The following is a 72089-nucleotide window of genomic DNA, read 5'->3' as shown; positions in this document are numbered from 1 at the left end:
TTATATGATCTATATGCTAAACTACTCATCTAACTACAATCTAACACAAGCCCTTAAGTAACAAAATGCCGCAAATTCTCCAATTTTGTAGAGTATATTTGAGTCTCTTGATGCTATTTATTATTATTATTTTAACTCTAAATTCCATTTTCTCTGCAGGCATAACTTCACAGGAGACATATTCTCTTTCCTTCTGTCATTGATCACTTTTGGTTGAAGCTTGGTTCTGCTTCCCAAACCTCCTCCTATGTCCACTCTGTTCTTGGGTTCTGCTTTGGGCAACGTGCCATGGGGCTTCTGTTTGATCTGGGGTTTCCTAGGTGGCATTACTCACTCTTTTTGCTCGGGACCAAGTGAGGACAACTCTTCTCACCGCGTCCTGCAAGCTGCCTTTTTCTGAAAGCTAAAGTCCACAAAGAACCCCTTTGGGGCTCAGAAGAAAATGCTGTCAACATTCAATACCTTGTTTCAGTCTCTTACATCTTTCTCCCTGCCAACCTTTCCCTATCCCTCTCTGGAGAGCTGTCTCCTTCCCCGCCAGGACTCTCAGCCTTCATTTCCCCAGGAAATGATTTTCTTAGTCTCTCCACAAAAGCTCAGGAGGAAAGAAACTGGCCTTTCATTCATAATTGGCCACTGTATGGTATGGGATGCAGTGGGAGTAGGAGTAAATGTTCTCCAGAGTTGAAATAAATGCATCTTCTAACCAAAACCAGCTGCTGGCTGTCACTGGAGTGGGTAGAAAGCTTACTGTGTTTGGAATGATCAATGATGAGATTACCAGAAAGTCAATGTGTCAAGGAGTGACTTAGAGGATCTTACTGGATGAGGAAATGAAGATCGATTTATTTTATTCGTGGTGTGTATGAATGGGTACTCGTGTGTGTGTGTTTGTGTGTGTGAGCACGCGTGTATGTGGGATTTCCTTCCTTTGTAAAAGAGCTAGCTTCTGAAATTGAGAAGGCCAGCCTCCAAGGGGATAATTAGGATTTTAAGAGCTTACAGTGAGTGGAAAATTTCATTTCTCCAAGTACTGAGAAGAACATGCTAATAGTTATTCCAGCCCCTGGTTAGTTTGCCAGGGATTCCCATCAGACTTAGACATTCAGATAGATGATCCCACAAGCACTACAATCAGCAGAGACCTGTAAAGACTTTTCTAGAGAAAGTCAATCTGTACCCAACGCATTATCCAGGTATGTTTGTTTTTCAGATTCATGAGTCATTTTGTTGTCAGAACAGCTTTTAGTCCTCTTAACTTTCTATTGAATTCTTCGAGGCAGCTGTTCTAAATTCTTCTCATTCTCCTTAAAAAAATTTCTGACCTCCCTCTACTGCCACAGATGGACTCTACCCCTAATTTACTGAGAAGGTCAAGGCCTCAGCTCTTCTCTCTACTCTCTCAGTTTTGTCTGCATCACCATCCATCCTTTGTCTCTCCCCCTTCATTCTTTCTATTTCCAGAGAAGTCATGTCCTATTTTTCACCCCAAAGCTGGCCTTTCCTGGGGGTCTTTTACCAGTGATTCTCCACTTAATCCCCAATGTTCATTATCATCCTCTTGCTGGCATCTTCAAGTTCTTATTCTCCTCAAGTTCTATTCTCCTCAAAGCAGGCCCTGTTGTCTTGACTGCAAAACCTACACCACAGTTATGCTTTCCTGTCAGATTGCTAGCTAACCTGTCTTTCTGGAAAGTGTAGGCTATAGCTGATTTATCTGGAATGATCGCAATTTTTATTAAAACTGGCCTCTCAAAGGTCATCAATACACTGCTTAACCACCACACCCTATGACCTCATGCTGCTGATTTCTGTAACCCTTGATACTCCTGACTGTGGGTCATGCGTAGGAAAGGGAGGCAGTGGGGGTTGGAGAGGGAGAAGAAGGTAAATGAGATTGCAGAGGGGAGGTGCAGTTTTTGCAAGCTGCCATTACTGAGGTAAAGCTGAGTCAGACATACCAGGACCTTGGGCTTGGTTCCTTTTCATGGAGGCTGGAGGGAGCGGAGTTGCCTCCCAGACCCTGCTGTCAGAGCTCTAATGGCAGGCCCTGTACATCCTGGTGGACTTGGGCACGGGGTTGTTTGGACAGAGGACTGGCCGTATGACTTTTGTTTTAGGGAAAGGAGTTGGACAGACACCCCAGGGCCCACATCAAATATCTATATCTATATAATATATAATAAATATATAATATACAATATATAATAATATATAATACATAATAAATTATCAAATGTTAAATCTTTCAATCTTTCTTACTTTATGAAGTCAGGCATATTGACGATGTTCAACCCGAGTGTTTCTAATCAAAAGTACCCACGTCACTCCAAATCCAACACTATACTCAGGAGTGGAAGATAACCTTGGATACTTTCTCTTTCTTCGGATTCTTACCACGGTTTCCATAACACCGTGCTATTCCTCCCTCTCTGGTCTTCCTTTCTCACTGGTTCATCTGTTGCATGAGCTGTAATAGTCAAAACACCCCGAGTTCCCCTTCATACTGATTCTCTCGGTACATCCACCCTTGATTTCTCTTTCATTCCCATGCTCTCCGAAAGCCTGGTGAAGCACCCTCCTCCTCTGATGTGACCAAGAGGATACTAGGTCCTAGGAGGCACAGTTTATCGTGGATAATCTGATAGATGTGCAAACATGCACCAGGCTACCCCACCCTAATTCACCAGTTTGGAAGGCTGTGGGTGGTAATGGTGGCCACAGTCATTCATGCTGGAGATTATAAGTTCCTATAGAAACAACAGTGCGTGTTCCACAGTTCCCTGGATATTGCCACATTCTTTCATTGTTCACGATCTTTAATTTAATGGCACATTTTGTAGTCTTATACCAGAGGGCCCAGTTCTTTGAGAGGCTCAAGACGCACTGATGTATAATGATAACTCATGAGGAATGTAGAAGGAAAGCCAGCATTAGAAAATTACTATTTGCCCACCATCACAGTAGTAACTGCTTCAGGCAAGATTTATCAAGGACAGCTAAAAAAAATTTAAGTTTATTTATTTAGTTTAGTAATCTCTGCCCCCAACGTGGGGCTCAAACTCACAACCCTGAGATCAAGAGTCAAATGCTTTTTCCCACCGAGCCAGCCAGGCACCCCAAGAAAAGCTAAGAATTAATGGTCAAAAGTAGGATGAGAAACAAGATATGAATACAATATCAAAGTATCCCCCCATAAAATACTTAAAATACTAAAATACTAAAATTAGTCATTTTACAATGGAGAAACCTGGCAGATACCACTTTAACCAAGGGATCAAAGGAAACACCATCATGAATGGGACAAAAAGGCATCATGTGCCTCTTGACATGAGGCTCTGAGAAGACTATTCCATGGCATCTGGAATATTCCTGACACAAATGCATAACCTCAGATCTAATCATGAAGAAACATTAGACAAACCCAATCTGAGGCATATTCTGCAAAAGAACTAGCCTGTATTCTTAAAACATGTCAAGGTCATGAAAGAACAGTCTCAGATTAGAAGTGATTAAAGAAACATGACAACTAAACACGACATATGGTTTGGAGTCTAATCCTGGAACAGAGAAAGGACTTTAGTGGGTCAACTGGCAAAATCTGAATAAGGCTCGTAGATTACATATTATTGTTTCAATGCCAGTTTCTTGATTTTGGCAATTACACTATGGTTATGTATGAAAATTCCTTGTTTTTTTAGAAAATACACAATGAGAGAGCACCCAATCTTTGGGTATCCTGTTTGTGATTTCCTCTCACATATTTCAGAAAGAAATGCATGTGTGTCGAGAGAGGCTGAAAATAATAAAGTGTGATAATATATTAACATTTGGGGAATTTGAGAAAAGTATATGGAAATTCTTTGTACTACTTTTGTAACTTATCAGTCTCAAATACTTCACAACATAAAATTTAAAAATATCTCAAAAAATCTCATAATAATAATAATACCAACTTTTATTGAAGACTTGATGAATACTTACTAAATACTCTTCAAAGCACTTAGTATGTGTAATACCTTTTAATCTTCACATTAACTGTATGTGGCAGGTTCTCTGACCATCTGCAAGTTAAAGATGAGGAAACAGGTGTGGCGAGGTTAAAAGACACACTGTTGGAAATATTCGAGCCATAATTTAGAGAGGCTCTCTGATTCCGGAGCTCATGTACTTCACCTCTGTGTCATGTATAATTTACCAAAGATTGCTTAGATTAATCAGCCATCTGGCTGGCTAGCTCAGCTCTCCAGAAAATTCTCAGTGACATCACATCATGTAGATATAACCAGGAGGTTTTGACTGGGACTATATTCATTTTTAAACACAGTGTGTTTTTATTTTCTTCTTCTTCTTCTTTAAGATTTATCTATTTCTTTTAGAGAGAAAGAGAGCATGTGTGTGTGTGAGTGGGGGGAAGGGCAGAGGAAGAGAATCTCAAGCAGACTCTCTGACCAACAGGGAGCCTGATGTAGGGTGGGACCCCATGACCCCGAGGCCACAACCTGAGCTGAAACCAAGAGTCAGACGCTTAACCAACTGAGCCACCCAGGCGCCCCTTCAGAGAGTTTTAAACAGTGGTAGGGAAGAGATTAATACTTCTTACCTCTATCCAGTTCTTTCTCCTTCCCTGGACACTGGGCTACGCTTCTCAGCTTCCCTGAACTTAGGCAAGGCCATGTGACTAGTTCTAGCCAGTAAAGTGTGAGCAGGAGTGATGTGTCTCATTTCCAGTGGGAAGTATTTAAGGGCAAGTGTGTCCCCTCCATGCTCTCTCTTTCCTATCCGTGGTGACTGGGAAACTGATATGTTGAAATGGTAGAGCCACAAGATGGAAATGATCTGGATCCTGGAGTCAGTGCATGGAGGACAGAAGCCTAGAAGAATAACCCCACCCTCCTGGATTTTGTCTGAACGAACAAACAAACAAACAAATCTGTGTAATTAAGCCACTGAGCAGTCAGGGTTTATTTATGATCACGGCCTAGCCTGACCTAATATGCAGACTACAGGGGTTTAAATCCTTGCAAGGGGCCTGACTAGCATACAATTAAAATGAATAAAGTAGCTGTCCGTGACCTGGGAGTGGGAGGGGAACTGTGTTGAACTGGAGGTGCTTGTGCCATTATAGAAGAGCAGGGCTCAGATCTAGCTCGTTCTCTTATGAAATATTTTGGGGCCAGCATTGCTAGGTCTTAACTGAATTTTTCTTTTTTTTGAGAGAAGTTGGAAATCTGGATGTTAATGTGAACTCCCTCAAAATTTAAATGTTGGCAGCTCATATGGATTCAAAACAAAATGAAGTCAAAACCAAAAACAGACACCCTCGATATTTCCTAAACGTCATAGATATGCCTCTGCCTCAAGTTCTCTGCAATGGCTGGTCCTTCTGGAATGATCTTCCTCTTAGACATCTGCAAGACCTGGTTCCTCTTCTCTTCAGGTCTTTGTCCAAATGTCATCATCTTATCAAAGCCTTTCCTGACTACCCTCCTTAAAATTGCAACACCCTCTACTTCCCACTTGTGCTCTCTCCCCTTTTCCAGTTTTTTTTTTCTCCTCCTCCATACTATTTATCACCTTCTAAATAAATAATAATTTAAAAAACTTACTGATTGTTCTGCCCATTTCCTACCACCATACTCAAGGTATATGAGGGCAAGAATTGTTTGTCTTAATTTCCTGGCTTTTGTGCACCAAGTGCCTAGAACAATACCTGGCAAATAGTGGTCAAAGTTATGTGTTAAGTAAATATTTTTTAAAAAACACCCTAACTATGTGAATCAGACCAAGCACACCTGGAGATTTGATTCGTTTCAAGGGCCACTAATTCACAACTTCCCTTCTAGACTCTTACAGAGCAGTCCTTGGAGAAAAGTGCCATTTAGGGTTGCAAGCAATCCTCTGCCTCCCACAGAGTAGATGTTTGATTTATTTTGTTCTGGGAAGTAGACCACAATGCGTTTTAAGAAAAGTCTTGTATATTTCATTGAGCCTCATGGCTGCCTTTGTCTTCCCTGAATACTGGGACAGCAGTCTGCTTTTCATCTTGTCTCTATGATAAATCCTGGATTTCGTTCCTAAATCTCTGTCTAGATCCTGGCATGTGGACCAGTCCTGGCCTTTCCAGTTATAGGAGTCAGTGTCTTCTTCCCTTTTGGTTTGAGCTGGGTTTGAGCTGGGTTTCTGTCACTGTGAATGAAAGAGTCCTGACAAGTTGAATGTAACTTTGGGTAAGTTGTTTCATGATTCTGAGTCTCAGTTCCTTTGCTTATAAAAAGGAGTGGGTCAGGGGGCACCTGGATGGCTCAGTGGGTTAAAGTCTCTGCCTTTGGCTCGGGTCATGATCCCAGGGTCCTGGGATCGAGCCCCACATTGGGCACTCTGCTCAGTGGGGAGCCTGCTTCCCTCTCTCTCTCTCTCTCTGCCTGCCTCTCTGCCTACTTGTGATCTCTGTCAAATAAATAAATAAAATCATAAAAAAAAAAAGGAGTGAGTCAAGTTAGAAAAGCACTAAAGCCTTTTCCAGGATTTCAACACTTTATAGAATTCTAACATAATTAAGGCCCTCAGTCTATGGAGCCCAAACATTTTTGACTGTAGGTGAACTTGTTTCCCCAGAGTCACATGCCGCTCTGCCCTGTCACTGATGTAGGAAATGTTGGGATTTGGAGCCCCAGAAAGAATTCTTGAGATGTCTTCAGTGCAAAAAGGTGGTTTTGTTAATGCACAGGGACAGGACCCTTGGGCAGAAAGGGCTGCCCGTGGATTGTGAGGAGCAACCGATTATACACTGTGGAGTTTGGGGAAGTAAGGACAAGGGCCATTTCCAAAAGAGCTTACATATCGTAAAGACTCACAGGATCCTGGAGACCTGGCTATTGCCAACCTAAGTTTTCCCCCTAGCAAACCATTGACATAGGAGTTTCCTGGAGGAATAGCCTACTTTGCCTGCTTCCAGTATTTGTCCATGGGCTGCAGGTTATAAGGAAATTTAATTGTATCTTTTGCCTTTGTTCCTTACCTCGACACCACCGATCCCTCTGACTAAGGCTATCCCCCCGCCCCTGTTGGCAGAGCCCCTCCTACCTACGCAACTTCCAGTATCTCCAGACAGTAGATACAGCAGGATCCTTGCTGGCACATTTTGTTCTTTTGGACCTGGCCGTTGCTTGCCCCAGTTCAGGGCATGCTGGTAACTGCGGATATGCTCCTTTTCCACGCCCACATGGTACCCTGGTGTCTGGGAGCTGCTGGGTGACACTTGGGCATCAAAATAATAATAACAACTCGTGTTTATGGAATGTTACTCAAGTGCCAGGGACTCAGTAGTGTTTCACATGAATAATTTCATATGCAGCTACTCTTCGGTCTAGAACATACTTTTCCCAGATGACTCACGGTTCTCCCTCATCTCTTCCAAGTCTTTGCTCAACTGTTGCCTTCCCTGTGAGGCCTAGTCTGACTGCCTGCATCTGGGCTTCACCCCCCACAGCCACCCGTCTTGTTCCTTTGTGGTACTTTTGTTCCCAGAGCACTTTCTTCTAATATACTATGATTTATGATGTATATATTAATAGTGTTTCCTGTCTTCCTCCCCTACTGGAAGGTAAGCCCCACAAGGATGGGTTCAACATTTGCAAATCAATCAGTGTGATAGAACAAATCAATAAGAGAAGAGAAAAGAACCACATGGTCCTCTCAATTGATGCAGAAAAAGCGTTTGACAAGATACAGCATCCGTTCCTGATTAAAAAGCTTCAAAGTCTAGGGATAGAAGGAACATTCCTGAACTTCATAAAATCTATCTATGAAAAACACACAGCAAATATCATCCTCAATGGGGAAAAGCTGACAGCCTTCCCTTTGAGATCAGGAACACGAAAAGGATGCCCACTCTCATCACTCTTTTTCAACATAGTACTAGAAGTCCTAGCAACAGCAATCAGGCAACAAAAAGAAATAAAAGGTATTCAAATTGGCAATGAAGAAGTCAAACTCTCTCTCTTCTTAGATGACATGATACTTTACATGGAAAACCCAAACAACTCCACCCCCAAACTACTAGAACTCATACAGCAATTCAGAAATGTGGCAGGATACAAAATCGATGTACAGAAATCAGTTGCTTTCTTATACACTAACAATGAAAATATAGAAAGGGAAATTAGAGAATTGATTCCATTTACTATAGCACCAAAAACCATAAGATACATGGGAATAAACCTAACCAAAGAGGCAAAGGATCTGTACTCGAGGAACTACAGAACACTCATGAAAGAAATTGAAGAAGACACAAAAAGATGGAAAAGCAGTCCATGCTCATGGATTGGAAGAATAAACATTGTTAAAATGTCTATACTGCCCAGAGCAATCTATACTTTCAATGCAATCCTGATCAAAACTTTACCAGCATTTTTCAAAATGCTGGAACAAACAATCCTAAAATTTGTATGGAACCAGAAGAGACCCCAAATTGCTAAGGAAATGTTGAAAAAGAAAAACAAAACTGGGAGCTCAATTGCCTGATTTCAAGCCTTACTACAAAGCTGTGATCACCAAGACAGCATGGTACTGGCACAAAACAGACACATAGACCAGCGGAACAGAATGGAGACTCCAGAAATCGACCCACAACTCTATGGTCAACTAATCTTCGACAAAGCAGGAAAAAAATGTACAGTGGAAAAAAGACAATCTCTTCAATAAATGCTGCTGGGAAAATTGGACAGCTATATATAGAAGAATGAAACTTGACCATTCTCTTACACCATACACAAGATCTTTATTTTGTTTACTCCTGTCTTTCAAGCCCCTAGGACAGTAGCTGGCATATAGCTCAATAAATGCTTTTTACAGGTGAGAAAACTGAGACACACAAAGGGAAGTAGCTATCCCACATCTCATGTCCTGCAAGTGGCAGAGCCTGGGTTCAAATCCAGGCCATCTTATTTCTGTTAACCATGATACTCTCTTTGTGTGGACGGTGTAGTCCCCAGACCTAGCTCTAGCCTCCCTGGATGGCTCATTCCTCCTAGAGGCCCTGCCGTATCCCTAGGGCACGAACAGGGCACAGAGGTCCCAACAGGTCCCAATCCACGAATGAACCCATGAATCTTCCTCCTCCTTCAGCTCAACCCATGTCCCTTCCCCAGACACTGCCCACTTCCAGAATAATATCCTCAATGAGATTAAACTTTCATTTAAGCCTGGGAAAGAGTTCATCTTATAGAAACATCAGCTTTCCACCTAGCAAGTGCTCCTGAGGTTAAGAAATAAGATTGGCCACTGTCTTGGAATGAAGTGGGATATACAGAAAACAAAACAGAATCAGCTGTAGGTGTGTAAGAGAGTGTGTGTGTGTGATTCACAAGACTTTTATTCCCTGAGCTCCCCTTACCATATAGCTACAAATTCCTCTTAATTCTAGTCCCAAAGTCCAGCTAGGCTACGAATACCTCCTGAAACCCCTCTGAATGGAACAGGGTTTTCTGTAAAGCCCACCTACCAAGAGGGCTGGAGGGAGAGGAACTCCATCTGCAAGTGTGAGAAAGGGTTGTCCTATTAACTGGATGAATTCCCCAGCGCTTCCTCAATCCTGCAATGTCCGATTAGAGAACCCTGTGAGAATGACTTCTCCACACTTGGTGAGAAACAATAACTTTTCCTTGGTACACAGTTCTTTCCGCTCCCTGCCCGGCCCGCTGGGCAAGCGATGGAAGTGTGTATGTGGTGTTGCTTTGAAACAAAGGAACACGGGACCTGTTGCAGAGGCCATAGCAGGTGGAGAGGAACAGGAAGACTGTCTAGGGCTGAGCACAGCCCCACGCACACAGTGCTCAGACAAGGGGGCTGGTCATCTTTCTGTTCCTGGAGAGAAAGTTGCGTCTTAAAAGCACAACCTCCCCTTAGTGACCTTATGCTTCTGACGATACCTACAAAGATACTAACATTAACAAAGATGCATTCTTCTCTCCTTTTCTCCCCCCGCCCAACTTCCCTTCTAGAAAAATCAACACCTGTGACTATTGTGAGGCGAGGAGGGCAGAGCATTCTGCTCATGCCAGTCTGCCCAAAGGACCCTGGCATTTATCTGAAAAGACATCTGTGCCATATGAACAGGCTAAGGGGGATGCGTTTCCATCCTCAAACATTTCCTGTCTTTCTAGTGACTTCCCATCTCTCTCTGATTGGCACGGAGTTTTAGCTGCTGGGGATTGATAAAAACAAAACCAAATCCTGTTGTGATCTTCTCACAGCTGGGCCCTTTGTGTTCCTCTCTGAGTGAGTGGCAGGCAGGACCAATGCGATCAAAGAGGAAAAAGCTGACTGCAATGTTACCCCAGAGGAGACAAGAGGGGGACAAGGTGGGGTGCCACATAGCCTGTGCCTGGGCCCAGGGCTCCTAGGTACCCGGCTAGGCCTGGAAGAGGAAGACCACCATGAGCAGCTGGGTCTGAGGGACCCCGCATAGTCATTTTTGCTGGCCTCCCTTTTCCTCTCTGGTAATTTAGGAGGCCTGGGGGAAGATTCCCTGACGAGTGGCCTCTGGCAAACCACACATCCGCCTGCCTCGCTGTTCTCATTTGTGAGGGAAAGGGTACGCAGCAGGGACCTCTGAAGTGTGGTTCTGAGGCTGAGAGGAGGCAGGAGGGGGCCGCATCTCATGAAGCCAAGCTAGCAGGCAGAGCTGCCAGACGTGGCCATGTCAAACTTGAGGGTCTCAAACCTGGGGGTTCAATGGAATCTCCTGGATGGGACTGCGGGTCCCATTCTGCCAGTTGCCTTTCAGTAGGACTGGGGTGGGGCCTTAGAATTTACATTTCTAACAAGTTCCCAGGTGATGCTGCTGCCCCTAGTGTGGGAATCACAGGTTGAGGACCACTGCTCTAGCCCTCCCCTTCACCCAGGCAGGGAAGTCCTCAAAGAAGAATTTCCCCCCGGGTGAAGCAGAGCACACCCCCACCCCCCATGACTTCGATATTAACTACTCCTATTTCCTGGAAATCCTAGACAGATGTTATCTATCTGGGCCCTTGGGTGGGGAGCCCCTTCCATCTGAGTGTTCCCAACGTGGCGTGGCTGGGGCTTTAGTATGGAAAGAGGGCAGTTCTGTTATTGGGGGCCTCCTAAAGGCAGGGAGGGAGTGGGTCGCATTCACCTTAGTGTTCCCGCTGCTAGCAAAGGGCTGGCTCAGACTCAGGACCCAATATATGTTCCACAAAGGAACCATAAGACCCTGAATTGAATATTTGTGCAAGAGCCAGTGAAAGAGAAGGGCAGAAAGGGATGGAAAGAGTTTTTTAAATTTTTATTTTTATGTATTTGAAAGAGAGTGAGGGAGCACGAGAGAGTGCACAAGTGGGAGGAGGGGGAGAGGGACAAGCAGGGATCCCCATTACAGGGCCCCATCCCAGGACCCCCGGAGACCACAACTCCAGCCAAAGGCAGACATCCAACCAACTAAGCCACCCATGTGCCCCGGGATGGAAAGATTTTTAAACACAGTCAGTCTACTAGGGACACCAAGCCTTGTTTGTGAAGACTAGGGTGTCCTCTGAAGCTGGGTGATTCCTTCTTCCCTTTGAGGAGACGCAGGACTTCTCCAAGGCTAACGCAGGCACGGGGCTGCAGGAGCAAAACCAGCCAGCAGGGGGAGCCTCTACATTTGCTCTGTAGGTTCTCTAGGCCAAGCGAAACATGCCCCCCCCCCCCACCCCGGCCTTCTGAACTTATTTGGGGGAAAAAAAAAAGTTATACTGCAAAATGCCTCAAAGGTTTATTTAAAAACAAGATGAGAATAAATAAGCAATACACAAAAAATTCCCAACCTGAACAACAGTATTTTTGTACTACAGATAGCCAGCCTACCAAATCCAGAGGTAGTACTACTCTAAGAGATAGCAATCCTTCTGCTCAGGAAGCGGGCCAGCCTATAGATTTGTCCATTGTGGAAGAGAAGGCATTCTGGGGACATGCAAGGAGCAGCAGAGGCTCTGAGATGGGAAGAAGACATTTTGGGCAAAAGGGAGATAACTAGGCTAATTTGAAAGGACTTCTCTCTCCTGTCCATCCTTCAGTCTAGGTCGTCAGATTTGGGTAGAGACTCAAGAAGGCATTATGAGAAAAATCACAACAGTCACATTCTACCCTCCTGTACTCACTTTTCCACGGTGTGCTGATTTCTGTCCAGTCTCCAGATATTTCTATGTGAAAGTGGTACCCCATGTGGCTTACTCTCAGTAAGAAAGGCCTTCTGTTTGGGTCTTTGAAGGTGGATCTAGGCTTGAAGTACTATTCTATTCCTTCACTCTCTCAAAGTTTCTCTAGTGCCCATAGTGACCATGCTGGTGGAACATGTAAGACAAGCTGTGGATGGAGGACAGAGCAATACTAAATGATCAACGGACTGCCAGAGTCATGACTGACCCTCAGGAATGACATTATCTGTCCCCTACACTGGTAATGGACACATCATTTGGTGGTACTTGGAACTAGGGCAGTTCCTTGAGCTCTCTATCTCCCCGTCTCCAAAGCTGGTCCTCCTCCTGTATTGTCAATCTGCTTTTTTACTGTCGGCATTCACAGAGTCATCTAAACAAGAAACTTTCTATTTTCTACTCTCTCTGCCATCTATATTGGGCCAACAAAGGATCCTGATGATTCTATCTCTTAAATAATCTCTGTCCTCTCCCCTCCACAGCTACTAGTGAGGACTCACGTGGATGGCTCCTAGCCTCTGTCTCCTCAAATTCCATTCTCAACACTGATTCCAGATGATCTAAAAGTCATATGTGATTATGGAGTTCACCTGTTAAAAACCACTGATAGCTCCTCAGTGCTTATAGAGGGTGAGGCTGCCTTACTTTCAGGAACCAAGCAGGGTATGAATAGATGAATGAGGGAATGAACAGAAACAAACAGATGGGGAAGGGGAATTGGGAATAAGAGAATTTTACTGCACCCCTGTCCTGTGATAGGAGACCTGTGCCACTCCCCACCCCCGCAATCCTGTAAGCCCTCAAATTGAATTCCAGTCAACACAGGGGAATATAAATTGTATTTAAAATGCTTTATCCCCTTATTTATGCCACCCCAGCCAGGGAGGTTTCTCATTTCCTCCCCTACTTTCCTTACAAAAGCACTTTGGACTGCTTCCCTGGGATTTGCGCTAAGGAGAAATCAGGTGCCACACAGTCAGGCCCATGTAGCGTAGCAGACTGTTCTCCAGGGGGCCTTTCTGTGCTTCAACAAAATGTCCCTTCTAGTCCTCTCAGCCTCTAGGTGGACAAAAGAATAGGGTGTCAAAAGTAGAGCAATCCTTCTCCCTTCAACATGGACCTTTGTCCTCTACTCTACTCTCAGAAAAATCTCTTTTTCTGGGCTACCTGGGAGGCTCAGTTGTTAAGTGTCTGCCTTCAGCTCTGGTCATGATCCCAGGGTCTTGGCATCAAGCCCCGCATTGGGCTCCCCGTTTGGCGGGAAGCCTGCTTCTCCCTCTCCCAATCCCCCACTTGTGTTCCCTCTCTCACTGTGTCTCTGTCAAATAAATAAAGAAAATCTTAAAAAAAAAAAAAGAAAAATCTCTTTCTGAACACTTCCAAACACACACACAATAAAAATTGCTGTTACTCTGGTTTTGTCCTTAATATCTGCATCTTGGGGATAGCTGGCCCTTGCTGCTGCACTTGACAGGAGCTGACAAGTAACCACCTGTGGGTGTCACCTATGCAGTGGCTGGAGTGTCTCTGGGATGAGGTGCTGAGACACTGGTTTTTTGCTTATGCACCCAGGCAACCGTCGTGATTACTCACTGTCTCTTTGGTCAGCTTCCAAACCAGCAGCACCGCACCCGTTAACACTGGGCTCCACACCAGGGACTGATGGGCTGGCCTCTTAGTTGTAAGGAATTGTTACTTTTAACTTGAGCAATTGGTGGTTTCATTTGAGAAGAGCTTTTAAAAACACACATCAGAGTTTCGCTTGACAAAAACCCTTCATGCCCAATGAGGCGGTGAAACCAAAAGGTGTGGTCATGTACTAATCAGCCTGTCTGTTCCTCTTCTTGAGAGACTCAATCCTGGATTGAGTGGATGTCTATCAACCCACTTGGATTTGTTGAGTTCCCACTGTGTGTTTGGCATTGATCTAGCCTTCAGGAACCCAAAGATAACTAAGGTATGGTCTGCCAGGAGTGATCAGTGTGTGAGCAGGGAAATATAATGTGGGGTTTAGGGCTAGAAAGACAGGGAGTGGTGAAGTGCTGTTGGAGTACTGAGGAGGTGGAGGGCAGTTGGGGAAGGTTTGTGGAAGAGTTGACATTTGAGCTGGATGTAAAAGGCAAGGCAGAAGTTTTTTAAGAACAGCCATGCCAAATACTGTGCTTGGTGCTTTACTGGCATTGATGGATATGGAATGCTCACAACATCCCTGTGAGAAGGAAATTGTTTAAATTTCTTTCTTGTTTAAATTATGCCCATTTTACAGATGAGGAAGCAGAGGCTTATGGAAAGTTAAGTCACTGGCCTAAGGTTACAAACCTAGTAAGTCAAGGACCTGGGATGTGAGACATTACCTCGTAAGCACTCTGTATATTAGTTAATAAAGCCCATGCCCCTTACACCATGTTATCACGGCTCCAGAAGCATGTGAAAGAGGCATATGTCTGGGTCTCACCCTGGATCACTAGAGGCATGAGTCCTTTTCGGTGGCATTCTTAAAGCTCTGAGTTAAAAATTGGAGCCTTGTCCACATTATGAAGAAGGCAGACTTGGTCTGTGGCTCCCATTGGTCACAGGAGCACCCCTCGTCCTTTCTCATGTGCTCCTCTTCCTCCAGGCTGCTCCTCCTGCTCCTTCTCCACTTTTAAACAATCTATTTCTTAGTAAAGGATCAGGTCATTTAAGTTTGAATCTTAGAACTCAAAATACAGGGGAAAAAACGTGGAGATCATTTAGTCCCGCTTCTTGATTTACAGATGCAAAAACTGAGGTTGAGTTAACCAAGATTCTTTTTGCTTCAAGAAACAACACAATTTAAGCTATCTCAAGTAAAAAAGAGAAATATATTAGCTTTCAGGGGTGGGGCTAGCTTCAGGGAATTTTTTTTTTTTTTTAATGTCACTGGTTGATTTGAGCTCTCTTTTTAACCTCAAATCTTTTGTCTCTACTTCAAAATGTCCTGGCTTCAGTTGTTCTTATTATAGTTAGAAATCCTTTATATGGATAGTAGAAGATATGGCCATGGGAAACCCCAGGCTATATCATTTCATGCTAGTGATTTTAGATAAAAGAGAACTTCTGTTTCGTTGTTTCAGTGTACATCAATCCCAGAGAAAGACTGATTGGCCAAACTTGGGTCACGTGGATACTTCTTGGCCCAAGCACTGTGGCCATCTGGATGTGTTAGGATGAGTGACCAGACCTAGGTCTCACGCTATCTCCATGTGGGGGTGGGGAGGGGATGGCAGGTATTACAGAGAGCAGCCCCACCAGAATCATCTGTGGTTTTATAGAGGAAGGAAGGTTGCTCTTATCAGAAGAGCAGCGAGGTAATAAGCCATCTAAGACAGTCCTAGATGATCCCTACCACCTCCTGTACCCAGGCCTATAATCCCCTTCCCTTCCCTGGACTGTGAGCTTGACCTAGAATGAACAGAATATGGCAAAGGGGATGGGCTATCCCTTCTGATATTGCATAACCAAAGTCTGGGACCCCTGCCCCTTCCTTTTTTCTTACTCACTCTGGTGAAGCCAGCTCCCATGAGGAAAGACTCCCATGGCAAGGAACTGAGGGTTCCCTCTGGCAAAGAGCCTACAAGGGACTGAGTCCTGCTGGCAATCACCAGGTGGACTTGGGAGTGAATGCCTTCCCACCTGAGACTCGAGTAGAGGGCAGCCCAGGCCAACTGCTTGATTGTAGTTGTGAGAGATTCTGAGCTGGATGGTCTAGCGAAGCCACACTCACATTCCCCATAGACACAGAGATAATGAATATGCATTGCTTTAGGCTGCTGGGTTTGGGGGTAATTTGTTACACAGCAATAGAAAACTAACACAAGAAGGAATGACCCTGAGCAGATAGGAAAAACAGATAGCTATCCACCATAGAACGTACTAGGACACAAAATACCATCATTGCTTTCGTTTCTGAACGTCCTAAACTTTCCTTTTGAGACTTTTCCTTCCAGTTCCGTGTTCCTTCCTGCCTGGATTATCCTTTTTCCCTTCATGCTTTTTCTTTATTTATTTTCCCATTCTCCGTGTTTTTCTAAGAGCCAGCAGGAAAGGGAAAGGAGAAATATTTTAGGAAACTCTCAAGAATGGGGGGCCTCCTCTGTGTCAAACACTTTGCAGAGCACTTTCCATGACTGATCTAATTTAGTCGTTCCCCTACACACTATTTTTGTGTTTATTAGTTCTCTTCTACAGGTAAGAAAACTGAAGCCTGGAGAGTTGATGTGACTTGCTCAAGATCACTTATCAGAGAAGGGACAAGGCTGGGCCACAAGAAAAGCCTGGCCATTCCCCAGCAGCCTGCTGCATCCTGGCATGCAGGTAATTGTTTTTATTCAATAATAGGCCTACTTGTTCCTGCTCATGGGGCATGGACTCCAACATCAGGCCTTCATTCAGAGAGGGCTGCCCAGTTTGACTGTATGGCTTCCACAGAATTCCTCTCTCCTTTTCTTTCTGTGCCAGCAAGTAAATTTCTAACCAGACCTGCTGCCAGGTGAACAAATCCCCTGGGAAGGAATCCCTTCTTCACTTTCCAAGTCAAATTGTTTCTGTGTTAAATCAAAGACTGAGCGTGCCAGGGAGGACACAGGGCCACCTGCTCCCACAGCTCTTGTTTATTGAGGATAGCTGCCCATTCCAGCAGGATAGGGAACCAGAAATTTCAGGGCCCAGAGAGGATGTCCCAGGCCTCCACAGCACCAAGTGGGAAACCTCTGCCTTAGCTTCTCCTGCCACACCACATGGAGACAGGCGGCAGAGTGCAGAGGTTCTGTGCACAGACGTAACTCCGATTCCATCATCAAGATGGCCGCATGAAGTCCCATCAGCCCAGCAAGAGAAACCTACAACAGCGACTAGACCATAAGCCTGGTTCCAGAGACAGAGAGAAAATAATTTCCCTGAAATGCTATTCTATGCCGGATGAGTCATGGCCGAACTGCCCAGGGAAGCATTTTTAAAACATCACCGAGGGGACAGTCAGAGGTCTAAACCTTCAAAGGACGCAGGGGAAAAGCAGGCTCCTCGCTCAGCCAGGAACCCCATGAAGGGCTTGATCCCAGGACCCTGGGATCATGACCTGAGCCTAAGGTAGCTGCTTAACTGACTGAGACACCTGGGCGTGCCTGAAGGGGCTACATTTTTTTAAAGGTCAATTGCTTTCTCCCTGGGAGGATGCTTCTAATAGGGACTACAGAGATGGATAATTAATCACTGTGAGGCTGGGAGAGTAGCCTGGAACAGGAAAAAAATCACTGGGAAGCCGCTCTGCATCTGATTCATGCCTCCCCCTCCCTGCATTGCTCTCATTGAGGGATGAGCGAAACTCATTTTTCCAGAGCAAAGCCCTGATGGGTCTTACTGACTTGGAGTTGCGTTGTGGTATTAACTCATTTATAGAGCCGACAATCACATTTCAGCAGAGACTGTTCCCACAGAAACATGTCACATCTTCTTTTCCCCCCCATTTATATTTTCAAGGGCCTAGGTTTATTGCCACAATCATTTCTTCATGACAGACCTGTGCTATGTTTGTACGCACGCCAATATTCAGCACATACCTGGTGTGGGCCCGTAGCCCAATTTAAAAAATGGGGAAGGAATTGGATGTCTGAGGTTTGAAGGCTGAACTGACTTCCTCCCATTTCTGGGACAAGTCATTCATTTCCAATTTCCATACTCTCGTCAGGATTTCCCTGTACCTCGTCTTCAATCCCCACTGCCCACCCCCCCACCCCCCATGCCAATTCCAAGCTTTTCTTCCTGGCTCCTTGGGCTGTTCTGCTCCCCTCCTCTCAGATTCTCTGAGGCTCCCTCTCTCCCGGACTCTTACCTGCTGCGGCCACGTCTCCCCCAGGCTGTGGCTGGCCCTGGAATGGACTGGCTACTTTTTACCTACTTCCTGCAGCCGGGGGCTGTTCTTGGAAGGCTCTCCCTTCTCTGAGGATTGTTAATAATGAACACCCTTGCTGAGCGCTTAGTATAAGCAAGACCCATGCTGAGCTCTTCACGTGTGTTGTTCCCGTTAATCCTCACAAGAAGCTTGTTCTCCTCATCATCCTGCTTTACAAATGAGGACACCGACGAACAGAAGGGCTAAGTGACATGCACGGCGTCACCTGGCTTGTGTTGGTCTCGAAGCTTGAACTTGGTCAGCCTGGCTCAGAGCTGGTGTTCTTCACCATGCTGCTCTTACTGGCTGGAGCCAGATCTTAGCCGGTTTCTTGCAGGGTCCTTGAGGCCCTTGTTGTTGGCGGACCAGGTGCAGCTCTATCATGAGACAAGACAGGTGTTCAGGAAATTCTATTAGAGAATCATGTGTTGAATATCTGTTGGGTGCAAAGCCCTAACTTGTAAACACAGGGTGTAGATTTTGATGTGGAGATGAACCATGCTAATCTTTCACTGAATGATTGGAAAGAGAATCCTTCTGCTTGGAAGAAGAGGGGATCCATCTTGAGGCAAAACCAGCAGGTTTCTGTGTCCCATCGGGGGCACTTTTTGAAGCCCGTTCTGGTTTTTTTTTTTAAAGATTTTATTTATTTATTTGACAGAGAGAGATCACAAGCAGGCAGAGATGCAGGCAGAGAGAGAGGGGGAATCAGGCTCCCTGCTGAGCAGAGAGCCCCATGCAGGGCTCAATCCCAGGACCCTGAGATCATGACCTGAGCTGAAGGCAGAGGCTATAACCCACTGAACCACCCAGGTACCCAGCCTGTTCTGTTCTTTCTTCAACTTCAGAAGCTTCTCCATATCCAGCAGGATCTCCTTTCTGTGCTTTTGCACCCAGCATTGCACTCAGAAATAGGGTCATAGGCACATCCATGCATTTTTTTTTTTTAAGCTTTTATTTATTTAATAGAAAGAGAGAGCACAAGCAGGAGTGGCAGGCAGAGGGAGAAGCAGGCTCCCTGCTAAGCAAAGAGCCCAATGCGGTACTGGATCCCAGGACCTTGGGATCATAACCTGAGCCGAAGGCAGAGTCTTAACCGACTGAGCCACCCAGGCGCCGCGCATCCGGGCATCTGTAATGGAAGTTTTGCCTTCTGTTTATCCAGGAGGGCCCTCCAACATTTATTCACTTGCCTGGCTCTGGAGAGGCCACAGTGGGTCATGGTATCCCCAACCTCACTGAGGTTATACTTTGGTAGATGAAGCCAACACGAGCCCCTCTAAAGTGTAAAATGAAAAAAGAACCCTAAAGGGAAGGATGTAAAGTGAGGTAGGGCCCCAAGTTGATTACTAAATGACATTATTTCTTTTATGGGGTGATGGAAATACTATAAATCTTGGTTGGAGTTTTGGTTGCACAAGGAATATATTTTTCAAACCTCTTGTGCATGGAAGACCTGATATTTCTCTGTGTGTAAACTTTACCTAAATAAAAGTTCTTTGATCTAAGAAATAAAAAAGGCCTAGTTCTACAGGAACACTAGTAAGTAGACACAGAGTCATTCCCAAGTATCATATAGGTAAATCATGTGAGAACCATTCATTCAACAAATATTCACTGAGCACCTAACATGTACTGGGCTGTTCCAGGATCCATTAGGGAAGAGACAAAGAGTGCTGTGTTCACAGAGCTTACATGCCAGTAGGACCCTCCAGGGGGTGAAGGAACAGATTTCAGCAGGAGGGGGGCAGATGTCAGGCCACTGAGATGGCCTCAGTGACCCAAAAAAAGGGAGGATTAGTGAAAAAGGCCCAGGAGGCAGAAAGCCAAAGTTCCTTAGATGACTTGTAGGCAACAACAGCCCTTTGGGGGTGGGGCCCAGAAAGAGCCTTCAAATCTTCCAGTCCGGACCCCACCCAGAATCTCCCTGCAGCTTGGGAGGGCGGCACCCACACCCCCTCCCCACCAGCGACTCCGTGGAATGAGAGGACAGTGCCTCCGCCAGAGGGCCCAGGTTCCCTTCTGCAAACAGGGGAACAGGGCGTGGGCTCTGGTCAAAGCCAGCAAACCAGGAGGCTGGAAGCTTATTTTCTGAGCCCTGGGAGAGGCAGGGAGGTGTCGGTGCTTTTTGAAATCAAACCTATGTCCATAGAAACACCGCAGAAGGGCTTGGCAGAGCCACTGGGAGTGGGAGGGCACTGCTGTGAATCACAGGAACCCTGGGCAAGAAGAGGCCATCTGAGCAAGAGGCAGCTTCTTTTGAAGTACCAGAATCTTTATTAAATAAAGGATCCGGGAAGCCTTGATCATACAGCACAGTTTAATGACTTAGTCTATGATAAAGGACAAAAAGGCAATATATGGTCCTGCTTAATTAAATGATGGAAGTGCCATATAATCTCTGAATTTACAAAGAGAGCACAACTTACACCATACAGCATATTCTGCACTTGGTCTTTCTCAGAAAAAGCAAGAAGAAGATACTAGAAGAGTAGAGTTGGCGTAGCGGTCTGTGATACTTGTAACATCTCTCATCTCTTCCCAATTTTTATTTCTTCTAGAACCCATTTTTTTTTTGTCCTCTAGTTGATCATACTCAGATGGTTTACTTTCTGTTCCATTAATTGAAAATACATACAAAACTTTCAGGTAGTATGGGAATTTTCTTTTAGAGGGTGCATAAGAGAAAGAAATTAAGTTCAGGAAGAACTTCCTTAAGCCTCAACAACATAAAAAAATTTCATTTATGTTACAAAATGACCAAAATGCCTCCAATGAAGCCTGAGAGCAAACAAGCACCACCTTCTTCTCCAACACATTGGAACTCATCTCTAGAGGTTGTCTCTTCATGTGGTTTGCCCAGTGCACCATGCTGACCCACAAGGGAGAAAGAAGCAGAAGAAAAGACACAGTCAAGAGAGGTCAACACCCTCTTGGAGTTTGGAAAGCTGCTGTATTTTTGCACGAGTTGTCAAAATTTTTTCTGTGAAAGTCCAGGTAGCAAATAGTTTAGGTTTTGGGGGTTACGTGGTCTGTGTCAAAACTATTTAATTCTTTCGTGATAGCATGAAAATAGCCATAGATGGTAAATAAACAAATCGGTATGGCTGTGTTCCAATAAAACTTTATTTACAAAAAGAGCCATGGGTTGGATATGGGCCACAGGCCATTCATTTTTGGCCAGTTCTTGTGTTATTGGTTAAATAACAATAGACTGGAGACAAGTACAAATAGAAGGGGGAGAAAATGGGGCTAGAAAATGGAGTCAAGGATGGCTATGTGTTCACCAAACCCCATTTTTGTATAGACATATGAGTTTGTGTTTTTCCAGCCCCCCTCAGAGTTAGGTGGGACCATGTGGCTGAGTCTGAAGAGCAAAATATGGGCAGAAGTAAGGCATGCCTCTTTCAGGCCTGGCCTTTGTGTTCTTGGTTGGTCTTTCTTTATCTGCTATGGCAGGAGCCCGGGGAGAACTCTGGGCCCCAGAAATTGCAGTCACGTGGTTGAAGGAACTTACATTCCCAGATAGTAGGGTTTGGCAGAGCTTCCCAGCTGACACTGTCAGACTTAGACAGGAAGTAGCCATTGACTTTTTTTTTTTGCTATTGACTTTTCATTTTGCTCCTTGGCTGGGAATTGGGGGTTGATTTGTTATAGCAACCAAGGTTACTTCTTTGAACCAAGGCAGAACCCAAGAATCATGTTACTTTGTGCCACAGACCCCCGGAAAGTCCAGGAATTGGAGGCAATATATACTTTTTTTTTTTAAGATTTTATTTATTTATTTCAGAGAGAGAGTATGCAAGAGAGGGCAAGAGGGGTAGAGGGGCAGCAGGAGAGGGAGAGAATCTCAAGCAGACTCCGTGATAAATGTGGAAACAAAGTACCAATGGGGGGTTCAATGTCATGACCCCAAGATCATGACCTGAGCCCAAACCAAGAATCGGACACTTGACTGACTGAGCCACCCAGGTGCCTAGCAACAGATACTTTTGAACGTGGGGTAAAGGTGGGATTAGAATCAGAATTGTTTGCATTTTCAAATTAAAAAAACACCCAGACCCTGAGATCCCACCTTAACTCTGCAAAGTCAGTAGACAGCCTTTTCAGAGGAGTTTTCAAATCCTTCACCTAAAATGAGTCTATTTGATTCTAACAGAGGCTTTGTTAGAACCCATTAGTTACGAGAAACAGAGACCATTTAAGCTAGCTAAAGCAAAATTGGGGAATTTATGAAAAACCTATTGGGGCATTTCCACAGATTTAAAGATTGGCATAAAGGCCAACCTGAGGTCAGGTCAGGATTCCAGAACTGGAAATCCATCAGGACTGTCAGCCAGCTGCCGGTTCTTCTGTAACCCAGCTTCCTCTATCAAGGGTGGCCAAGCTCAGAAACGGAGGTTTTTATTTCTCCCTCTCAAAAAACACCAGCCCAGACGGAACCTGAGTCTCAGTTCTGGTACCCACTCTGAGATAGCAGGACAGCAAGTCTGGTTGGCACTGCATGAGGCCAGTCACTGGTGGCCACGGGCTATAGACTTGCTGCTGAGGCCCAGCCTGGGGTGAGGTTGGCTCTGCAGAGGGTCAATGGGAACTGAACCAACGCCCCCACGCAGGTAGGTAGGGCTGGTGTTTTTTCCCTCATTCCGTACAGGTGGCAACACAGGCAGAATAGACGTCACTGTTCTCATTTTTCCCACAAGGGAAAGTGTGGCCCACAGAGGTTCATGAGTTTCTGCAGGCCACCTAGATGCTTCAGCAGGGCTGCTCCCACAGCCAGGCTGGCTCTTCCTCCAGCCACTGTTCTCTTACCACAGGTGTCCCTCTGTGTCCCACATAATTGGTAACTGCACAAGTAGCATCAGACCAAGAAGTTCTGGTGGATTGGAATCTTATCACTCAGTACCAACCTAGTACTGTCCTTGATACCTGGTAGGCGCTCAATACATATTTGTTGAAAGACTGATCGCCCTTGTTGCCTGCAGAGAAGATGGGACATACTGAGCAGCCTAAGGAAGAAATAAGATTCACACAGAATTCCACCACTACCTCTTGAAATGTGACCTTCATACATTTTTATAAAAATAGGATTTTAGGGGCACCTGGGTAGCTCAGTGGGTTAAGCCACTGCCTTCAGCTCAGGTCATGATCCCAGGGTGCTGGGATCGAGCCCCTCATTGGGCTCCCTGCTCAGCAGGAAGCCTGCTTCTCCCTCTCTCACTCCCCGTGCTTGTGTTCCCTCTCTTGCTGTTTCTCTCTCTGTCAAATAAATAAATAAAATCTTTAAAAAAAATAGGATTTTACTCTACATACTATTTTATCTTCTTCTTCCCTCCCTCTCTTCCTCTAATCCTTTCTTTTTCCTTCTTTTCACTTTACAGTATTTTGTGACCTCATTTGTAGTGACTGTCCAGGGTTTCATCCCATGATCCCATTTATTTGTTGAAGATGTTCTCCCTTTTAGGTTGTTTCCAGATTTTCCCTACACACAGCAGGCTGTAATGGATCCCCTGGCATCTCAATCTCCAGGTCTATCTTAGACTGTTTCCATGAGGTATGTTCCTAGAAGTGGAATTCCTGGCTCGAATGGCGGACACACTTGGGATGCTTTTTGCTGACTGGTCGGCCAACAGGTTGCTCCAATGTATGCTTCTACCTGTGTTTTGAGAGTGTCTATTTTCAAAGGTCTGATTTTTAAAAAGCCTCCTTTGGCTTTAGCAAATGTTTTTAGAAGGGCTGTTGGTTCTTCCTGTCCAGGTGAGACTCCTGAGAGACAGGAAACTTTGGGCCTGGGCCTTCTAGTACTCCAGGAGGTGGCATGCTGGCTGCAGGGGGGTGGGAGTAGATCTGGAGCAGCCTCTTGGCCCATAAGCTGCCCTTAGCAGTTCAAATGAGGAGCAGAAAAAAGAAAGTCTCACACACACTGCTCACATACTCTGCAGTCCGTTAAGTGTTGTATGACAAGCAAAGAGACTTCTTTCTACGATGCATTCCCCAGAAACAGAGCCCTTTTAAGACCAGGGGCCACAGGATAAGAAGGCTGTGGGGACATGACGTCTACTAGGAGGTGTGTGAGTCTGAGGACCAGACAAGGCTGCTGCCTGGCTGTTTCCCATGCGGGAATGGAGATGGGCCAGAGCCCTACATGGCTAGGCTCATTATCAATGCCCTGAGAACCAAGATGTATCACACATGATGATAAAACCTACATTGTAAAGCACATTCACATGAAAATAATTTCCTTATCACAATGACCAACATCGAGGCCACAGAAACTGTTCATAACATATATGAATTGCTCTAGATCCCACAGCTAGTAACTGGCAGTTTGAAATTTGAGAATCAGTTTCCCAAGTCTTTATGGTTGGGCCTTTCCACTCTCCTGTGATGAATATTCTCACCCTTCCATTCTGGGTTACACTGTCTTCCACAAAACTGCACACCAGGGAGCCCAATGCATGCCCTGTTCCTCACTCACACGGACTACTCAGGACTCTGTTTCTGGATATGAGTGGGGGCCTCAATACACTTAGGGAACTTAAGGTCTAGCCGTCCTTCTTATTGTCCCCATGTCATGTCCTCTCGGCACTCATACTCCTATTTCCAGTTTGGAGGGCTTCTCAGGAATCCTTACCCTCCCCATTTTATAGGGATGAACAGGTCTCCACAAGGTGGAGAATCCTAGGAGCCATGAGTGAGCCATCCTGGTGAACTAATGCCTGTTTGGAGTGTGGGCAACGGGCATGCCTGGCAAAGGTGGCCCTTGGCACCTGTCTTTAGATAACAATGTTATTCTTGGGTACCACAGATGATAAATTTATCTCTGTTCTTTTTCAACAGACTTTCTGCTGGAAGCATCTCTGTAGATCTGAACCATCTACAATGCTTCCAGCGGACTATGGTATTTGCAGACAGCTTTCCAAGGTCACCTGACAGTGCCTCATCTCAGCCCTTCTCTTCTGTAGGGCATTTGAGTAAGCGGATGAGGCCCTTCTCTCTTTCTGTGTCTGTTTTCCTTAACCTTGTAGCAAAGTTCAATTTCTTGGAGGGCCACCCTCATTACTCTCTAAGCTGGGATAATTCTGGAAAAACGTGTGATGTATTTGGGGTATCCAACTCCTTGCCTTCCAGGGCCTCTCCAGTGGTCTAGAACTCCATTTCACCTCTACTTTTCACACCGTCTCTTCCTGCCCCTGGCTTTGCCCCTGCAAAGACTCTGGGTCTAGGAAGAAGAAGATCTGCATTCCATCTCCACATCTACCTCTGACACACTGCGATTTTAAGCTATTGACGTCATCTCCCTGGACCTCAGTAAAATGGCAATATTAGATCACCTCAAAAATGAGTTCTATGCTTTCTGTCAATTCCCGCTCTCAACTGAGACCCAGCCTTCCAAGTCCCAGTGCTCCAAGTCCCAAGTCCCATATCTGTCTTTCCAGATCTTTTCTTTGAATTCTTCCCCGGGTGACTTCTAGAGGCAGGCCTCATCTCCAGGGCTTGACTCTGCTGGTGGGAATGCCACAGCCTGCATCAGGTGTGTGAGTGGAATACTGGAGCCTGATTTTGTGGTATCTACCACTCATTGCAAACAGTCAGCACCCAGAACTTGCCTGTCTAAGGGGTTCTTTTCTCTGTGCCCAGACAATTCACTTGTAGTAAACTTCACGTGTAAGTAGGAGTTTTCTCTCTCTCCTAGGCCATGGGTGGGCTAGGGGGTTCCTTTTAATTTATTGTAGTGTAAGAACACGGATTGACTTCCCATTTAACTTTCATGGTGATGCTTCATATACAGAGTTTTTCATAAAAGCCTGTGCAGGGCATGACCTCCTGTCCTCCTGACCTAAAAAGGTTGGGTGCTTTTTTCATCGCTTAACAAGGGAGTTACTTTTTGCAGAAAAGAGAAAAGCTGATCCTTTTCTGCTCTAGAGTCCCGGATAGGTTGCAGTGGTTTTCTAGAATGGATTAAAAGAAGAAGTGCGTGGTCTTTGGAGTGAAGAGGGAAGCCATTCAGGTGACTTGAAGAGAGCCTGAGACCCAGACAAATACAAACACAGTCTCATAAGCTCACATTTGCAAATGACTTAAAATTTGCCGGGAAAGCGTGGATGACTAATCAAAGCAGAAATCTTCCCAGTGAGGGAACTTTAAACAAAAACAAAACCCCATAAAAAATAAAAAGCAAAACAAGACCCCAAAACCCCAAACAACACCAACAACAAGAAGGGATAATTAGTAAGGCTCTTAGGACTCCCCAGCATTACAGTTGAGCAAGCTCGTTAAGGCCTAACTGGTTGTTTTCCATCTGGTTCTAGCTGCCGGATGCACTCGGGTGGCTTATTGGAATAAGGATGCCCTGTCTCTGCTGTTTTACCAGCCACTAAATAATCCCCTCAAACTGTCGCTGGGAGCTGGGTCAGGGACATAAGCCTCCCCTGAAGAATCAACCAAGATAGTAACCAGTGTCCCACTCACCCCAGAATGACCCCAAGGAGCCCAGGCAGGACACTGCTGTCTTGAGCTACTCATCACCCTTCCTCAGCTGGTTCTCACCATGTCTCCGCAGAAAGCCCTGCCCAGGACCCCTCCTCCCAAGTGACCATAGACAAGTCACTTGAGTTCTTTGGACTTGGTTTTTCTCACCTGCCATTTGAGAACCTAGCAAGCTCTGCTATTTAGGTAGTTTCAGAAATGCTAAGCTGAGGTCCAGAATATTAAGTATCAGGTGAGGGAGTCATCCTTCTGGTGTATTCTAACAGCCACCATTTGCTGAGCTCTCAGGTAGCACCATGCTACCTGCCCTAGGGACCTTCTTTTCCTTAATCCTTACAAGAATTGTGTGAAGATTTTTGCAGCTCCATATTACAGAAGAGAAAAATGAGGCTCAGATTGGTCAAAACTTACACAGGGAGATCACGGAGCTGCAAGCAGCAAGATGTGAACCTCAATCTGTCTGTCCTAAGCTCTTCCTTTGTACAGTATTTCTTTTTTTTTTTTTTTTATTAACTTGAAAAAAAATTCCAGTGTAGTTAACACACAGTGTTATATTGGTATCAGATGTCGAATATGGCGATTCAACAATTCTATACATTACTCAGTGCTCATCAAGACAATGGTACACTTCACCTTCTTCACCTATTTCACCCCGCCCCCCACCCTCACCTACCCCCTGGTAATGATCAGTTTGTTGCCTAGAGTGAAGAGTGTGTTGCTTGGTTTGTCTCTTTTTCTCTGTTTTATCCTTTGCCTATTTGTTTTGTTTCTTAAATTCTACATATGAATGAAATCATATGGCATTTGTCTTTCTCTTATTGGCTTACTTCACATAGCATTGTACCCTCTAGATCCATCCATGTTGTTGCAAATGGCAGGATTTCATTCTTTTTTTTTTATGGCTGATTAATATCCCATTGTGTGTGTGTGTGAGTGCATTGTGTGTGTGTGTGTGTGTGTGTGTGTGTGTATTGACGGACACTTAGGCCGTTTCCATAATTTGGCTTATTGTAAATAATGCAGCAATAGACATGAGGTGCATGTATCCCTTTGAATTAGTGCTTTTGTATTTTGGGGTAAATACCCAGAGGTGTGATTACTGGATTGTAGGGTAGTTCCATTTTTAACTTTTGAAGAAACTCTGTGCTGTTTTCCACAGCAGCTGCACCAGTTTGCATTCCCACTAACAGTGCACGAGGGTTCCTATTACTCCACATCCTCACCAACACTTACTTCTTGTGTGGTTGATCTTAGCCATTCTGACAGGTGTGAGGTGACATCTCATTGTAGTTTTGATTTGCATTTCCCTGATGATGAGGGATGCTGGGCATCTTTTCATGTGTCCATCTGTATTTCTTCTTTGGAGAAATGTCTGCTCATGTCTTCTGCCCATTCTATAATTGGATTCTTTGTTTTTTCAGTGTTGAGTTATACAAGTTCTTTATATATTTTGGATACTAATCCTTTACTGAAGATGTAATTTGCATGTATCTTCCCCTATTCAGTAGGTTGTGTTTTAGTTTTGTTGATGGTTTCCTTCCCTGTGCAGAAGCTTTTTACTTTTATGTAGTCCCAATAGTTTATTTTTGCTTCTGTTTCCCTTGCCTCGGGAGACATATTTAGAAAAAAGTTGCGATGGTCAATGTCAGAGATATTACTGCTTGTGATCTCTTCTAGGACTTTTATAATTTCGGGTCTTACATTTAGGTCTTTAATCCATTTTGAGTTTATTTTTGTGGATGGTGTAAGAAAGTGGTCCAGTTTCATTGTTTTTCATGTAGCTGTCCAGTTTTCCCAACACCATTTGTTGAAGAGACTGTTTTTTTCCTATTGCATGTTCTTTCCTCCTTTGTCAAAGATTAATAGGCCATGTAAATGCGCATTTATTTCTAGGCTTTCTATACTATTCCATTGATCTATGTGCTTTACACAGTATTTCTAAGTGGAGAGAAAGTGATTCCTCTCCAAGATTTTGTCAAATACAAAGAAGGCACCCCAATTATAGAGTCCTAGGCAGGCCTTTGGATGACTGTAGCCCTAGTTGACCCCTTAATGATAATATTATGAGAGACTCTGAGTCAGAACTACCCAGTTAAGCTGTTCCAAATTCCTGAACAATAAAAACTGTGTGAGATAATAAATGTTTACTCTCGTTTTAAGCCTCTAAATATTGGGATAATTTGTTGCAAAGCAATAGATAACATACATCATCTTGGCTACCATGGATTCACCCAATAAATGTTTATTTACTATTAATTGTGACCGGCACCCTGCTAAATGATTGAAATGCAGTAGTGAACAAGACTAATATGGTATCTGTCTTGATGGAAATGAAATCTCTTGGGAGGGAGGGATATTAAACAAGCAAGCAAATAAGAGAACACCAAGAAGGAAATACCTTCTTTAAAATTAACTTACTGGGAAAGTTGAAGGGGAAATATTAAACCTGAGTCTTGAGGATAGAAAGAACCAGGAGGTTCTGGCATTTTCCTCCCCACCTATCTTGATGTCCTCACTCTTTGTTGCCTTGAGTTGTTTTGGAAATGAGGCAAGGTATTAAAGATACTAGCAAATGAAATAATAGAGAATTCTTAATTTTCTTTGGGCCTGAATCTTCCCCATAGAGAAAATGGCCTTTTAAAAGCCCCCTTGGAGAGCTGGTACAGGCCAAATAGCTCTGCATGATAAAGGGAACTGGGGAGAGGCAGAAGCTGCCTAGGAGAGGGTTGGGGAGGGCTAGAAGTTCAAGAGGGACTTGGGAAGAAAGAAATATCTAGTAGGGATTTTTATTCCTCTGTTCACTGAGTGATATGTGATAAAATGCTCTTCTTCCCACAAAATGGCCAATAAAATCTCTTGCTGCCTAACACTTTCTGGAGTAGTCTGGCTTTTTGAGGCTATGAAAAAGCACTGCATCCTCCTCCAAGACTGGCTTCAAGTGAACCCAAGACTGTTCACAGGAGACCAACCATGTCATAAACACAATCGTGTTAGTCCGGCAAATAAATGAAGGCTTCTGATCATCACTGCCATCTGAAATGGACAGCTGTGCTCCTGACTTCAGTCGGTGGCATCAGTGGTACCGCGGGCAGCTGTGCAGAGGTTGCTGAGTTTTGGGGTAGCATGGAGGTGCCAAGGGCGTTCAGGTGCTTGGAAGCCCAGCTGAAGTCTTCTGAACCCAGACACTGTCCTGGGTCTCCCCAGCAAGCTCTGCCCTCTGGAACATGCAATGTTCTGCCCACTCAGTCTGGCCCTACTTACTGACATTCATCTTTATGTATATTTTATAAGTACATGACCTGTCTTTCCAGTTAGATCATCAATTCTTCAAGGGTAGGTGACATTTTTCTTTTATCTCTTTCTGTAACCCACAGTGCCTAACAGGGTGCCTTTGTATAAAAGTGCTCCATTAATATCCGGCTTCACTTCATTAGCATCAGTTATGAGTGATTATCTGACAGGAGAGAGGAGCTGTGGACCCGAATAGCTATGTAGACAAGCTTTAAGAGCACTCACTGTATAAACGTATTTGCCCTTTCAACTTGGCAAGCTGAAATTTTAAAAATCATTGACGTAATTTCAAAGTTATTGAGGACTACAAGGGGAATCCCAAGTCAGGAATTTACACTGCTTACAAAAGCAGAGATAATGTTAGTTGCCGTTGCCTTAAAAAAAACAACAACAACAACCCAAACTGTGAGGTAACCCCAATATTCAACTTTAATCAGAGTCTTTTTTAAGCAGGTCTTTTTCCAACCTCCTCAAATAAAGAGATTGGTCTTATGTTCTAGAATATGAGGTTTTTGTTTGTTTGTTTTGTTTTTAATTTGAGGATTTAAAAAATGTAGGATAAATGAATGGTGAATTAGAATCTTAGAGTCACAGACCGCATTACTCCATGAAGATTCTCATTAAAAGAGAATGTTTTCAGTAGTTCCTTATCATTTTGTGCATATATCTTTCTTGTTCACTTTTTAATGTAACGTGAAAAATCATTTAATGTTGAACTGAAGATTACTTTTACTGCATTGGAAGAAACCCATGCTTCTAATTTTGGAACAGCTGTAATAATTTAGGGTAGAAAAAAATCCCTAATTATATTTTACAAACATCATTCTAAATATTGCCTAATACACTGCTAATTTTGGCTAGATTTTAAATAAAATAGACTTCAGTGAAACAATATTAAAAGCATATTCCAAGGGATTAGATATAGTCTCAAAGACTAGCACTTTTAATACTGTTTTACAACATTGTGGAGGATTGTTATAGAAATTGTTATCATGATTCTTCTTCTTATTATTTTTTTAGCGGGGGGGCAGGCCAGAGGGAGATGAAGAAAGAATCTCAAGCAGTCTCCACACCCGCGTGGGGCCCGACTCAGGGCTCAGTCTCACGACCCTGAGATCAGGACCTGAGCCGAAATCAAGTCTATCACTTAACTGACTGAGCCACCCAGGCGCCCCGGCATTATAATTATTTTAACTCTGGCTTTTTTCAGTTGTGATGAATGTTTAACTCCCACAAAAACGATGGTTAACTCTAGCTGCACAAACATGGTGACACAGGTGTCCTTATTTCCATTTCTCATGGGAGGCAAAGTAAAGCTGGAAGTTTTAAGTGCCCACCTAAACTTGTGATTGATGGTTATGGGGTATTTGGAAAGTTCTTTTTTTAAATTAATTAATTAACTTGAGAGAGAGAGGAAGAGAGAGAGAGAGCGTGCACACGGGGAGGAAGGGTAGAGGGAGAGAGAGTCTCAAGCAGACTCCGTGCTGAGGGAGGGCTCAATCTCACAACTCTAAGATCTGACCTAAGCCAAACCAGGAGTTGGGCATGAGGCACCCCTGGAAAGTTCTTAATTTGATGATGACCATGTGTAGCCACTTAGTACTGCAATGTTGATTATTCAATTTACCAATGTATTTCAACAACCAAAACATTTTTATCCTTTAACAAGAATGCCCACCTGGGCTTACAGAAGGAATCCCTGAGGCCAGGGTGCCCTAGTCCCACGTCTCACCATGACCTTACCGCTTCTCTTCCTCCTGTTCCCAGACCAGTTGTTTAAGCAAGTTTGATTATTTGCATCTATCATTTTAGAATTAATGACAGAATACTGCCAGAAAGGGAGGTGCTGGGGTCATTAGAAAATGTTTGTTATCATTCTTACTCATGAAAGCTTGGAAGGCCCCCAAAACCTGACATCATCCCCAAGGCCTGTGGCCGGCTTGTTGCTTCCCAGGGCCTATTATTTAGGGACTGTCTATGTTGCCTTATGAAACAATGATGTCTCCTAACCTTCTGTGTTTGCTCACCTAGTCAATCTTCCCTGGGAGATGGAAGGGTGTATCAAAGCAAGAGAAAGAGTCAGTGCCTCTTTTTTCCCCTTCTCTCTCGGTTGAGTGTTGTATTGGCATCTTGTATACAACCCATATTAATTAATTATTAAGTATATGTCTTGCAAGGCAGTTCTTTGCCTTGTGCAGGAGACTTTTTTTTTTTTTTTTTAAAGGGGAAAATCATTGTGAAATGAACGTGCTGATTAGTAAGCAAGGCAAGCATGCAGGGTCATGTACCAACTCACCAGCATTTTCTTGTGAAAGGAAGACTCTAAATTCATTTTCAAAATGCCATGAACAGCTCATTGGGGCCATTACCACTTGCCCTCTGCCCTCTTTTCAAGTTATAAGCCACTTTGTGTATTTGCCTCAGAGAACAATTAGGCCCCACCCTGGCATTTCTCCAATGAATAACTAATTGAAATGCTTACCAATAAGGAAGGCAGCCTTCCTCCAGAGCCTGGATCTTTCTCAGAGCATGCACTGTTTAAAATAGGTGTCAGGGTGTTCCTGAGTTCCTAAGACAACCCAAATGAGGGAGATTTTCATAAAACTTGGTTGAAAGTCATTTTCTTTTACTACAGGGTCTTATATTTGAGGTGGGGGCAGAATGAAGAGAGGAGAAGGTTAAATCGGGGATAATGACACACAGCTGTTGGGTTATAACAACGACAGTTGCATGATTTTGGGCGGCAGGACCCCCTGTGTTGAAATGCAGTTTTCACAGGAAGAGGTCCACAGATCGGAATATCACAACCCCATACAATCCAACAGTTTGATTTGGTGAATGGAATTCACCAAGGCAGAGGTGCTTAGTTTAGGATCCAGGACCACTGATGACATCCAGGAGGTTTTTTCTTATTTTTTTAAAATTTAAATTCAATTAGCCAACATACAGTAACTCATTAGTTTCAGATGTGGAGCTCAGTTATTCATCAGCTGCATATAACACCCAGTGCTTGCTACATCACGTGCCCCCCTTAATGCCCAGCATCCAGCTACCCTGTCCCCCCCACCTCTCCTCCAGCAGCCCCCAGTTTATTTCCTAGAGCTAAGAGTCTCTCATGGCTTGTCTCCCTCTCTGATTTCTTCCCTTTCAGTTTTCCCTCCCTTTCCCTATGATCCTCCACACTATTTCTTATGTTCCCCATATGAGTGAAACCAGATGATAATTGTCTTTCTCTGATTGACTTGTTTTGCTCAGGATAATACCCTTCAGTTCCATCCACGTCGATGTAAATAATAAGATTTCATTCTTTTGGATGGCTGAGTAATATCGGGATGTTTCTTAAAAATACAAAGTCCTGGGACCGACTCCAGACCCAGCAAAATAATCTCCCAGACCTAGAAAACCTGCACGAGCCAGGTGGGGGTTTGGAAGAAGAGGGAGATGGAGAGTCAATCCTAAGCAGGTTCCATGCCCAGTGCAGAGCCCGACACCGCTTGATCTCACAACCCTGAGATCATGACCTGAGCCAAAATCAAGAGTTGGACACTTAACCTTAAGCCATTTCTGGGTGATTCTTAAGCACACTAAAGTTTAAAGCCGCCAGAGACCTCTGCCATTTTTATTCATTGATGTATCCTGGTGCCTAGAACAGCAATTAACACAGCTCCATAAACACCTGTTAAATGAATGAGGGCCTCAAGCGTTTGAGGCACTTGGAGGCTCCAATTATGCTTATCTTCCACACCACCTAATTCACAATGCTGTCGCACAGCAAGTGTAATGTCATATTCCACAAGGGAACCTCCTAGAGAAGCTGTGGGGCAGGGGAGGCTCTCCCTTCTCTGTCCAACAGCTCAGCAAATTGTCCCTATTTTAACGGGTGCCCATGTAGGTGCCATTCTGCCTGTACTTAACCGCAAAAACCGTGACAGAGACCAGCCTTACAGCTTTGCATCCTTAAAAAATAAAAATGGGAAAAAAAAGGGGGAATAAAAACAAGACATAAGTAGGACACCAGACCCAGCCTGTGAGTAAATACCTCTCTACTCATCTCCCATAAGTGAAGCTGGGGCAACTTCTGTAAGCCATGGTTTTATTTGCAGGCAGAAGAGCCAAGGAATCAAGTTTCCTTCCTAATCATTCAAACCACAGGAAAGAGAAGATGGAGGAAATGCAATCTTGCTTTTGTATATACAATGTGCTAAGACTATATTTAATGATTTATTAAGAAACCACTGCATCCTTAGCAGGTAGATGGATAAAGAAATGTGTACATCTATACAATAGAACACTACTCAGCAATAAAAAAACTATTGATACGTACACCACATGAATCTCAAATGCATTACGCAAATGGAAAAACGCTAACCTCAAAAGACTAGATACTGTATGGTATTCTTTTTTTTTTTTTTAAGCAGGCTCCCTGCTGAGCAGAGAGTCCGATGCGGGGCTCGATCCCAGGACCCCGAGATCATGACCTGAGCTGAAGGCAGAGGCTTTAACCCACTGAGCCACCCAGGCGCTCCCTGTATGGTATTCTTTATAGGATACTCAGGAAAAGGCAAAACTATAGGGAGGTGGCAGGTAACAGTGGTTGCCTGATTAGGGTGAGTTTAACTACACCCTAATTTACAGGGGATAAGTTTAACTACAAAAGGAGACCACATGGGGCACCTGGGTAGCTCAGTGGGTTAAGCCTCTGCCTTCGGCTCAGGTCATGATCCCAGCATCCTGGGATCGAGCCCTGCATCGGGCTCTCTGTTTGGCGGGGAGCCTGCTTCCCCCTCTCTCTCTGCCTGCCTCTCTGCCTACTTGTGATCTCTCTGTTGAATAAATAAATAAAATCTTAAAAAAAAAAAGGGGAGCACAAGGGCATTTTTTGGGGGTGATGGAACAATTCTGTATCCTGCTTGAGGCGGTAATTACAGGAATCAATGCATGTGTTAAAACCCATGGAACTGTACACCAAATAAAGTTAATTTACTGTATATAAACTATATTAAAAAAACCCATTGCACACACAACATAAACTCATTAGGTCTCTGAGACACTCTCCTTGATCAGTTTATCAAGGAGGGAAACATGAACAACTGGTCTTGGGAGTATGTATGAAAGGGAGAGAACACTGCTATACCACATGGTTTAGGCTCAGTATATCATACCTGGTACCAAATTTAGCATTTTATAAACTGGAACCATTTTGTAGAAAATTCCTTTATTATAGTGCAAATAACTTTCAGCAGTGACATAATAATGTAAGAACACATTTAGCAACATTTTACACCACGCAGTAAATAAGAAAGTGTTTCTTTGAAAATATGTCATCATAAGAACATTATTCCTACATTAATGCCGGAAAATGCCAAGGCTGTTTCTCTCAAGGCAACAGGGCTCCCTCCCTTTTTTTGGATATTTTCTTCTTAATAGAAATGAAAGGATTTGCCACTTTAACAAGTCGCCATCATTTCCCAGAGTGATTTCTTAGGGGGTTTTGAACCGAGGTTGGCAAGATTTGAAATGGGGTTTCAGATTTTAAAAAAATAATAATTTTAAGACAATTCTGGGACAGCCCAGAAAATAAAGTCACTTCTATTAATTTTTAAGTAGATATATACATTCACTCCAATTATGATGCAGAAGTGGACAGATTGTCTAAAGCCTGCCTTTTATTCTCCCAGAGCCTGATTGTTATTTATATTCCTTGGTTTTGGTCATGTTGCAAAATTAGGGCTCTGGTCAGAAATAACTCCTTACATACCCAAATGCTTTCCTGTGAAGCTTTAAATTGCACTTTCCACCCTGAATTCTCACCTTAGACCTCACATGCCAATGAGAGCAAGAACACTGTTTCCAGTTGACAGTTAATGAGTAACACAGCACCCGCCCCCCTGCTAATTGAGCTCCACCTGAATCAATCCATCACATCATTTAGATTAATTCTAACAGGCTCATCCAAGAGGTTCCCACTGGGCCTCCCAGAGAAAGGAAGGGTTAACAGTGTATCTTTAAACTGAGCTGCCTAAGGGCTTGGCAGCTAAGCGGTTAGCTGATCAGCAGAGAGAACAGTGTCCCTTCCAATCAGCCACAAGCCCAGCTCCTCTGGTTTCTGCTGAATTATGCAGTGCGTGGGGACGGACGGCCACTCAGAGGAAACCTCCCGTGGGGGTCTTCCTCCAAAACCCCTACAAATATAGTTCAGGGTGTCCTCAAAGTGTCTGCACGAACACACCTCAAAATCTAGCGGCTTCACAAGCCACGAGAAGTGAATCACAGGCTTGAAAGTACCTGCAGCCAAAGAAGAGCCCTCTTGGCTGAATATGGCTGATTAAGTCAGCTGGTACATAAAGCTTTTCAACACTCAGCCAGTCTTGTTGGATAAAGTTATCTTCTTATATAACGCGATGGAACTGTGCTAAACAGTTTCAAAGTTGAGAAGAACCCAAATATATCACCTATAAAAAAGTCACAATTTTAGTTTGCTTTTTCTTAGACTTTGGTACTGAAACACTGTCTACATTCTCGACACGTGGAAGTGACGTGGGCACTTCCGTGCCTCTGCATGTCGTGTAAAAAAACGCAAAAGCGGAGCAGGACAAGGACGTGTCCTAACATAATGCAGTACGCTGTACAAACAAAACCTAAATTATATATAAATACATCCCCACCCCAGAACCCCTTTGTCCTCCCCCCACCCCTACTACCTGACCAAAGCAATGCCAAGGATCCTTCTCTCCAGCGCCAATGCACCTAGACTCCAGCCATCCCTTGCCAGGCGGTGATATTCACACCATGGCCGGCCACCTCCTCCTGGAGATGCTCTGCTGTCAGATCAGCTCCACAAACGCAGGGAAACTCTTACAGCTTAATTTGAAACATTCACACTATTGGCTGGACTCCAGGGATCTGGAGTCCTGGGAGTTAACCTTCCAGATAAACTAATTGGATCATTTCCTAATCTGGATCCCCTCCCCCAGCCCCCCCCATCCTAATGTCTCAGCGCAGCTAACACAGTAGGAAGCAGCCTCTCTGAAGTTCCAAAGACATTGCTTAGGGATATTGGTGAGGGTCACATAAGAAAAGTTAACACAATGACCTAACAGCTTAAGTTGATATAAATTATTTCCAAGTAAGTTATCTGGGGCCATTTGCTTCTGCTTTACACTGCATTCCAGAATCGTTTTCATAGCATACTTTGAAAAGTTTATATAATAGTTATTTTAAAAATGGTCTCATATATTTTCACCTAGTTTAATAACAACTTAACGAGCTGTTATAGAGACCTAGGGAAATGTAGTTAATTAGTCTTAAGGAAGCCAATACTGTGCTAATTCACAGTAAGGAGAAAACATGATATAAATAGTATTTATGTAATTGTTGATTACTTGAAAAGCAATTTTATCGAAATGTTGCAAACTTTTCCCAAAAGCACTTACAGCAATTTATATCAAGAGATCCTAATTAGGGGTATGGAAGATAACAATTCTTTCATGATTGTAATATGTAATTTTCCCCTTTGGACCTAAGATATATGTACATTCAAAAGTTCATAACTTGCTGTTTTTGAGACATTAATCATTCTCTAATACGTACATTGAGTATAAATAAATAACTACGAGAAAGCTTTAAAAATCTGAATTAACATTACGCTGTGCAAAAACCAAAAAACAAGAAAAAAAAAAAACAAAACCAACCAAACCTTGAACAACCTACATTCTATGTAAATACCCTGACTAAAATGTCGGTTGTGCTACACACTTCACTTCAGTGCAGAAATGAGTTGATCTCGGTGTACCGTCTTTGTTGGTGGTGGTGGTGTTTTAAGTCTTTAGCACTTTTGTTTCTAAGTATCACCTTGCTTTGAAAAGATGAATAACTTGCTACCAGATCACAAATTATCACAAATCCATGTCAATATAGTCTGAATAAAATCCAGCATAAATGTATTACTTTGTTCTGGAAATAATGGCTCGGCGTCTTTGTTCTGACAGCTTCCTAAGGGCAAACCACAGTTTGGAGTTGTCATTTTGGGTTTAAACTGCACAGAAAGAAGAGACAGTAAAGCCTGCTTTTTGTTTTTGTTTTCTTTTTAAGTCTCCAGGTCTTGCTAGCACACTTCTTCCAGACCCACAGTCAGGCAGTTGTGGCACCTGATCCTATGTGAAACAAACAGCATCAGCCAAGCTTAGTGATCTGGAGGTCCCCATTTATCTTTATGGTGTCAATTGCAGATAACGTTTGAATGCGGTGGTAAAAATCAAAAAGTTGGTGTCCATCCACAAACACTCTGAAACGTGGGTGCTCACAGAGAATTTCCACCTAGAAGAAACAAAATCAGAATTTCAACGAACCTGCTGGGGAAAACACACACACACAATACTTTATTTTAGAGAAAGGCAACATCTTCAGCAGTTCTCAAACTCTGGAATCGCAGAGAAGTGTAACAGAAACCACTGGACTCCACCCCCCCCCCCCAAATTTTCAATTCAGCAAGTCTAGGGTAAGATCTGAGAATCTGCATTTCCATCCAGTTCTAGCATGATGCTACTACCACTGGAATGAGGAACACACTTTGAGAACCACTCTTCTTCACTCTTCAATATCCTTTAAAGATTTTAATTGTTCATGCTTGAACACTTCTCAGTTCTCCAAAGTGACATAAAGCAGAACAGATTTATTTATATGGCACTTAATGCCTCCACGGTCACACCCTGAACCTATCCCACCCCCAGAAGAGACCCTCACAGAGATCCACTGGCTCCCACTTAATAGCATGTAATAACAGTCCAGGCATGCAAGCATGGTAAACATTAAAGCAGAGAGAAGGTTACACAGTAATTACCACTGGACCAAGGATGTGTAATTAACAAGGCTTTGTTAAGCCAAACAGAAATCCTGATTCCATATGGTAAAAGCTTTTTCTTCCTCTCTTCCTTAAGTAATTCGCTATAGATTTTAATCATTGGTTCTGTGCTGTGTATTTATTAAAAGCATCAGTGGCTACCATGTAAGAAGAGACTTCATATGTGATATTAGTCACATTTAATTCATATTATTACTAAAATTATATCACCAAGAAGGGCTGATTTCAGTTCAATTTGGTTGCTGGGGAGCATTATATTCCTCTTGGCAGACAGAGGCTCTGGTTACTCATACTCATGAGCTACGTATGCATTAAGATTCATCATTAAGAAATTGTCACAGTCGGGGCGCCTGGGTGGCTCAGTGGGTTAAAGCCTCTGCCTTCAGCTCAGGTCATGATCCCAGGGTCCTGGGATCGAGCCCTGCATCGGGTTCCCTGCTCAGCAGGGAGCCTGCTTCCCCTTCTCTCTCTGCCTGCCTCTCTGTGATCTCTGCCTCTCTACTTGTGATCTCTGTCAAATAAATAAATAAAAATAAATTTAAAAAAAATTATTTAAAAAAAAAAAGAAATTGTCACAGTCAAAAAAAAAAAATGAGAGAAAGAAACCGTCACAGTCAAGAGGAAGCTAAGGGGCCATTACCATTCTAGAGAAGGGGAGGGCACAGGATACGTACGGGTACCTTCCCGGACTATGATTAGAAGGCAACAATCTCAATTCCATCACTGACATAAAAGTCATGGATTCTTATTCCCCCCACCAGATGGTAAGGTGAGAAGAAAAATTATTACTTCTTCATAAAGCCCTTGTGAATGTCTAGATGAAGAGCAACAGGTTAAGGGCAGTTGTGCTTTATTAGGCGTTTACGCAACATGGAGCTTTTAACTGAGCTGTTATTATTGTGATGTGTGTTAACAAGGTGTAATATGGACAACTTCATCACCAGGCCCGGTAGTTCAGTAAATCCTGTGCTAACGCATTACCCACATTACTTGCATCTCTTAATCGGCACTGTCCTTCACAGAGGAAGGTGCTACTAACATTGCTTGGTTGGATGGGAAGTTTGGGTTGTGCTTTCTGCCCACTAGATGGTGGAGAGTCAAGTTATACCCATCCAGGTCCAAGGGAAGGAACTTGTCAGCCACAGAGCCTGTGACAATAAAACAGACTGAGGCTTGTCAACCCAGAAGGAGAAACAAGGACCAGACTTCATTAGCAAAAGTAACAAGAGAAAATGAAAAGATTATCGCTATTGTTCTTTTAAAAAAAGTCACAACTAACAAGGTTTAGTGCTCCTTATAGGTTGAAAAAAAATGAGGAAATTTCTAGCACTTATTATTTATTAATCAATCAGGATATTTTGGGACAGGTATAGATTACATGCCTAGTACCAGGTTGAGTACTACACAGAAAAGTATTTATTCTTAACAATTTGGACATGGGTTTATTTACTAAATGTACTGGGTAAACAGAGCCAAGAGCTACTATGGTGAGTATTAGTTTGTATTAGCAAACAGAGCTCTTTTCATCATTTTTCTTTCTTTCACCATCAGGTGACAAATTTCCTAGACATGCAAAAATTTGGCGGCTTAAAGCATCCTTGGCATCTGCTGGAGGAGCAGAGCACCATCACTCTGCCAGCGGCTGGAATGGAAGCACTCGAGGTACTCACCCTGAATGGCTGGTCTGGGATGAATGGAAAGTAAGGGATTGCAGACTGTTCTTCACCTCTTTCCCCAGATATACAAGAATTTCTAAGTAGTTGCCGGTCTGTGAATACAGCTTTGAGTTCAATGGCCACATCGGCGGGAGGGTCTTCGGAGTCACCACAGGTCAAGCTGATGGCAAAGCTGAAAAGAACATCCTCTCATTTATTCTGGGTTTGGCTATCAATGACCCAGGCTCCCCTAGTTCCTCCTTCTCCTTGGGGTTTGTCTGTTTTGAATGGGCCACTACTGTTTGTACAGGAGATTACACTGTGTATGCAGGAGGAGGATTAAAATGAAGCCCGATATCTTACTACTGAAAGGAGGCTCTGGTAAAAACTTTGGTGGAGGGGCACCTGGGTGGCTCAGTCATTAAGCGTCTGCCTTTGGCTCAGGTCATGATCCCAGGGTCATGAGATGGAGCCCCGCATCAGGCTCCCTGCTCAGTGAGGAGCCTGCTTCCTCCTCTCCCACTCCCCCTGCTTATGTTCACTCTCTCCCTGTCTCTCTGTCAAATAAATACATCTAAAAACAACAACAAACTTTGGTGAAGTTGAACATGACTAACATTAGGACTTTCAGATACCCCAAAACAACCACACATCTGTGTCTCTATCCACCTCAGAGTCTCAAAAACAGCCCCAGAAATTGACCAGGGGAAATAGTATCCTATAATGTCGCTTGTCATTTATATTGATAGATCTTGCTCCAAGCACCATGTTTTAAAAAACCTTTAAAGGGAAAAAAAAAAAAAAAAAAAAAACTTTGACCTCCTTAAGGGTCAAAGAGAAAATGATGTGGGCCTATATTTATAATCTTTGATATAAATAGCTGTCTGGAGAAATGATGGCTGGGATTCATACACATTCTTTTCATGGGAACATGGTACTTTCTTGGCACTTCCAACTAGCAACACTGGCCATGGGGAGAGGAGGAGGAACAAACAACCACAACAAGAGTGGGCAGGGCCCTGTAATTGCCTGATAAGCCTTGGGGTGACAAGGACTCTCTGTCTTACCTCTCTGGGTTGAGGTCTACAATGCCCATCACCAACACCTTCTTGCCTGGTCTCATGCCACCTTTAATGTGCCCACAGAATGGAACTATCTGCAAAGGATGACAGGAGAAACAGGAAGTTTACTGCCTGTCTGAGAAGAGCCAAGCCCTCAGATCCTGAGTACCTGACCCATTAGAAAATGCAATTAGAAAGGAAAAGGGGTACAGGCAGAGACACAGAGCACAGAACTAAACCACTTACCAGTCGTGGGAAGTACACGTCGGCTTGAACTGGAGAGCCCAAGGAGTTGTTTAAATGCCCATCATCTAGTTTCTAAAAATAGCAGCATACAGATTGGCTTTCCAGAGGCTCTGGTTTTGGGGGGTGGGGGCTGGGAGGAGAAGGGGAGGGAGTGGGGAAGCACCTATCCGAGTCTGGCTGAATCCAGCAGCCTTCACAGGACACAGGCAGCGTCTGCAGATGCTGCCACCTCACAGCCCATTGAACAACCGCATAAAGCCCGGGAACAAAACCCGTCCTTTCCACCCCGTAGCTAAGCTGCCGAAGATCCCCAGACCTTCAGATCTAGATCAAAATCCAGGTCGAGGCACGCCGGGGAGCCAGAGCCCCGCGTCGGAGGAGGGGAGGCCCGTCTTCAACCGCAAACGCCCCCGGACCCGCAGTCGCCCGGGCCTGTCCTGAGGGACGCGGCCGGGGTGCAGGGCCGCGCTCAACTTCTCTCCCGGCTCCCCTCCCGCCGTCCCGGCCAGACCCATTTCCAAAGGGGAATCCCCGGGACGTCGGAGGCGGCCGCGGGGCGCGCGCCCCAGACACACTCACACAAGCGCACGCTCACACGTGCAGCGTGCACACACCTGGCCGCCGGCTGCATGGCACGGCGGGGGCTGTCTGTCACCCCCACGCCGCCGTCCGCCCCCATGCACCCTCTCCGGTGCACCCTGGGCATCAAGCCTGTCCCCCGCACCCCCTCCAGGCCGGCCGCTCACAGCCGGCGCTGGCTAACAGGTACCGGGCGCCTTCCCACGCGGGGGGCGCCCGGCTGGGCCTCAGCCTCCTCTGCGCTGCAGCCAAGCTGAGCGGGCGGCGGCGTGCGGGGCCGCGGGAAGGGGGGGCCTCGCGTGCACCCCTCCGCACTCACCACCGCGGCATCGCTGTCGGCCACCGATCCCGCCATCTTCTTGCACGGCGCGCCGGGGTGCACGGCTGGCGGCCCGGCGGCGGCGGCGGGGGACGTGGGACTCGGCGCGCGGGCGGGGATCCCAGGGCGGTCCTGCGCCGGGCGGGGGCGCGGGTCCGAGGCTGGTCGGGCGTGCGCACACACACACGGGCGCGCGCGCGCGCACGCCTGGGGCCAGGCGCCGACCGGGCAGGCTGGGCCGGGGTGGAGGGGGAGGGGAGCAGGAGGCGGCGCGGGCCGGGAGGTCGGAGGTGGCCGCAGCTGCCCGGACCGGGGCTGCCGAGTCGCGGCTGCTTTCTTCCTCGGGGTGCTGCTGTCGCCTCCCGAGGCAGAAAGGTGACGAGGGCCGCGTCGCGCTGGCCCTGGGCGGCATTTAAAGGCCGCCGGGGCCCGGCTCGGGAACTGGGAACAGGGCGGGGACCCGGCTGGGCTGCCGCGGCTTGCTCAGCTTGCCCTGCCCCTCGGCCATTGGAAGGTGGCGGGAGGCTGAAAGGGGGAGGGACCGGCCAGTCGCAGTCGGGGCGTGAGGGAGGGCGGGGGCCCTGGGGGCTGGGGAAGTGTGGACTGGGGCCTGACTGGTGACAGGTGCTTGTGACACCTTCGCCCCTCCCTTCCAGCCAACCTCCTTCCTACTGTCACGTCCTGGAGCAGGTGGAACGGTGGAGGCCGAGGTCAAGGGAAGACTGGAGGGTGGGGACGGTATTCCAGAGCTCCAGATTTCTGTCAGAAAATTCCGACAAAGTGGAGCAGAAGATTCCTTCGGCCCTCTAGGGTAGAAAGATAATGAGAGGGCTCTACATTTGCGTAAATAAATATTTGACCCGAAAGCAAAAGGCAGAGAGGACTCAGGATAAGGACTTTTTTTAATCCCAGGAGGCTAGGTACAGAATAGGCCTCTCTCTCCCTTGTGGACTGATGGGCAGGCCCGGGAGACCCTGGAGGCTCTCCAGGGCAGGGGTCTGACTACCTCTTACCAAGCAGAACTGCTCCTAATGAATCCTCAGCCCCCACTGGGCCCTGTTTTTCACAAGTCACCTGCTCAGTGTGGGCCAATAAGTTTCTCACTGGAAAACTCCTTATATCCTTTGCGGAGTAATTCCCAGGGGTACACCCGTCTTATATTCCAAGGCACAAATTCCTTTTGGCATTTCCACATTAGGATGATTATGTAACTTCTTAGATAAAGCTGTATCAACATACCCTCCATTAGGTGACATCTTGGCTTAAACATTCCATTGTATGAATCACCAGGGTGTTTTATGCTAATAAGCAGGGAGCATGTGTGACCTACTGCAGTCCCAGAGGGGCCCTCACAGGCTCGCTTCCAGCCAGTGCTGCTGGCTCTGTGGCCTGGAACATCACTGCAGCTTTTGTGCCTTAGCTTTCCCTTTATGGACCAGAGCTAATCGTGGTAATCTCAGTCCAGTAGGGAGAATTACCTGCACACGTCTGTAATGCCACAGTCCTATCCTTTGTGTGCTCTGAATTAGACTCAAATGCAACACAGTTGTGGTTCACATTTTTTATCTTGTTTGCAAATCTTAGCTCAAAATCACACCTTAGTGATTGTTAATATATTAGGAAGTTATAAGAAACTATTGACATTTTGAAAGCACACTTGGATATATCTCAGTTTCTGAGAGTCTGGTATGGGGGAAGACCACCGAAGTCATTTTTTTTTGTCATTAGTTAAGCATGACACAGTACATCTTGGTGGTTAAAAGGCTTGTGCCCTGGGTTCAAATCCTGACTCTACAGTTTACTAGCTGAGTGATCTTGGACAAGTTTCTAAGCTATTCTGTGCCTTAATTTCTTCATCTGTGAACCAGAGATGACAGTGATGACAATAGTGCCTTCTTGTTGGGAAGATTAAGTAAATGGGTTCTTGTACCTTCCTTAGAATAGTACCTGACACATAGTAGAACTTACTCTACAAAAATACTCAGTGCCTGCCATGTACCAGGCACTAGGGATCCAGCAGGAATTTTTGGTTGTTGTTGATCTTCTAGTGGGGAAATGCAGTCCATAGACAAATAAATATATAATATGTCAGGCAATAAAAGTGTTAGAAGAAAATAGGGAAGAAAGTAAGGGGGGAAAGAGGGATAGGAGGTGGAGTGATGTTATTTACATAGGGGTGGACAGGGAAGCCACCTCTGGTAAATGATGTTTGCTAAGACCTCTGAAGAAAGGGAAGGAGGAGGGAGTCCTTTGGAAGTCTGGAAGAAGAGATTTCTAGTGGAGGGAAGTGCAATGGAAAAGTCCCAGGTGAAGTATGTGAAGAGTGCTGGGTGCTTCAGGCAGAAGAGATAAGTAATTACAAATAGATTAGAGCACACAGACCGTGTGAGGATTGGCTTTTACTTGAGAGAAGTGGGAAGAATTGGAAGTGTCTGAGCAGAGGAGTGACAGAGTTTTCCCTCTGTAGTAGATGCATCCTTCTGGCTGCTGTGTGGACTGGCCTTTGTGGGGAGGGGAGTGCCCAGGAGGGAGGGTGGAAGCAGGACTCCTGTACCAGGCCGGCAAGATATAATGGCGGCTCAGACACCCCTGGAAGTGATAAAGATGTGAGAAGCTGTGGGCCCTTGATAAGTCCTAGCTGTTACCATTCTGCAGCTTTGAGAGTTCATACTGACTTCTGAGCCTACTTCCTCACCTGCAAAATGAAGTATTGGGTTCATTCATTCATCCTTCTTAGCTCTTAGAAAGTTCTTTGGGTTTCCTGAAAAGATGTGTAAATACCATCTGAATTTGAATGGGTTTGAGAGTAAGGACCGCTGAATGAAAGCAATCTTGGGTTGAATCTCGGCTTGATAAGTGATTTTATAAGGTGAAGAATAATCCTTTGATTTGTTTTGTAAGTGGAGTTGAAGATATTTGGATTGCTTGAGATGTGTTTTTTACATCTTGGGAATTTAAAGAATAGGAAGGTACTGAACCGTCCCAGAATACTTTAACGTGGAAAATTGCCTTTTATCCCCCAAATGCTTGATTCCTTCTCAGTCTACAGAATCCCTCATTTTAAATATGAAGAGGAAGGAGAAAGCTTGAATGACTTTTTATTACAATTAAAGCTGAGCAGAGTCAAACTACTTTTTACAGGAAAAAGTTATTAGCAAATTAATTGCAGAGCTTTATTTTTATTCTTAGTTCTATAGTGAAGGCAGACTGCTCTATACTTGGATTTCAGGCATTTGTGTCAAAAACAACATAAACCACGACTGTGACCCTTTCATGGGATACACCAGTGAAATGCCAAGATGAACTTCCTTACTACTGGAAACTGCTAAAAAGGCTAAAGAAGGGGGGAAGGCCCGTCAAACAGATGGTTAACATCAAAAAAGAAGTATAAACAGGTCTTTGAAGATTTTGCTAAATGGTCTTCCCAGATGAAAAGAGTAGATCACTTCCTTTTTTCCTTCCCATTTGATGTGTTCTATTCACATGTGTGCATGCCACATTTCTAATATTGGGAGGAGACTACAGCACTGATGTCAATTCAACAACTGTTTTATGGGTATTGTTTTGTTCTATGATACCATGGACCAAAAAGAAATATTGGAAAAGGCACAAGTCTTGTCTTCAAGGAGCTTACAGCTCACTCTGGGAACCAATGGCAGAATGTCATGGTTGGTAAGGTAATAAAGGCCTCACACCTCTAGCCTGAGCACTGAGTGGGGAGATTCACTCCCATTTGGAGGATTAAGGCCGCTTTCTGGAGGAGGTGGCAAACTTCTGATGGAATGTGTGCAGCAACTTCCACAGTCCCGCAAAAGCACATCTTCCAACACCACATCACAGTTCCACTTACGGCCCGAATTCTAAATCCACTCTTCCCTATTCTCTCTGGCCCAACAAACTAGCTAGAACCCTGCTTCCAGAGGCTGTGTTTTGTCTCCTGCTCTGGTGCAGAGACATGCCTCCCTCCCTTACACTGTGACTGCCTTCGTACGTAGCCTTTCTGTGGGTCCTGATCCCCTTGGCCTGACTTTGACCTTCTGACCACCTGTTTTCTCTATGTGTGTGTGTAGACACACTGGCTGGAGCAGGGTTTCCTAACCTCAGCACTATTGACATTGGAGGGAAATCCTTTGCTGTGGGGGACTATCTTGTGCATTATAGGATGTTGAGCACTAGAGGCCAGTAATGCCACCCCCTACTCCATGGAGACATTGACAGATGGACCCCACGAGGTGCGGGTGGGGAGTGCAAAATTGCCCCGGATTCAGAACCCGTTGTTTAGAAGGTAACAGGGTTACCCTGGAGGCAGGGTTCTAGCTAGTTGCTGGGCCAGAGAGAATAGGGAAGAGTGGATTTAGAATTCGGACCATAAGTGGAACCGCGATGTGGTGTTGGAAGACATGCTTTTGCGGGACTGTGGAAGTTGCTTTAAGATTCCCATTATTCATATTTTTATACATGATACAAAATTTATCCAGTCTAATCTAGAGTAGAAACTGGCACGCCAGAAACGCCTTCTTTTCTATTTGGCGAGTCATCGCCTCCTGATACTACCCAAGTGGTCCCACAAGGAGCACCTAAGATGAAGCAGGACCGGTGAAAGTCCCCGTAGCTATAATTCCCAGCTCAAAATGTCTTTGTAATATGGAGAAACTTGCATTCTGTTTTATCATATTGCATGTTTATTTTTTATTTAAACCTAATGTGCTCCCTGCACCTCTAAATACAGTAAAAGGGAAGCATCCCAAATGTTTACCTTCTTTAATCCGGTGGCCTGATGCCCTTCCCACCCCAGACCCCAAATGGTGCTTGCAGCCTCCTTTGAGGAACAAGACACTGCACAGTTTTATTGGCCCGTCAGGCTTTCAGCTCTCCATGATGGTCTTTGCCAGGCCAGTCTCTGCTCAGGATAAATATTCATGTAAGCGGTAAAATACACAAAGTCAGCATCCTTTTGTTTACCTACTTAGGTAGGAGGGCACACATTTATCAAGCTATTTTTCTGTATTTCAATACATGATTAAAATTCTTAATTACTGCAGGAACTATGGTCACTGTTATCAAATAATTATTTTAGACATGCACACATTTGTGTTGTACCAAAGTAATTAGAGGACAACCATAAAACTTGGCAGTCAATGGCAGTTCCTAACATTCCATTATTTTCAGTTTATTTATGAGGAAACTAGAACCAGCCTCCTGCTTGTGTTTTAATTACTTAGCACAAGAAGGATTGATTTCAGAAACCCTCGGCGCTGAAGGAGATAATGACGAACCCATCCCCCAGAGGAGTTCAGGGCTTCAGAGGGACTTGCTGTGTCCTTCCCAGGGGATGTCACTCTGGGCCCTTTCGTGTGTCTGAGAGCCGCTGGGTGCACCCTGTCCTGGGAGCTCACTCCCGGGAAGATTGACAGTTGCTGACGGGGAAGTGAAAGCCTTCTCCCAGGGAAAACAGAAAGAACACTGCTTCCAGCGTTTGGAATTGGCAGCATGAATGAAAGATATTTTAAGATTCTTTCCAGCATGGCACTGGGCGTATCCTGAGAGCCAAGGATGCGCTTCTGCGCCTTCTCCCCAGCCTCACCTTTCAGCGATTCCAAGAGGCAGATCTGGTCTTCAGCCAGTCTTTTTGCCAACCAGGAATGCGACAGGCCTGTGTGACAGCGCCCCAGGCCGAATTTCACTCTTCTCGTTATGCTCGATGTTTCTGTTTTCATTTGCTGGTTTATAGTCCTCCCTTTTATTGCCTCTGTGATTTTACTTTCTTGTTGTCAGGCGGCATAAAGGGTTTCTTGGTTTGGTAGTTTCGTGGAGACTTGCGTGGCTCAGCTGGGTGGAAGGAGACCAACCCATTTGGATTCGGCAGTCATTTGGAGATCCCCACTAGTGGGGAGGAAAACTTAGGAGGCAGGCTGCCAGGTGCTCCTTTGGTGTTTAGAGGAAATGGGGTTGGGTGACACAGATTTCTGGATTTCATAAAAGGTGAGCTACACAGAGTAGGGATTAACACAGCACAGCTTCTGGACCGACCACTAGCCAGGAGAACCCTGGAAATGGAAACTTGGCATCCAAATTTGACCAAACAAAGAGATTCAGAGAAAAGAGACTTCATTTATTTATTCGCTCATTTATTATTTATTTATTATTCTTTATGGAGCTGGGCTCCGTTTTGGTCGTTACTATGATAATTTTTTCCTTTCCAAAGAAGAAGGAGAAGGGGAAGAGGAAGAGGAAGAGAAAGAAGAAGGGGGAGGGGGAGGAGGAAGAAGAAAAAGAAAAACAACCACACACATGCTCACACTTAGAATACTTGCCTTTCTCTTCCATGTGACTTCCTTAAGGGTATCTCTGGTCTTCTCCGACTGTAGATTCCTTTCCTGCACACTGCCTCTTCCAACTGAAAATATTCAGAATGGGGCTAAGAGCTCCCCGCCAACATGGCAATATAGCCCAGAAAAAAGAAATAAAATGTTTTGAACCCAGAGGCTGGTTATATTCCGCTGACAATCAGATAACACATTTTCTATCTAAATTTAGATTATCTGCTACATGCTTATTTTAGGTCTGAATTGTTTAAATGATTAATTTATCTCACAGAGGAAGAGTAAGTGAAAAGTTGAAGAAATGTTTTAAATAGCAGAAGTTCAAGTTGGCAGTCTACACTGATGAAACTCATCACATTTCATTCATTCACAACCTTGGCCTGGATTGGCTAGTGTTGCTTCTACACCTAAGAATTAGTTGGAAATCTATAAATTCAGTAGGGCTTGGCCTAGGTGTGACTTTTTTAAGAATGCTGGTGCGGGTGCCTCTGTGTGTGTGTGTGTGTGTGTGTGTGTGTGTGAAGGCTGAGTTGAATGGGGAGGGAGGGAAATTTCCGACTTATCTTAAAAGCCAGTCCTCATTTTAATTACCAGGAATAAACACAAGTACACTGGGGAGAGGAAACAAAGGGGCTGCCAGTGCCTTTGATCCCATCCATTTAGTGCCAGGGAAAAACTCCATCAAGAGAAGAGAAGAAACTGATGCTTTAAAAAAAAGTTGGTTTTTTGTTTGTTTGTTTGTTTCGCTTTGTCTTGTTCGTTTTTGAAATGAGTGAGGCAGAGACACAAGTATTAAATTCATATCCTTTGAAGCTTTCTCTGTTAACCAGGGTCCCCCTTAACACTAATCTGGAACATGCCCGCACACCACTGGATTCCTGGGCAGTCCGGCCCACCTCACACATCGGTTGCACTGAGTGATGCAAAGTAGCTCATTGCCCTGGTAATCCCAGCTTCTTCCCTGGACAGGTTGGCCCACTTCCTTCCTAGCTTGTTAGATTCCTCCCTACTCCTTCTGTTAGCTCTGAGCTCTCCTAGGCAGGCTCTTCCTCCACCCGTCTTTAGTGAGTAGGTTCTCAGCCTGAAAGAAAATTAAAAACAAACACATCTTGTTTACATGCAGCCCTTCTTTGGAAGGCAGAAGTCCCTGTCTTTCAGGAGGCCAATACTCATCTCTCTCTTTCTCTCTCTCTCTCTCTCTCTCCCCTTCTCTTTTTGGCAGATAAAGTTTTGTTTTCTTGAAAAACTGATCTGTGTTATTGCTGAGGCCACTACGTACAGACAAAAGAGAGGGAGTTTTATTTCTTGGTCTCTTCCTCCTTGGATAGAGTCTTGATGATTTCCTCCTTCTTGGCCTAGAGCCGCTTTTCATAGTCTTGTGTGCTCCTTGGTCTTCGATCTGTGGGCCTCAGCCTGGTCTGCCAGAAGCTTCTGGCAAGCCTTGTCTACCTTCAGTTTGTGGATGTGTTCCACAAGAATCGGCTTGTTCGTGAACACATAACGCTTCACTTTTAGGTACAGGCTGTGATCTATTTGGCGCTCAGTCTCCAGTGCAGAATTCTCACCCTCCTCATCCAGGTTACCTTCTGGGGCATTCCAGCAGGAACAGTACCTTTTCTCTCACCAACGCCCTTCTGGCAGGCCAAGGTATTTTTCTGGCATGGAGCACAGGAATGGAGGGTCACAGGCTTCCGGATGATCAGCCTGTCTTTGATCAGTTTCCGGATCTGCTGATAGGCATAGGCACTGGTGATCTCTTTGGTCTCCCTGGGGCCAACCAGACCTTCTTTTGTCACAACAGAGGACCCTGGAGGCAAGCCTCTTCTGAAACCTGAGCATATCATGGCTGTGGCTGCTGTGGCAGGAGGAAAGCCATCCTTTTTAATTCTAGTCACTGTTGACAGACCGATGCCGTAGCCAGAACAGGCCAAAAAGTAGGTATCATCCATTTCAAGGCAAAATGATAGAGCTAACAATTATTCTAGAGAAGTTACAACCAAAGGTTGGCTCTAGACGATTTACAGAGATGATTTACACTGTCAATGCCAGATGATAGGCTATAAATGGAAATGAGAAGGAATGGGCTTAGTGACAACAAATGATGGATGCCCTTTCTGAGTGTGGGCAGGATGAATTTTTTTTCAGGTCTAGTGATGGTTTTAATCTATATAATATTGTTCATTCTTAGTGGCCTCCTAGTGGTGCTTAAAACAGTCACAGACTCACCTAAAAGCCCTTTGAAATAATAATACGGTATTAAAATAGAGTGTTACCCAGGAATCTGAGAGATGCCGTATCTTTTAGTAAATTGTAGCTCAGCTCCCTTCTTCAATGTTGAGCTTGTGTTGAGCCAGCATGGTCTTTTATTTTTATTTATTTATTTGTTTATTTGTTTATTTATTTATTTTTAAAAAGATTTAATTTATTTATTTGACAGAGAGAGAGGGATCACAAGTAGGCAGAGAGGCAGGCAGAGAGAGAGGGGGGAAGCAGCTCCCCACTGAGCAGAGAGCCCGATGAGGGGCTCTATCTCAGGACCCTGAGGTCATGACCTGAGCCAAAGGCAGAGGCTTAACCCACTGAGCCACCCAGGCACCCCCCAGCATGGTCTTTCAAAAAATAAGTTGTAACCCATCAACCCTCCTTAAGATCACAAGGTGGGTTCTCGGTATTTAGAATGAAACCTTAATTCCCTTCCGTGGCTTTTAAGGCCTACGAGATCTGGCCTTATATCTCCAGTTTCACTTGGGGGCCACACTCTCCCTTGCTCAGCTGCTCTTCAGCCAAAACTGGGCTCCCTGGTGTTCTCTCAACAGCCAAGTGCACCTGTTATGCAGGGTCTTCTCATTTGCTGTTCCTTCTGCCTGGAATGTGCTTCCCTAGGCACTTTTCTGATTTGCCACCCTTCCATCCTTAAGTGTTCCCTCTCACGAGGGACCTTTCCTAGTTTAGGCCCTGAGAACAATCCGCTTGGGATTGTAAAGACGGCACTGAGCTGTCCTTCTCACGACTGAGAAGTTTTGATTCTAGAAGCCATAGGACTTATATCGAAATTCATGTTAGCCATTAGGAGACATTGTTGAACCTCAGCTTAAAACATCAGAAAATACTCTTGCAAGCAATAAAAAATTAGGTTGGCAAGATCAAGCACAGAAAAGATAATAGTGAAAAAAAAATCCTAAAGCATAAACATAGCAATGAAATGGTTAATACTAGTGGCATCATTTCCTCATCCTGATTAGGGAGACTCTTAGGCTCTTTAAAGTAACCTGATATTGAACATTAACTATAACCTCTTCTCTAAGAGGGATGAGTGGTGAAGGTGCTGCCTCTCCAGATTCCTTATTTGATTTTATTTAACAGCACTGACAGAGTGCTCACTGTGCTCCAGGGACTTCTCTAAGTACCTGACAAATGCCGTCTCAGGTTGTGGTCTTTGGAAGCAATAGTTGAGACAGATTGGGATGTGAGATGCCTATTAGCAATTAACACCTTGGAAGAGAAGGGGAGAAAGCAAGAAAATGTCAGACTGCAACTCAGGCTCAGTAAAGTCTTGGCCAGGATGGCAGGGAGCATGAGGCGAGTGCACCCACCAGCATCCTGCATCAGACCAGAATGGCCTGCCTTAATAACCCCTCGTCCCCGCCTCACTTAGTCACCAAGCATGGGTTCCCCGGCGAAGTGCACAGCCTTAGGCAAGTCCTGCCTGAGATGTACTGAAGGTGCTGAGAGCTGGAGTCTGCCCACCATCCTTTCTGCCCCTGGGTAGCAAGCTCGCCCATGAAGGGGGATCTGGGCAATGCGTCTCCGTGTCTGTTCAAATATTGACTCATTTAACCCTCAGACAATCCTATGAGGTACGTCCTTTAATTATTCCCTTTTTACAGATGAGAAAAATGGAGGCATGGAGAAATCAGTTAACTTGCCAAATTAGATCAGGGAGCAGAGTTGAGATTTGACCCAGGTAGTGCAGATCCAGGGTCAGAGCTCTTAACTACTCGGCAATGCTGTCTTAGCTGTTACTTCAGAGGGTTGCAGATAGCCTAAAAATAGTAACAGTAACAATTTGGTTTGTTATTAGTTCTTTCTAAAGTCCTGCAAGCCTGCCTCTGGTGTGTGTGTGTGTGTGTGTGTGTGTGTGTGTGTGTGTGTATTTATGTGTGCATGCTTGCTTGGTACTAGTAAATTTATTAAGAACAACATCAAAAGAATCATCATTTTGGGTTGCCTACTACATTTGAATATTAAATCCTGCCTGTAAAAATCTAAGAATCAGGACTAGATGCTCAGGGACAATGACTGGATTTGAAGTCCAGAACAAGACGGCATGTGCTAAGCTTCTCATGTTGGCCTGGAAGAAGGAAGGGCCCCTTTCGAGTTTAGGGTAAGAGAGTGAGTAGGTAGAAAAAAGTCACTAAAATACAGTCCTGTGCTCTGCCAGTCGTAGGAGTGAGGAGTTAGCTAAAAAGCCTGAAAGATTAGCAGGTGGCCCCATGGGAAGAGGGTAAAGGGAGGAGAGTGAGGCTCAGCAGGAGTGAGCATGGTGGGCCCTGGGCCTTTCAGAGAGGGTGTAAGACAGTACAACACTGTCAAGGACCAGGAGGGCAACAGAGGAGGAAAGAGACAGGGGTCCGGGCTGCTCCTCAGAGGGAAAGTGTGTGGACTTAGAAGAGGAGAGAAAAAGAGGAAATCCAGTAGAACATTTTTTCCATCACCATTTTTGGCATTATACACACATGTACTTTTTTTTTTAAAGAGTTTATTTATTTATTTGACACAGAGAGATCACAAGTAAGCAGAGAGACAAGCAGAGAGTCAGAGGGAAGCAGGCTCCCCGCTGAGCAGAGAGCCCGATGTGGGGCTCGATCCCAGGACCCTGAGATCATGACCTGAGCCGAAGGCAGAGGCTTAACCCACTGAGCCACCCAGGCGCCCCCACACGTACTCTTTTAAAGATATTTTTTAATCATTTCTTATATTATGGAATTAGATTTATTTCTGAACACCAGGCTTAGGTAAGGGAGAGATCCGAAGATGAGGAGTTTTATTTTGGATGATGCAGAACACATCTCCCCCTACATGCAATTCTATCTCTGCCCAGAAGAGCTTACAAAGTACCGGTCATTATCCTTAAGACTTTTAGCTCCAGTAGAATTTACTGGCTTCTCATTCCTTTTGCCAATGTTTGGTAAAATCCCCTCTTTGAGCCCAAGAGAGAAATTTTGTTTTAATCCCTAACTTTATTTATATGTGAAATCCTGGTCGGAAAGGCTGGAACAAAACTTGTAGTAAGTGCTCTTTGCAAAAATAGTCATCAGGAATAACATTCAGCAACATAACGTGTAAACTTCCCAGCAGACCAAATGTGTTCTCTGAGCCAGAGGGATTAAAGGATTCTACTTGGGATCTGAACAAAGGTCATTCTTGCTACCGAACTAACTCGATCACCGTCACTGACCCTTATGGGAGCAGGTTTTTTTCCTTCTCACAAGCTCTGTCCCATTCTCTTATGACTATTTCAACAAGATTCACCCATTTTCATAACACCTAAATCTGTCTTAGAAAACCGATAACTCACAGCATAATGGTTCTCTAAAGAATTCACAGAGCAAAGGAAGTACGTAGATGTTAAAAAGTAATTTACAACTACGGGAGAACTCATGATGCCAAGTACAGATCTTCCTTAAAGGAGATCTTCCAGCTCCTTTATGACACTGACCCAAATTGGGAGAATGTAAAGAGGTGCTTCTGTATCTGGAGCACAGTGTTTCTAATGCCATCCTCTTGAAAGCAAGCATGATTTCAGAGAGACACAGCTGTTTCCTGGAGCAAATGGTTTGTATTTGGGGTGGAGGACAAATAATTTCTTCCTGAACTCTAGAGGATTTTATTGAAGAATGTGTTCCCAAATGCCACAGCCTTCTGAAGGCAGAAGTGGAAATAAGTCTGGAGGGTCACTGATGGTCATTGGAGGGGTTGAGTGACGGTGGAAGGGAGAGGGGAGATCTTGAAATCCTCATGCTATCCATTTCTCTTCGATGATTCTGAGCTGCATTTCTGCAGTCACTTAGCGGGGCATAGTGCAGGGAACCCAGTGAACATGGGTCTGATTCCAGGTAGTACTGAAAAGGTGGGCTGTTTCAGGATTTGAGATGCCTGTATCCTTTGATGCTGCACTTGGAAGCTATCTCTGCTTCTAGAATTCCTGTCTCTCCCAAGAATCTGGATTTAGTATCAAAAAGTGAACTGATGCGTGGGTGGCTCAGTGGGTTAAAGCCTCTGCCTTCGGCTCTGGTCATGATCTCAGGGTCCTGGGATCGAGTCCTGCATCGGGTTCTCTGCTTGGCAGGGAGCCTGTTTCCCCCTCTCTCTGCCTGATTCTCTGCCTACTTGTGATCTCTACCTGTCAAATAAATAAAATAAAAAATCTTAAAAAAAAAAAGTAAACTGATTTGGGGGCCCCTGGGTGGTGTAGTAGGGGAAGCCTCCAAGTCTTGGTTTCAGCTCAGCTTCTGGTCTCAGGTTTGTGAGATCAAGCCCTAAGTCGGGCTCCATGTTCAGTGGGGAGTCTGCTGGAGATTCTCTCTTCCTTTCCCCCCTGCCCCCACTCTCACCCTCTCTCTCTCAAGTCGATAAATATATCTTTTTTTAAAAAAGTGAATTGCTTCATTGAATGCTATCTTCACAAGCAAAACCAGGATACGCTCTTGTGAGACATCTAAGTATTGACCCATTTGGAGATGAAATTGCTGGATCACAGGGAATGCACGTCTGAGTTTTGTGGATACGGCTAGGTTTCTGTCCAGCATGGTTGGAGCAACTAAATACATTTTCTACTCCCATGTGTGATGCATCTCCACTCTGCCGAACCACCCTGAGGACAAATTCATTTTCTCCCTCTAAAAAACAAAGACAAATGCAACATGCAGCTCATCCACATTCAGTCTCTAAAAGATGTTTGTTAACAGATTGAAAATGAATTTGATGGCAACAAGTATGGACCCTTGGCCTGTGCCTCTCCCCATGATGCAGGCCACACACATACTTTCCAGTCTGGTGTTGTCCTAGAATTAACTGTATACTTCTTTCATGAGATGACATTCAAGCCACGAAAAGACAGCAAGGTCAGTGAGGGCTGGAAGAGAAAGTGAGTGTAGCTCATAAAACTAAGAGGCACTTAAGATTTAACAAGATTAACAAGTGCTGTTGAAAAGACCTACTTGGCCTGAGTCACAGAGAAAAAGAAGGGCACCAGCTCTATTCTCTTGGCTTTGCTGTCACATGAGTGGAAAGCTCCCGAAAGCCTTGCAAAAAACTGCAAGAAAGCTCTTTGGAAAATGTCTGTGTCTTTCCTGGTTATTTCTCTTGGACCTTTAGAGAAGGAACCAGCCCCTCTTTTTCATTGTCCCAATTATTTGCTCTGAATATTTCTGGTATCTGCCTTGTGGGGACAGTTATGTCTGAGGTTTGCTCAGGTTCTTACATTCAAGTCATTTAATACACAGAAAACTCACACTAGACTCTTCTGGAAGAATCTCTTCTAAAAAACCTATAGTGGATCCAGCAACAGCAAGTCGAGAAAGAAAATCCATCCCTTTTCTAGGCTTTGTGTAAATACCTGAATTAGCGGAATTCACAAAAAAAAACTTGTCCTTCAAAGGCCTACCGACCTTTTTGTCATGGGGCAAAATCAGTTTTTAGCTTTTATAACAACTGCCGTTTTCAGGACATGCCATGTTTTCTATTCCATATGCTGAAATTTGGCTTTAAATGCTTAGTAACCAGAAGATCTCAGTGATGTTGGGTAATTCCTGGGTAAGCAATTTGCCAAATGCTCTAAATATAGAAAGAATGCCCAAAGGTATGGTAAGTGTGTATGCACCTTGCAATACAGACAGGTAAACAGAGCATGGACATTTATTTAGGTGTCTTTTAATTTAAGGCACCGAATTTAAGGTTTTCATGTTACGTCTTTATAGAAGCTACAAGTACTCTGGTGGAAGGGAGAGGAGATATCTTGGTTATCTCACTCACATTATGTCCAGACAGAAGCTACAAGTGCTCTCTGCCTGATGGTGCAGGGAGCTTGGTGCTTCTGCTAGGTTAAGCACTTCTGGCCGATTATCTCATTTCCAATCTCCCCTTCTTTGCAAACAGAACCTATTTTGAGGTGAGTGGCTATTTGCCAGCTAACAAGCTCTATTCCCCAGACGTCGTTGTTGTTAAAGGTAGTCGTGTAATGTAGAGCTGGCCAATGGGATTTAAATAAAAGCCTGATCGAAGGGGTTTTCAGAAAAGCCACTGTATTCTCCCATAAAAAGCTGGTCTGGGGCGCCTGGGTGGCTCAGTGGGTTAAAGCCTCTGGCTTCAGCTCAGGTCATGATCCCAGGGTACTGGGATCGAGTCCCACATCGGGCTCTCTGCTCAGCCTCGAGCCTGCTTCCCTTCCTCTCTCTCTGCCTGCCTCTCTGCCTACCTGTGATCTCTGTCTGTCAAATTAAATAAAATCTTAAAAAAAAAAAAAAGCTGGTCTGTGTCTTTTGCTCTTTTTTCTTCCTACTTCTTTCTTACGGGATCATGGACATAATGAGAGCAGGAGCTACACGCTAGCGATGGCAGAGCTGGAAGGTAGGAGAAATTGGTCCTTGATGGCATCAGAAACGTTCAAACGGTGAGCCCTGCAGTGTTGCCTCTATAATTCTCATGCTGGGGATATAAACCACTTGTGTGAGCCACTGCAGTCATGTTTCTGTTTCAGGCATCTGAAGTGCTGATACATGTTGCCTCATTTCCTTAGAGCAGGGTACTTACCTAAGGAGCTCTGGTTCTAAACCAGAGTGGCTCAGCTCTCCCATGACATCACTGCACTTAAGGTTTAAGAAAGACCAATTTTCAAATATCCTGAGGATTTGATTTGGGAAAAAAAAAGAAAAGAAAACTCTGAGATTCCTCTCCTAATGATTGAATGGCTTCCAGTAGGCACTGTGACCCAAAAGGCAAGAAGATATTTGTCTGATGGTCTCAACTTTGCAGAGATTTAGTGGGAGAAGGTAACTTTATAGAGTCAGTCCGTGCACCCCTAGTCATGCTTATATAAAAGGTTCCCCCTCCCAATCATCCAGCAAGCTTTTCTAATAAATGAGAACATCAAGCTCAAAAGTCAGTCTCATATTCTGCTCTACCAAATAATCAAAATGTCCTTAGTGTGTGCACATCTGTTTATGGGCCCATGGACAAGTATGTCTATGTAGCACTGACACTGTTCCTTAGCACAGATGAGGAACCTAGACTTTCTTTTCCCTCAGTTAAAGATCTAGTTTATGTTGTGTAAACATACACTGTAGTTTGGCAAATAGAAATGGGCCCAAGGATTGACAGGACAAGAATCAGAGGGGTGGACTACTGTTTGACTCTCATAATAAAGGCCTTTCTACCAAAGAACAAAAAGTGTTGGTAGAACCATGAATAGTTCAGGGTGAGTGGGTATTTGAGGCCAGTGCATGACAAAGCAGAAAAGGCAGACCAGGGATCTAACAGGGTGCCTTTGGGGCCAGGTTCTGGAGTTTGGAATTTGTCCTGTAGGCTGGTCTTTTCCAAAGGCTTCCTTAGAAATCCAGAGCAATGAGATATTTCATAAAAGAAGGATTCCATGGTCAGATAATTTTGGGAACTATACATGCTACATCATTCTCTCTTGAAAACTCACACTCTGTAATTGCACATTGAATGCTGAGAAGTTTTGCATTGAAGGAGCTGGTTAAAATCAGTTCTGGGTTCCTCTCTCCCCTGCTCTCCTTATATTACTTGTTTAAAGGTACATGCTTTGGAAGCTGCTGTTGAGACAGTGGCGGGGTGGGGGTGTGCATTGCAGGTCTTTGAAATGAGTCATGTAAACAATTGCTGTAGAAAGATTTCTGAAAGCAATGTACAACCTGGATCAAAATTTGGGGAAGAGGGCGCTTGAAGAAAACTAGAGGCAAGGAATCATTAGGTCAGGGACTCCTCAACTTGGCTACATATTGGAATCATTTGGGGATTAAAAAATTCCCAGACTCCATGGCATTTCTAGAGGTTCTGATTCAGTAGGTGTGGGCTGGGTGTGGGATTGTGTGTGTGTGTGTGTGTGTGTGTGTGTGTATGATTCTGAAGCAAAAGCTAACATTGGAATTTATGAGTCCAAATTAATTGTGAGGATTATGATAGTTCAGTGGAAAGTTAATGAGACTAGTACTTGGATGGAGGCAGCAGGAGTAAAAAAAGTGGGAAGGATGCAATAAACTAAGTAAGGCAAGAATCTACATGCCTTGTGATCCAATGTGAGGATCAGATTGAACAGGGAGCAATTCAAAGATGTTTTCAGCCTGGATTATTGGGAAAGGTGATGATCTCACTAATGGAAGTTAAAGGTTAGGGGGCCAGGCCAGAATACTTTCTGAGATAAGAGGATGCTTTGGTCTTGGACATGCGTAGGTTGAGATGGCCAGCATATATGAAGGCCTACTGGGCAGCTGGAAATGCAGGTTTCTAACACAGGGAATGAAGGGGTCAAGATCCATAGACAGTTCGTAGTTACAACTCTGGGGATAGCTCGGTGTTCCAAGAGATGAAGTGTAAAGCCACGAATAGAACCACAGGAATGCCTACATTCCAGGCTTGTGCTCTTGGGATTCAGTAGAGATGGCCAGAGGAGGCAAACGGTCAAGAACTGCATTACAAATGTCAGGAAAGGAAAGCCTCTAGAAGGGTTCAAGGTCCTCTCCCTCCAGCCAGATCTTATAGCAGACAATGGTGTGGTGTGGGGCTTGGGCCTGGCTCCCAGCTCTACTTCTTATTTATGTTGTGTTCTTGAGCAAGTTTACATAACCTCTCAGGCCTCTGCTTCCTCGTGTGTAAAAATTAGGATTACATAGATTCCATGTTATAGGTAAGTGCCTATTGTAGTACCATGTAATATGGTATAAATGGTGTATAACATAGTATATCCACCATAATACATACTCTATTATATATATAATTGTCTTAGTGAAATGTCCTTTGGCCCCATTAAAAAATTGGTTGTACACAGACAAAATAAGTGAAAAAGGTAAATAATCAGCCATAATTCTATTATCTTAATAATAAATTCTTTTTACTTTAATGTTTGTATTTTAGTCTTTGACCATGTGCATATATACATTTTACATAGCTATTTTGGGGAAGTATGCTTTTGAACTTAGCATTATACCCTAAGACTTTCCTTTTATGGTTACTTAATTTTCTTAGTTATCATTTTATTTACTCAATAATTTTCCCATTAGTGGAATTTGAGCTGTTTCCAATGTTGTTTTTTTAAATTTATTTAAGCAGTGATCTAATTAACTTAAGCATTAATATAGCCCTCTAATTTTTATAAATTATTTCCTTTTGGATGAACTATCAGCAGCAGAATTATTGCCCCAAAGGGTTAGAACGATGAACAGTGAATAGTTTTCGAAGTATGTTGCTGAATGACTTTCCAAAAGTTGTGTTAATTAACGTGGTTTCCAAAGGTTATACCTGTTAACAAAGTATGAGTTGACCAGTCTTACCATATCCTTACCAGAACTAGTAATATCATTATTTTTTAATATTTTTGCCAGCATAATGGGAACAGACTGGCTGAAAACACAGTTCATTGTTGCTTAATCTATGTTTTGATAATAACTGAGGCTGAATATTGAAGTTAACAAGGGAATGGTACAGTACCCAGGCTAGCAATAATAATACTATTTCTAGGCCTGAAGTGGTAAAGGGAGGGCCTACCAGTTAAAGGAACCCAGAGAGATAGTTGTCAGAAAGGGCTGCCTGAGAGGAGGGATGGCCTTTGGAGAGACACTGTCAGTCTATGGTGACCCAGTGGGGAGGGGACAGGTAATGAATATCCTGACCTCGATGATTTCCACTTACCCTCTGATCTCCTGGGATGCCTCTCATTGACCCAGCCCAAACTCCAGAGGGTGGTTAAGGCCATCCATAAAGGTCAGTCTCCTAAGCCCTAAGTAAGATGAAAAAAAAAGGAGTGCATTTAGAAGAACAAGTGGAAAATATTCAGCACAGATATTCTGGCACTAAGATATTTTAGAATGGCTGGTAATATAAACCTTCACAAATAGATACAAGATTATGGATCCGAGGTCTCACTTAATTCAACTTTTGAATGCTATTGAAAGCTATTTAATTTCCATAATTTAGCAATTAAATAGAATCAAATGTAATGTTAATGCCATTACTTCATCTTTTAAAAAAATCTGGATAGGAGAATTTATTCCTTGCTTGAAAGAGTTTTATTATGCCAAAATTTCAGAAGCAGGGAGGAAAGAAGAATTCCAAATCTGAGTCAGTAAGAAAACAAAGGGATAAGCAAAGAGTAAACTGTCCAGGAATGTTAAGAATGAAAGGGATAATAAGTGAGTGTACCCTCAAACTTTCTGATTCAGGAGGTTGGGTGGGTCCTAGAAATTTTATTTATAACAAGGGCTCCAAATCATTCTGATATAGCGAGTGGACTGTCATTTGGAGCAACTGGACAATACATGTTTTAGAAAGAAGGTTCAAAATCTATAACCTCACAGATATTACTGGAATCAATCTGAGTGGAAATGGCAAACTTGAAAATGATAATGATATGTCACTGGCAACAGGGATTTCCTTGCCTTAAAAGCCATGCCTGATTATGACAGTTAAAAACAATGATGGTTCATACATTAAGCACATCCTACAGGCCAAGCCCTATGACAAGTGTTTAATACTCCTTATCTCACTGAATCCTCTCAACAACCTCATGAGGTACCTCTACTATCTGCATTTAATAGATGGAGAAATTTAGGTTTATGAAGATGAAGGACAAACCGGAGAACTCACCACTATCATTCCTCAGGCCCTGATGTTCTAGCTTGTCTACCCTCTTCTCTCTACCTCTCAGGGTTTTCTTATGTTTGTTTTATATGTAATATCCAGAGTTTTGGAGAAATAGAGAAAAGTATGTGTACTCCATCTTTCTAGAAGCAAAAGTACTTTAAAATATTTTTTAAATAAAAGGGTCATCATCTTTCACTCTAGCACAATTACTACTCTCATGGTTCCATAACTGCCCAGTCTTTGGCCATATATAAGAGTATTGGTATGAGGTTATAACAATAGTTCACAGCATTATTTATGATGGAGTGGTTAAGAACCTGGGCTTTGGAGGCCAAGATCCTTGGGCCTGAGTGTCAGCTCCACAGCTTACTAATGATGGGTTCTCTGATGAAGACCACATCGGAGCCTGACTTCTACCCCCACCCAGCAGGAATGAGGAGCCCATTCTCTCCCTTACTGGGTTGGTGCCACAGGAGGCCTAGTGAGGAGTCAGGACTCCCACCACCACACAGTAGTAATGAAGCCACTCCCCGCACTGTCAACCATTACCATGTGAGGAGCTGGAACTCCCACCCCTGTCCAGCAGTAACAAAGGACCTCCCCCTCCCTTTTCATTGGCTGAGTGGGGGACTTGGATTTCTACCCCCACCCCAGAGTAAGAGAGAGTAAAGAGGTAACCTTTCTCTTTTTCACCTACCAGAGCCATGTCAGAAAAAGCCAGCTAAAAACAGGTGTAAGTAAAGATCCATAACATAATACAAACATGTCTAAAATTCAATTAATCATCATACCAAGAATCAGGAAGATTTCAGACTGAATGAAAAAAAAAGCAATCCATAGATGCCAACACTGAGATGACAGTGATGCTAGAACTATCTGACAAAGATTTCAAACAGGCAGAATAAAACTCTCAGCAATTATAAACACACTTGAAACAACCTCAGCAAAGAAAGAGAAAGTCTCAGAAAAGAAATAGAGGAAATAAAAGCATGTGAGGAAGAATGAAATGAACTGAAAAATATAAAAGGAAAGCAAAAAACTCAGTGAGTGGACTCAACAGCAGAATGGAGGAGAGAGAGGAAAGAATCCGTGAACTGGAAGAAACAACAATAGAAATTACCCAGTCTGAACAACAGAGAGAAAATAGACCGGAAGAAAAATGAAAAACCAATTAATGCAATAATTCAAGGAAAGGAAATAAAAAGCAGAAGCATAGTAAAGAAATGAAAATATCCTTTTTTGAGATAACATCACTGACTATGTAGAATATCCCAGGGACTCTACACACACACATACATACACACAAACCCTCCTAGAAGTAATCAGTTCAGCAATGCCAGAGGAGACAAGATGTTAACTAGGTGCAAACCAGCACGCAAAAACAGATGGTACTTCTACGTACTAGCAATGGACATGTGGGCCCTGAAATTAAAAATACAGTATCATTATAATTGCTCAGAGAAAAGTGAGAGAAATGCTTACATGTAAATCGAAGATGATACGGCAGAACTTCATGGTGAAAACTACACAACACTTAAGAAGTCACGGAAGACCTAAATAAATGGGGACATACCATCTTCATTGATTAAAAGACTCAACAGATATATCATTTCTCCCCAAACTGATAAACAGGCTTAGTGCAATTCCTATCAAAATTTCAGAAAGGGCTTTTGTAGATAGAGCAAGAGTATTCTAAGTTTTATGTCAGAAGGCAAAGGAACTAGAATAGCTAAAATATTTTTGATAAAGAAGAATTAAATAGGAGGAATCAGTCTATCTGATTTCAAGATTTATTTTGTAGCTATTGTAATCAAGACTATGTGGTAATATTGGTACAAGGATAGATTCGTAGATCCATGGAACAGAACAGAGAACCCAGAAATAAACCCACACAAACATGCCCAGGTGATTTCGGACAAAGGTGCAAAAGCAGTTCAGTGATGGAAAGAGAGACTAATCAATAAATGGTGCTATAGCAATTGGACCTCCGTAAGCTAAAAAAAATTTAACCTTGACCTACGTTGCACATTTATACAAAAAATTAACTTAAAATGGGTCATGGATTTAAAGTTTAAAATGTAAAACCATAGAACTTCCGGAAAGAAACATAAGAGAAAATCTTCAGGATCTTGGTCAAAGTAGAGAGATTTTAAGCTTGTCACCAAGAGCACAATTCATAAGAGTAAAAATTAATAAATTAGACTTCATCAAAGTTAGACATTTTTGTTCTGAAAAAGGCCCTGATAAAAGGATGAAAGGACAAATTACAGACAGGAAGAAAATATTTGTAAGCCGCATATTTGACCAAGGACTAACATCTAGAATATAGAAAAGACTCTTGAAACTCAAAAACAAAGGATCCAATTAGAGAATGGGTGAAAGACATGAAGATACATTCATTGAAAAAGACATACAGATGGCAAATAAACACCTGAGTATATGTTCAGCATCACTAGCCATCAGGGGATGGCAAATTAAAACCATAGCAGTACACACCTATCAGAATGGCTGAAATAAAAATTAATGACAATACCACCAAATGCTGACGAAGATGTAAAGAAACTGGATCTCCCACACATTGCCGGTGGGAATGTCAAGTGGCACAGCCAATCCGGAGAACAGTGTGATGGTGTCTTTAAAAAAAATAAAACATGCAACTACCATACAACCCAGCAAATATACTCCTGGGCATTTATCCCAGAGAAACCAAGCCTCACGTTCACACAAATACTTGCATGTGAATGTATAAGGCAGCTATATTTTATGTAAGTGCATCTTTAAGTCTCCTGGACTAATCTTTTTAATCCAATTTACACCTCCTATATAGAAATTCTGGAGTCACCACTTCTGCCTTTGTAGGCTGAAAGAGAAAAAAATATATATAGAAAATGAAACCCAGTGCTTGATTTGAAGACTTGATACTAAGCCTTCCAGGAAAAGGAGAAATTATACACTATATAAACCCCAAGGAATTACATTGCTGTTCTTGGAATCATTGATCTGAACCTGGACCCTACTGGACGTAATTCAGAGTCCTGAAAAATGAAAATGTTTTCAAAGTTTAATGAATATTTATTGAGCACGTACTGTGGGTGAAGCATGAGCTTTCACATTGAAATAACATCTGTACCTGATAATTATCCACAGTGCACACACAAGCCAATTAAAGTACAGACAGGTTTAGATTAGATTCTACTTTGTGCCAGGTATTTTGATATTCAGCTGTTAACTGATTGAATTATCCCTGTTAGTCATGGTAAAGGTTTCCTATCTCCTGGTTTCTCAAGTCTTTGGCCATGATGAGGAAGATTATAAAAGGGGTGCTCTGAAATTGGGCCTCCAAATTAGGACAATGAATTTTATAGAGCAGTACACTAAAATGAGCTAAGAAAGGAGGTCCTGAAATACTAATTGTTGTGCTGTTCCTTCTCCCCCTTCATCCTGGATCCCTTTTTTTCAAGGAGCCTATTATAGTAAGAATTTGAAGAGAAGAAAATACTAGTATCGAGGTTACTGGATGCTTCCAAATCAGTTCCTTGCAAAGTAAAAGACAAGGCTCTGAGGGCTTTGGGGCACAGAGTTTATGCCATAGCAAAGACAAGAAAAAGGTGAGAAAGGAAAAGCCATCCCTTGCTCAGCTGCCTATACTCCAGAGAGACTACTCAGAGATCTCCTGTACTGGAGGGGGAAAAAGCTGGGGGACCCTGCCATGGGGGCTACTCTGTATCATTTGAGTATCAGGAGCAGAGCCCTGTGACAGTTCTTCTCCTGCTATTATAGGCTGAATTGTGTCCTCCTAAATTCATAGGTGGAAGCCAGTACGTCAAAATGTGACTATATTTGGAGAAAGGGCCTCTAGAGGTGATTAAGTGGGTGGGCCCTGATCTACTCTGGTGTCCTTATAAGAAGATAGAATCTGGACACACACAGAGATATCAGATATATACGCCCACAGAGGAAGGACCATGTGGGGACAGAGAGAGAAGGCAGCCATCTGTGAGCCAACGAGAGAGGACCCAGGAGAAACCTGGGAGACCTGATGTTACCTTGATCTTGGGCTTCCAGCCTCTAGAACCGTAAGAAAATAAATTTCTGTTGTCCAAGCCATCGAGTCTGTCGTATTTTATCCTGGCAGCCCCAGCCCAATGGCAAGACTAAGATACTTGGCATCTAGGGAGGGTCTCCCATCGAGTACAGAAAAGACACTATTCTGCACCCAGTAACTGTGCTGAGCTCTGTTCATACCACCCTTGATAAGCCTGCTCAACAGCAGCCTAGGGCACTGGTAAGACCCTTCAGGATGGAGGGACCGTGGCCCAAAATGGGTGGGGGTTGTGTGGAGGGGGAAGATCCAGCAGAGGAAACTGGGTCAGGCTGGACTGTAGAGAAAAACTTCCTGGCATCAGGTGCAGAAGTTCCTTGTGGTGGGTAGAGCTGAACCCCTGTAGATTGTGATTAACCTGACTATGTAGCCGCCCAAGGCCCTGGGAGACAAGGGTGAGGGGAAATTTGTTTCTTTCTCTCATGGGGCCGAGAATCCAAAAGTTGTCTCAGTTGACTTGGTGGGGAGTGTGTCCTTGTCTAACCAGACCCAGGGTGGACTAGAGGGCCATTATGAAGTGGCCAGTGACCAGCATGGCAGCAGCCAACCACAGTGAGACTCATGGGATTGCATTCCTGAGACATCCCAGAAAGGCTTGGATAGAGGATCCAGTGAAAGGCTGGCCTCCTGGGGTGGTTCAGGAATTCAGGTGGTATCTGTTGGGCACAAAGGGAAGTGAGGGACATCTGGGTGACAAGAGGCTCTGTTTGTGACCTTCGTTTTCTCACCTTGCCCTGAGCCTCAGCTACCACAGCAGTTTTATCCTTGGCATTTTCAGATGTGGATTTGGTATTCAAACTGAAAAATAAAGGATGAGATTATAGAGGTTGGAGCGAAAGGAAGTCCATGGTTTTATGCATGGGTGACAAGAGGAAGCAACAAATTCCTTTTTTTTTTTCTTCTTTTAACTTAAGTCAAAATAACAGTTGCACAGATGAGGATGTGTGTGTGTGTGTGTGTGTGTGAGAGAGAGAGAGAGAGAGAGAGAGGAGAGAGAGACACTAGGGCTGTAGTCTTAACCACTGTGGATATTTTTAAAACTTGAGGAGAGGCATAGGGAGGGTTTTCCTAGCACTGAAATCTTGAGGAAAAGTTCCAGCCTGGGAATGAGAATAGAGACTCCTACTTTCAGCTAAACCCCAACTTCTTTTTTTTTAAACCCCAACTTCTTTGCCTATAAAGTGAGGGGTCGGATTAAATGATGGCAGAGTATTATAGTTCTAGAATTTGCCATTTAATTTAGATTCTTCTAAGTATTTATGTCAAACCCTCCCTGTCACTAGGTTCCCCTTCCTGAAGGTTATATGGCTGTATATGTGTGTGGGTACATGTGTGGTGTGTATAGAGTGTGGTATAGGTGTAGCATATATGGGCAGTGTGTGTATGTGTTGTGTGTGTGGTACATGGGCACAACATGTATTGTGTGTCTGTGTATGATGTGTGGGGTGTGTGTACAATATGTGTGGGTTTGGTGGGTCATGTACTATTTATTCTTGTTGCCCAAAACAACCCACATTGCCCAGTCTATGCTGGATTTCCAGATCTTTCAGAAATGCTCTCTCCCACACCAACCAAGTAAGCAAGAACACGTGTGAGAAGTCCTTCTCATTCCAGTGCCTCTTGAGATGCAGCCAAACAGCTGGAATTACATGCTTTGTAGAGAACCAGGGACGTGGCATGGCAATGGGAAATTCAGTCTGTATTTGGAAGCCAGGTTCCTTGTCCCAAACCTAAGAGGGTGAGAGAGGGTGGAAGCTGGACTGTCTCCTGGCAGTAGCATGGTGTGTGTGTGTGTGTGTGTGTGTGTGTGTGTGTGTAGGAGGTATCTTTCATAAAAACCTCTATCTTTTCCAGCATTCCACCATTTATATGCATGTTTGCAATTCAGACTCCAATTTTGAAAGCAGCCTCTTTCTGTTCTGTTGTTCCTCATTCACCTCTCCAGACCCTTTTCTCTTTTGCCCCACAGCAGGGCATCAAGCTCCTTGTGGACAGGGGCTCAGGGTTCTTAATCCGCTGCCTGGAGGGCCCCCCCTCAAAACAGGGAAGATTAGACCTTCCATGACTGTCAGGCTGTGAGGCTTCAGAGTCTTTGATGCTTTCAGCTTCCTCTTTATGGGAGGGTTTCCTCTTGATTCTGGGGACGTAAGGAGCTGCCAGGATCCAGCTCTCCTTTCTACATCTAGCGCAGTCACGTGTTGCTGCTTAAAACTCACCCCAAATTCAGTGGCTTTAAGTGATCATGCATTTCACTCACGAGTCTGATTTGGCCCAGACATCGCTTCCACAGGGCACCTGCTGGGGCAGCTGGAAGGTGACAGGTGACTCTCCAGTTGGGGCTTGGAGTCCTCGAAAACTCACTCACTCACAGGTCTGGTGTCTGGGACTGGGACTTAGCCAAGACTGTGGACTGGAACATCTACATGTGGTTTTTCTATGTGACTGGCCTTCTCACAGCATGGCGGCTGAGTTCCAGGAGTGAGTGTCTGAGGAGACAGGGCTGAAGTGCATGCTGTTCTTATGACTTAGTCTCAAAAGTCATTCAGTATCACTTCTGCCATACTCTATGGACTGAGGCAGTTACAAAGTCCTGTCCAAGTCCAAGAGGGGGTGACATAGACCTCACTACTCAACAGGAGGAGTTGTAAGCACAGCATGTGTGCCGTGTGTGTGTTCATGTGTGTGCAGTGTACGAGGCACTATATGTAGTGATGTCTGGTGCATGTAACGAGCATGACCTCTATCATGGCAGCTATGCTTGGAAATACAGTCGGCTGCATCTCTTTCCACCTTTACTATCCCTTTCTTTGCCTCTTAGAGTCCTGCTGGTTGAAATTTGTGGACAGAGATGCAATTTGCCGTAAGGATTGTGTGGGTGCTAAAGCTTACACTCTTGCATCAATTATTTGGCAGGCAGAATGGCCTCAAAATAAACCCTAAGGTTTCTGCTCCCTGGTACACATGGCCTGAATAATCCTCTCCCCTTGAGTGTGTAGGATGGGGGGGTGGTGAACATGTTGGGATTTTACTGGGATGAATAGGTTACATGAGATGACAAAGGTGAAGAGATTTTGCAGAGGTTATTAAGGTCTTGTATTAGTTACTTTGGGTTAATCTTAAGGGGGATTATTCTGGACAGGCCTGATATAACCAGGGGAGTCCTTTAAAGGAAGGTTTCGGCCTGCCCTAAAGAGAGAGATTCTCCTGCTGGCTTTGAAGAAGGAAGCCGCCATATTGAGAGAAGATCATGTAGCCACAGTATGAGAGTGGCCTCTAGGAGCTGAAAGCAGCCCTAAACAACAGCCAGCAAGAGAAAAGACACTTCAGTCCTATAACTGTAAGAAACTTCTGCCAACAACCTGAAGGAATATGGAAGAACTCCAGATGAGAACGTGGCCCCGCTGGCATTTTGATTTCAGCGTTGTTTGACCCTGAGCAGAGAACCTAGCTAGTCCACACCCAGGTTCCTGACCAACAGAAACTACAAGATGATAAATGTGCACAAAAGCCAGCCAGTTTGTGGTAATGGGTTATACAGCAATGGAAAATGAACACATGTTATAACCATGAACTGCACTGGCAAGAAAACTTCATTGAGTGGGTAACTGGAGAAACACACGGCAGATCCAGTAGCGAGACTATGCACATGTTTGAGACCCAGCTCAAATGTCACCTCCTTTAAGACCTTCATGGATTCCCTTCAGCCAGAAGTAATCTCTTGCATCAGAAATTCTATACCTTTGTTTGTACTTCTTTTGTGGTACCTCTCATAGTCTAGTCGTATTTACCAATGTATGTGTTTTGTCTCTCTGACTGGATTGTAAGGCCCTCTCTGTGGAAATGATGTCCTTTTAATTTTTGTGGCACCAGCGTACTTAGCATAATTCTTTGCATATCAGCTAATGTTTATTGATAATTTATTAGGCACTTTTCTCAATGATAGAACTTCAACTTTTATTTGTTGAGGCTGTTTGAGAATACATTTGATGTAAGGAAAATCAAAAGATGGTCTTTGTTATTGTTTTATGGGTGTTAGTTTAAAATATCAAAACTAGGAGCTCCTGGGTTGTTCAGTCAGTTAAGTCTCTGCCTTTGGCTCAAGTCATGATCCTGGGGTCCTGGAATTGAGCTTCCCATTGGGGTCTCTGCTCAGCAGGGAGTCTGCTTCTCCCGCTCCCACTGCCTGCTGCTCCCCCTACATGTGCTCTCTTTATCTCTCTCTGTCAAAGAAATAAATAAAATCTTTAAAAAATATCAAAACTAGCTAAGCATTTTGATCCTCATTTGCAATCAGTGGGCATATTTCTGTCATCTGAGCTTCTGAAATGAAGCCTATGAATGTTCATCAAATAGATTTTGGTTCCCAGACTCTGAAACTCTCTGCCAAGACAGAATCACAGATCCATCTGAGTAATATTTATTTCAATCCCATAAAGGGAGAAAAGAATGTCCTAAGCCACTGGGACAAGCTTCTAATTAGCTATTACCTCTAGAATCAGGACCACCATGTGCATGAAGATAGGGATGAAATGTCTTCTTGGAGCACAAAATATAAGTCTATTTAATTTAGAGAAACAAGTAGCCTTGTCTTGGGACACCAAACACAGAGGAAGCAGAAAAGGCCAAAGAACATAAAATAGTCATAAAATGCTTTAAGGATGACAGAAAAAGCCAGAAGCTCCCAGGGAACCCCATGCAAGCCATGCTTGAGGACCCGCACACTATAGGAAACTTTTTGGCAAGCTTGATTATTCATAACAAAAAGCACTTCCATTAATAATCTTCCTGGTACCTCTTATAAAAATAGAATTGTAGTGGCGTGAGGAATTCTTCTGGGACCAACTTATTAGTCAGGTCCATGCATATGTGCTTTAGGGGAGTGCCAACTGATGACTCTGGGCCCAGAAACATCTTTCTAGGACTTCCAGATCTGGGCTTATAAAGACAGTGAGTAGAAACACTACATTTATATCGCTCCTGAGAATTTGCAGAGTTTCATGTACATTATCTCACTATTCCTGGGGATAAGCAAAAACTTTCCTCTTCTACTTTGGACTCCTAGGAGCAGGTGAAGTTCGGGCACCATGATTGTTAAGGCCTTGAAAGGCATCTACTCTGTTTGGAAATTAGCAGTGTGTGTCTTGTTCTGGCTGCTCATCTCACGAGGCCCCAGACATCTGGAGCTGACAGATCAGATCACTACTAGTTAGCATCAAGGTGGTGTTAAAGGCCTGAGTCAGAAATTAATCACACTAGCTACTCTCTGGTTCACCCTGTGGTTATCCCCATGGTCAATAATGAAACTGGATATGACAGGTCCTGATTTTGCATTTCATGTGGAGGACGAGGAAGCATGTGTGAAATCTACCAGGAATTATTTTCCAAAAATCCTGGTACGGGATCTGGGGTCTTTTTGCTGTTTAGACTCTAGACAATCTTTGGAACTTACTGGGTATCTATCCTTACAAATGACTGGCAAGCTAAATGTGTTAAGGAAGAAGTCTGTAGTAGAGAGTGTGTGTGTGGGGTGGGGGGGAGGGTTGGGGAAGGAGGTGGGAGAGTAAGAAGCTAAGAAAAGAGCTGGTATCTGCTGCTCCCTTCCCCCACTGTATTGGGAGGGGGAGTGGCTAAGAGGAAGGAAACAGTATAGGGTATGAGAAGTAAGAAGGTTGGGATAAGTAAGCTAGGCCCATCCAGCTCTGCCTTAGCTTCACTTGGAGAAATTTTTAAAAACTCAGATTTCTAGACCAACTCTAATGAATCACCAGTCTCTGAGGGTGGGGCCCAGAAACCTACATTTCAGAAAACCGGGTAATTTTGATGTACTGGTGGGCTTGCAAATCACTGGGATAACAAATAATAGAGTGTGAGCAGCACTGTAAAGAGCACTGGACTAGAATCAGGGTCCTGTGTTTAAGTTCCACCACCAGCTTACTGTGTGACCTTGTAAAAGTTGCTTTGCCTCTCTGGGTCTGTTTCCTCATCTGTAAAATGGGTGGTGGACCAAATAAGTGTTAACATTCCATCCACATTAGAACTCAGAGACTGTCTATGACACTAATGTCTGGAGCTCAGGGATTCTGTGAAGATCTCTATGTGGGTGCAGGGAGGAAAGGCAACAGGAATGAGAGGAAGAGAGGTGAGAGACAAGTGGTGGGAGT

General features: G+C 44.1%; 1 protein-coding gene and 1 pseudogene across 2 annotated transcripts; both read right to left on the bottom strand.

The window, feature by feature from the left end:
* Nucleotides 1-35108: 35108 nt before the first annotated feature.
* On the bottom strand, nt 35109-43136 carry LGALSL (galectin like). The gene is made up of 5 exons (XM_080813386.1): nt 42628-43136; nt 41730-41801; nt 41490-41578; nt 40438-40615; nt 35109-38223 (listed from the first exon to the last, which is right to left on the bottom strand). The coding sequence occupies exons 1-5, from the start codon at nt 42661-42663 to the stop codon at nt 38080-38082; spliced, it is 519 nt and encodes a 172-aa protein (XP_080669512.1). The 5' UTR covers nt 42664-43136; the 3' UTR covers nt 35109-38079.
* A 7112-nt stretch (nt 43137-50248) lies between these two features.
* LOC308349710 (large ribosomal subunit protein eL19-like) lies at nt 50249-50789 on the bottom strand (annotated as a pseudogene). The gene has a single exon. The product of its transcript is annotated as a large ribosomal subunit protein eL19-like (transcript).
* Between the last annotated feature and the right edge of the window lie 21300 nt (nt 50790-72089).

Source organism: Martes martes, assembly GCF_963455335.1.
Source record: "Martes martes genome assembly, chromosome: 9".
In the NCBI taxonomy this organism is placed as follows: Eukaryota; Metazoa; Chordata; class Mammalia; order Carnivora; family Mustelidae; genus Martes; species Martes martes.
The sequence above is the reverse complement of the archived record's forward strand: the minus strand, read 5'-3'. Positions and strand labels throughout refer to the sequence as shown.

Bases quoted from the DNA above. Each gene is read 5' to 3' on its own strand.
- LGALSL (XM_080813386.1), bottom strand. From the start codon at position 42,663: ATGGCGGGATCGGTGGCCGACAGCGATGCCGCGGTG. The intron at 40,616-41,489 runs GTAAGACAGAGA...TGTTCTTTTCAG, and splicing joins GTAGACCTCAACCCAGAGAG to CTTTGCCATCAGCTTGACCT. The intron at 38,224-40,437 runs GTGAGTACCTCG...TGTTTCTTCTAG, and splicing joins TCCCAGACCAGCCATTCAGG to GTGGAAATTCTCTGTGAGCA.